Raw genomic sequence first — 71,189 nt, 5'->3', positions numbered from 1 at the left:
TCTAGGTGAGGAAAAACCAAAGAGAAAATGGTATACTATTGTATGCAAGTTTGGGGCGGAAAACAAATAAAGGGGGACCATTTATATTGGCCCATTTTTGGTTCCTTTGAGGACTGGATCTGTCGAGCTTTAAATATATATGTGAATTCAAAGGAGCCTTTTAGTTTAGAGGAAAGCGAGTATGCCAGTTTGTGGATCGCGACGGACACTAGGACCCGAGTGTTTACCCTAAGAGAAAAGGATTTTAAGAAAAAGACCAGAGCTCCCGAAGAACTTCCCCCCCCTCCTCCTCCCTATTTTTCTCCTGCGTCGTCCCCTGACAGTACCCCTCCCCCTCCTTCTGCCCCTAAGTTGAATCACATTTCTCCTCCTCACTCTCTCGGGACTCCCATTCCACCCCTCCTGGTACCCCTATAGAAAATAAAAGAATGACTAGAAGCCAGGCCAAAAAAAGTTGAGCAATCAAAGGGAGGGTTATACCCCTTGAGAAAAATAGCGATGGGGGGTCCACAGCCAGGAATGGGGTTTGTATCAGTTCCCTTGAGTTCTGGAGACGTGAGAGAATTCAAGAAGGAAATGGGAAGTCTCCTGGAAGATCCCCTAGGAGTTTCCGAAAGATTAGACCAGTTTCTGGGTCCTAATATATACACTTGGGAGGAATTGCAAGCAATTTTGGGTATATTGTTCACGGTGGAAGAAAGGGAAATGATCCGAAGGGCAGGCATGAGAGTGTGGGACCAGCAGCATCAGCAGGGTCCTGGGGGAGAGGTTAAGTGGCCATTGCAACAACCAAATTGGGATAATCAAAATGCTGAACATCGAGCATATATGTCGGATTTGCGTACAAAGGAATTAGGGAATCTGTCCCTAGAGGGCGGAACATTAATAAAGCTTTTAATGAATATCAAAAAAAAGGATGAAACCCCTACTGAATGGTTAGAAAGGTTGCGAAAAAGTTTGCAGCTTTATTCCGGACTAGACCCTGCTACTCCTGCGGGGCAGGCCCTGTTAAAAACTCAATTTGTGGCAAAATCATGGGTGGACATTAGAAAGAAGTTGGAAAAATTGGAGGATTGGCAAGAAAAGGGATTAGATGAGTTGCTGAGAGAAGCTCAGAAGGTATATGTGAGAAGGGAGGAGGAAAGTCAAAAGAAACAGGCAAGGATTCTGATGGCAGCGGTCAGGGAGGGGCAGAATAAAACTCCGGCCCATGTCTGGGGAACGGGTGTTCCGAGACCCAGGGAAAAACCCCCGAGGGACCGAAAAGAGATGAAGGATACGAAGCAAGTCGAATGCTTTTATTGTCAAAAGAAAGGACACATGAAAAAATCTTGTAGGAAAAGGATGCAAGATGAGCAAATGTTTAAAGAAGACTGAAGGGGTCAGGGGCTCTATTTGCTGGGGACCCAAAAAGGAACAGAGCCCTTGATAAAGTTGAAATTGGGCCCCCAGCGCCAAGAAGTGGAGTTCCTTGTGGACTCCGGGGCTGAAAGATCTACAGTCCAAAAAGTGCCCCGGGGATGTTCTCCCTCCCCGGAGAAATTGCAAGTAATAGGAGCAAAAGGGGAGCCCTTTGAGGTCCCGTTGATAAAAGGGGGAGAAATAGAAACCCCCTCTCGATTCAGCATAGGATCCTTTTTACTGGTACCTGAGGCAGACTATAATTTATTAGGAAGAGATCTAATGATTGAGCTAGGGATTAACTTAGAAATAAAAGACAAAGAAATAGCAGTTAAGTTGTGCACTCTTACTGCGGAAGATGAAGCAAGAATTAACCCTGAAGTGTGGTACACCCCTGAGTCAGTGGGGAAATTAAATATCACTCCCTTTGAAATTACCATCACGAACCCTGAGGTCCCTATAAGGGTAAAACAATACCCAATATCCCAGGAAGGTAAAAGAGGGCTACAACCAGTGATCGACAGATTATTGAAACAAGGATTATTGGAACCTTGCATGTCACCTCATAACACCCCTGTACTGCCTGTTAAAAAGTCAGATGGTTCTTACAGTTTAGTACAAGATTAAAGAGAAGTAAATAAAAGAACGCTCACTAGATTTCCAGTGGTAGCCAATCCCTATACTCTGCTGAGTCAGCTTTCTCTGGAACTAAAGTGGTACAGTGTTATCGATTTGAAAGACGCTTTTTGGGCTTGTCCCTTAAAGGAGGAGTGCAAAGATTACTTTGCCTTTGAATGGGAAGATTCCGAGACTCATAGGAAACAGCAGTTAAGGTGGACCGTGCTCCCGCAAGGATTTACAGAGTCACCAAACTTGTTTGGGCAGGCCCTGGAACAAGTATTGAATACCTATGAACTGAACCCTGAAGTAACACTGGTACAGTATGTAGATGACATATTATTAGCAGGGGAGAATCAAAAGGCTGTAAGGGAAGAGAGCATAAAGTTACTGAATTTTTTTAGTCTAAAAGGATTAAAAGTATCAAAGTCCAAATTACAGTTTACTGAAGAGGAGGTAAAATACTTGGGACACTGGTTAAGCAAGGGGACCAAGAAATTAGATCCTGAGCGAGTAAAAGGCATTTTGTCACTACAAATGCCAAGGAGTAAAAGACAAGTGAGACAATTGTTGGGGTTGCTCGGTTACTGTAGACAGCGGATTGAGAATTATAGCAAAAAGGTAAAGTTCCTATATCAAAAACTGGTGGGAGAAGGATTAATAAAATGGAGCAAAACCGACGAGAAATGTTTTGAGGATTTGAAGGCAGATTTGGTAAATGCCCCGGTGTTAAGTTTACCTGATGTCAAGAAACCTTTTTATCTGTTTGTAAACACAGAAGAGGGAACGGCATATGGGGTTTTAACCCAAAAGTGGGCAGACAAAAAGAAACCCGTAGGGTATTTTTCTAAATTACTGGACCCTGTTAGCAGGGGTTGGCCCACTTGCTTGCAAGCTATAGTGGCTACCGCCCTTCTAGTTGAGGAAGTTAAGAAGGTTACTTTAGGGGGAGAATTAAAGGTGTACACTCCACATAATATAAGAGGGGTATTACAACAAAAAGCAGAAAAATGGATTACTGATGCTAGATTATTAAAGTATGAAGGTATATTGATACACTCACCTAAATTAGAAATTGAAACGACTAGTTTACAAAATCCAGCTCAATTTTTATATGGGGAACCAAGTGAAGAACTGACCCATGACTGTATTTGATTCATAGAATCCCAAACCAAAATAAGGGAGGACCTGGAGGAAGAAGTGTTATCAAGTGGGGAGAAATTATTTGTAGATGGATCATCAAGAGTGGTGGACGGAAAACGAAAATCAGGATATGCCATAATAGATGGAAACACCTTAGAAGTAAGGGAATCTGGCCCCTTAGATACTACCTGGTCAGCCCAAGCATGTGAATTGTTTGCAGTCCTGAGGGCGCTGCAGATACTAAAAGGAAAGGTGGGATCTATATTTACTGATTCTAAGTATGCGTATGGGGTCGTTCACACCTTTGGAAAAATTTGGGAAGAAAGAGGGTTAATAAACACCCAGGGGAAGAACCTAATACATGAAGCTTTAATAAAACAAACTTTAAAGGCCCTGAGAGGACCAAAACAGATAGCAGTAGTACATGTGAAGGGTCATCAAAAAGGGACCTCTGCCTTAATAAGGGGAAACAATTTGGCTGATGAAGAAGCAAAGAGGGCTGCATTACTAATGATAAAGGAAGGAAAGGAGCCTGAAAAAGTGATGGGGAGTAATAAGAGCTTTAAAGCCCAAGAAAAAAAAAAATTACAACAAATGGGAGTAATTGAAAAAGAAGGGAAGTGGGTGCTCCCTGATGGAAGGGAGGTAATCCCTAAAGGTATGGCCTGGAAAATAATGAAAGAATTACACGGGCAAACTCACTGCGGGGTACAAGCACTCGTAGATCATTTTGGAACGAAATACATGTGTACTGGGATTTATGAAATTGCCGAAAGAACTGTGGGAGGGTGCCTAACATGCCAAAAAGTAAATAAACAACAGCTCAGGGAAAAAGTATTAGGGGGAAGAGGTCTTGCAAAAAGACCGTTTGAGAAAATTCAAATTGACTTTACAGAGCTCCCGAAAGTAGGGAGATATAAATACCTTTTAGTTCTAGTTGATCATCTTACACACTTTGTGGAAGCCTTCCCCGTGGCCCGCGCTACAGCACGAACAGTTGTAAAGATAATATTTGAAAATATTGTACCAAGATATGGGAACACAGCTGTAATAGACTCCGATAGAGGCCCACATTTTACCTCAAAGATTATTGAAGAGGCCTTGGACTCTACGGGATCTAGGTGGGAATATCATACCCCGTGGCACCCACAAAGTTCAGGAAGAGTTGAAAGAATGAATGGGGAAATAAAAAAGCAACTAACTAAGTTAATGATAGAGACAAAAATGAATTGGGTAAGATGCCTTCCAATAGCTTTACTAAATTTAAGGACGCAACCTCAGACAGATACAGGGATCTCACCTTTTGAGATGCTGTTCGGGATGCCCTATGACCTGGAAACCCCTGCTGAACATCCAAAAGTGGAGGAACAATGGTTACAGAGATATATTGTTGAATTAATGAGGCGAAGGCAAGAGCTAGTGAAAAAAGGATTAGTGGTACAAAGGCCACCTTTGGACATCGCGATACATCGAGTTAAACCAGGAGATAAAGTACTGATAAAAACCTGGAAAGAATCCTCATTAACCCCTCATTGGGAGGGACCTTTTCTTGTGTTGCTTACAACAGACACTGCTGTCCGGACGGCCGAGAGAGGTTGGACTCACGCCACTACAATAAAAGGACCTGTTCAAGACTCTTACTGGGAGGCTACGAAGGATCCGGACAACTTAAAAATAACCTGCCAGAAGAGGACTGGTGAGTGAAACCGCTGCACCGTGAGCTTAATGAATAAGACTGTGTTCTGCCAAACTCCCGGTTGTATATGTTACCCTTTCGTTTGTTTTAAGTGTAAGGTATGTAAGGATAATTGGTGGGTCCATAATAAAGAAGGAGAATCTACCCCAGATATCTGTGGAAAATGCTATCTAGCTGAAAGGAGATTGACAGAACAAACCCTTAAATACGCAGTAAAAACTGGGCATATTATTTGGCAATCTGATGAGTGGTGGGAAGTATTCACAAAAGGTGTAAATCCAGAACTTAATTGTGTACATTCTAACGAATATAGGGAAGTAGACCCAGAGATAATCAGAGTGGTGTGTCGGAAGCAAGTGCCGTACCTGGCTTGCTCAGCTGCAGAGATAAAGAATAAAAATTGGGAGGCATATAGAATCCGGAGAGAGAGAAAAGGGAGGTCCCCTGAAGACTACGACTGCTTCCGAGAAGATGGAATACCTTGCTGCTCCAAGCAACGGAGTAGGCAAAGGAGGCAGAGGCGTAAGGAAGTTGTGGGGAATTAACACCCTCCACTCTCTGGTAAACAGGCCTCCTGGAATCAAGTCTGGAATGGCAAAAACCACTCGAACCCAAATTTCTCAAGTTCGGATGCTCGAAAATAGATTCCACCACTCCGAGATAATAACAATTACTATCGACCCACCAATTTTCCTGAAATGGGCATTAATACTGTGGGTATGCTGCCCCCTAATGGCCTTAGCGAATGAGCACCACCAACCTCTTAAATGGACCTTAGTTCGTGTGGAAGACTCAAAGGTTATTCGCACTAATATCACCCCAGGAGCTCCCACATCTGTGGTTACAAATTGTGACTTGTTAGAGCCTACCTTGGGAGATCTCTGTAAAGGACCTTATTCCAGGGTTTTGAACAATTTAAAGGCTACTTATTGGTGCCTGAGCTCCAATCCGGGAAGAGGATATTGTAATTTTCCAGGATATTTTTATTGTGCTTATTGGGGTTGTGAAACTATAGCTACCAGCTGGGAGGTGCCAATCGAGGATAAGAATTTAGCGGTAGAATGGAATCCACGAAATTGTCTCCAGCAGCGCTATGATGTGGCGCAGGATGCACCATGCACTGCTTTAAATATAACTATCAAGATAAGAAATCCCTCCGATCCAGGATGGACTGTAGGGAGGACTTGGGGTGTGAAGTTGTATGAATCCGGAACCGACAGCGGTGGATTAATATTCATAAAAAAGGAGGAAGTAAGAGGTCCTCCTCAGGGAATCGCTCCCAATCCAATTATTGGTGGGCCAGCGACAGCTACTAGTCTTGCCGAAACCACCGAAGATAGAACAGGAGAACCCCCCCCCTGTGGAAAGTAATGCAAGCTACCTATAACGCCTTGAACCAAACTAATCCAAACCTAACAACACACTGTTGGTTGTGTTATGATGTAAAACCCCCTTCCTATGAGGCCATAGGAGTGAATACTACGTACCGTTTAGACGACCGAACTGCACCACCCCAGTGCTCTTTGGAAGATAAGAAAAGAGGAATAACTATGCAACACGTTTCTGGATCTGGAGTTTGTATAGGTAAGGTGAGGGGACAAAAGCGGAAGCTCTGTAGCTTTATCTCGCCCACATTGAGAAAAACCAATGAGAAGTGGGTTATTCCCTTTGAAGGAGCTCAATGGATCTGTTCCAAAATGGGTCTTACCCCATGCGTATCCTTGACTGTCTTTAATGCCTCTAGTGAGTATTGTATTCAAATCATTATTGTCCCAAGAAACTTATATCATGAAGAAAAACTAATCTATGACTACTGGGATGCAGAAAGACCGCGCATTACAAAAAGGGAGCCCATCACTGCTATTACAATAGCCACATTATTAGGTGTTGGAGCAGTGGGGGCTGGGACAGGAATAGCATCCCTCATACAACAACAACAAGGTTTTAGCTCCCTAAGGGCCGCTGTAGACGAAGGCTTGGAACGAATAGAGAGGTCAATTAGTGCATTAGAAAAATCATTAACTTCACTGTCTGAAGTGGTGTTGCAAAATAGAAGGGGAATGGATATTCTTTTTTTACAGCAAGGGGGGCTCTGTGCTGCATTAGGGGAAGAGTGTTGTTTTTATGCTGATCACACTGGAGTCGTGCGGGATACCACGGCTAAACTAAGGGACGGCCTCGAGAAACGCAAAAAGGAAAGAGAGACTCAACAGGGATGGTATGAGTCGTGGTTTAATCATTCACCTTGGTTAACTACCTTATTGTCAACCATTGCTGGACTTTTAATATTGTTAATATTGGTTCTGACTTTTGGGCCCTGTATTATGAGTAAGATAATTGAACTAGTAAAAGGCAGATCAGAAGCCGCCCATTTGATATTGTTAAGAAAACAACATAAGCCTTTGGAGGGAGATGAAACAAGCCAAAAAGAAACTCTGATTCTCTCTCTAGCACGAGAGACTGTTGCACGGTTTGAAGAACAAATTAGTACAAATTAAAAGAGGGGGAAGTTGTAATAAATCAAAAAATATGAGATTTGTTCTCAAACCAGGCAGAAGGGAGAGAGGCCCCCCCCTCCTCCAGGCAAAACCCCCCCTCCCTCTTTCTCCCTTTGATACTTGTTCCATGGTTAATGTGTAACCCTTGTGTAATTACTTCTTTAATCAATGTCAAAAACGTAAAGCGGGGGCTACTAAAGGATGCCTGTTCCAAATACTCTAGCTGTTAGGTAATTCCCTGCTATGTACACTGGGTCATCAAGACCACATAAAGAAAGAGACTGATCCACAACGTGGGGGAAGACTACGGCCTTCATCCTCACGACCACCAGAGGCACCAAAGCAAGCCCCTAGCAGCAGCATGCGCAGCCGCAGAAGGATACCAGGATATGCTACGTGGAACCGGAACCGCTACACTATAAAAAGGGACTCTGGTAAAGGTGGGGCGCATGCCGCAGGTAGAGTAAAAAGCTCCCCGGCCGCCCAGCGCTGTTTGCTCTTTTATCGCTTGCTAATAAATTCACAACTGATTAATGAAAAATTGGCTCCTCAATTTGATTTGAGCACAAGCGCCTACAACACCCGAGCAGAGGCCAACGTTACAAACCAACAGTGCGTTAACATGACTCTCGTCGAACCAGCTTTGGCAGTCTTCATCAATTGTAAAGTGGAGAAAGTTTCTCCTGTTTTGATAAAAAAAAGTTGCCTTCACAGTAAACATTTCTAACCAGTTCTAAGTCGAGTTAGTCGACTGAAGGAGGGGCGGGGGGGAAGGAGAGGAAGCCAAAACGCTTAAAATTTCCAGCTTTAAAAAAAAAACAAACTAAAAAAACCCCAAAAAACAACACCTTTTTGAAGTTGGTTTCCAAGACAGATGCTCTACAGGGGGGAGGAAGGCTTTAAAAGAGGAAGAGGAGGAAGAAGGGTGTTGGTGAGGGGGGTTCGCTGGTGCCAGACTGCGGGTCGGGCAGCATCTGTCTGGAAACCCCCCCGGAGAGGTGCTGGCAGCAGCGAGGGGACGCCCAGCCCTGGCACGAGCAATGCCCCAGCTGCGCCGGTGCGGAGCCAAGGCACCCACGGGTCCCCAACACCACCGCGTGTCAGGGCTCGAGGAGGCCCGGGCAATCCCCTGCCTCTCGAAGCGTTTAAAACTTCTCTAGAAACGCCGACCCTGCCCCGCACGCCAGAGCTGCCAGGAGCTCACCAGCCCCGCGGCACAGGTCCCCTCCAGACCCCGAGTGCCACGCCAGGAGCGCCGGGTCCAAAACCGACCCCCCCGAGCCGCAACACAAAGCCAAGCCTGGGCCGAGCGACCAGCAAAGAGCTCGGATGCTCGCCGGCACGTCCACCGCCTCGCCGCAAAGGCCCAGCCGAGGATGCCCACGCGTGGGCAACGCGCCCATGGGGACGAGCTCCGGCCCAGCACGCGGCCCCCCGGCCACGCACCCGCTGCAGGCAGAGCATGTACCGCATTTCTCTGTGGAAGAGCTCGGCCTTACGCACGGGAAGAGAGGGAAATTCAGTCTGCCAACACCAGCACGGGGGCCAAAAAAACACGGGAGAGACTTCCCCCTGCCATCCCCTTCCCGAGATTTTTTTCTTTTTTAAAAAAGGCTGCGGCGTGCAGCATTAACAACAGCTTCCACAACACCAGCTCAAGGCATCGCGTACTGTACAGTGTTCAGTATTTCTTACTATAAGACAATAAGGAATTATCGACAACTGATAAGACAAAATAAGCTATAAAAAGTAACAATGTACAATCAAGATGGATTTCTTTTTTTTTCCTTTAAAGGAGGCTTCTCCGGGGTGTCGCGGTGCCTGTGCTGGGGGTCTCCCCTCGCTGCTGCCCTGCTCCTCCCCACCCTGTGTGGTGGGACCGGGGGCACCCAGGGGAGAGGGAAGAGGTGGTTTTGGGGGGAGCACCCTCCCAACCCACCGACGCCACTCGGCAGAAGGGCCGGGAAGGGCCAGAAAAGACGGTCCCTGCCCCAAGCTCCATCAACACCCGAGATCACCATGTCCCAAGCTCACTCACACACACCTCCCTGAAACAAAAAACAACAGATATTGCATAGTTTTGCTGTCAGCAGTCTTCAAACAAAAAGGAGAACTTTGTTTTGCTTTCAGAGACAGTGACTGTCCTCGGCTGAAGACCTGGGGGGAGTCTCTTCCCCGGCTCACAGCAAGCTCCCAAAGCCTTCCTCTGTGCACACGATGAGCCGAGGCTGCTTTTTCAGAGTATAAAGCTCAAAGCATTAAGCTGGAAGGGAGAGGAGATCGCTAACGAAGGGGCACCCTCCCTCCCGGTGAGGCGCGGGGACGGCGGCGGGCGCAGCTCGGTGGCACGACGCGCGGCAGGCAGCGGGACTTTGCCCCTCCGGCGTGGTGCCAGGGGGGGTTCGGATGAGCTGGAGGCCAGCCCGGCCCCCAGCACGGGCGCTGCTGGCTCACCCGGACAGATCTGGCCCCGCTCCGCAGAAACCAGCCAAGGGCCTCGTCCCAGTTCAGCACCCCCAGGCCCTCCCCCGCGAGCATTCCCTCCCTTCCCCAAAGCAAGCTCCGAGGAAAGCGTGACTCCATGCATGAACACACATGAACACAGATGCACACACATGAACACGCATGCCCAGCTCTCCCCAGCCACCCGTCCCACACTGCACTGCCCAGGCGCTGCCGCCGCGACCCCAAACCCTCCGGCCCCGCATCCCGAGCCCTTCCCAAGCTGCTCCCCAGTGTCGTGGCCCTCGGGTGCTGCCGCCAGCCCGGCCGCTTGCCCACCGGCACATCCTGGGGCACTCGGCACCCTCGGCACCCCCAGACCCTCCGGCCACGGCAGCCTCGGGGACAGCTCGAAGCCACGCCAGGTCACACTGCCCTGCAACAAGTCCCATTGCTCTTTAAAGGGGGGCCCTTCCCTTCCCACAGAGCAACCCGCTATTCCCGCAGGGGTAATATTTTCTGGCTGCTCCAGCCGCCCTGGAGACCTCATCCTGCCCTGCACCTCCACCAGCCACTGGTGAGCGCCCCCCTCCACAAACAGGGGTGCAACGCCCGACCCAGCGCAAGAGCACGGCCCCAGGCGCCTGAGCATCCCCCCGGCTCTGACCTTACCCCCAGGGAGCCGCTGGCCGGAGCGCGGGGGGAAAGGAAGACATTTCTCCATGCCCTGCAGAAAAGCACAGCTAGCAGTTTAAAAACAATTAAAAAAGAAAAAAAAAAAAAGAAAAAAAAGGGGTGAACAGCTTACTCTGAAAGCAGGCTGCCGAGGAGAGAGGGTGGCTCAGTGGGACGGGGAGCTGCTCCCTCGCTGGCACCGTCTCTCCCCGGCCCGAGCTGCTCCCTGCCCGCCGCAGCCCCTCGAAGCGCAGCCGGGGATGCCCCCGAGCACGGGACGGCGGGGTTCCCTGCGCCCGGGAGATGCCTCCCAGACCCCCGGGAGGGGGGGTTTGTGGGATCGACCCCAACATCGGAGAAAGACCCGCAGCTCCGAAGGGAGGGACGAGGTTAAAACGCAACTCCCGTTGTCGAAAACACGACCGAGGGCCTTTTGTTCACAGCATGAAATGAGCTGAACTCGGCAAAGCGGCCGCGGATACAAAGAGTCCTTTGGTGTCAGGGAGGGAGGAAAAAATCTCAGAGCAGAAACCAAGAGTCGGGGAAACAAAAGTCCGTGTGTCAGTCAGATGTCCTGGGTGAAGCAACCTTAATGATTTAATACCTTAAAAAACAGATCTTCAAGAAACCCTCCCAACCCCAGACCTACAAGATCAGCAAAACCCTGGAAACCAGCCACAGGGACGAGTCCTGATCTTGTCACTAGCCAGAAATGGTGGGGGTTGGGGGGGGCGGGAAGAAAGAAGGAGGATGGGGGGGACGTGGGGTACAGCAGGTCCGAGGGGTGCAGCTCACGCTTGGTCAGCCACCACGACCACGGGGGCTACCAGGTGCTGCCCAGCAGCCACCGCCTTGACCAGGTTGCTCTTCTGCCGCCGCTTAGCCAGCTTGGACTCAGGGAGGGGTAGAGCTGCATGGCCCATGAGGTAGCACTGATGGTGACGGGCCGTGCTTCCTCCTCCACCTCCTCTTCCTCGTCCTTGTCGCACCATGTCAGCTGGCGGCTGACGGCGATGGCCTCTGCGGCAAAGGAGGTGAGCTCTTTGGCACTGCTCTTCCTGCGGGGAGAAAGCGGCTCAGGGTGGGATGCGGGGGGCTGCAGGGAGGTTGGGGGGAAAATATCGGGGTGTCCCCTCACGCGCATGCCACGCCAGATGGGTCAGGCACCAAAAACACGGCTCCAGCCCGAATCACGTGCTGCAACAGCTGCCCAGATGGCGAGAGCTGCAGCCAAGCAGAGCTGAGAGCAGCTCACTGGGGAGAGGAGCCAGGATTTGGGGGGCTGGAATGTGTCCCCCACCCCCACCCCAGGGCCACCCACGCTCACCTCTACAAGATGATGGGGGTCGGCAGGCTGTTATCCGGGGCACACTGCAACGAAACCCAGCCAGGTCAGAGCCGAGCACCCCGCAATGGGGTGTCCCCCCACCCCGGCATTGGGGAGTGGAGGGGGGGGGAGGGGGGGGCAGCAGCACTCACCCCCTGCACCCAGGGGTGCTCCAGGACCTGGGCCGCACTGAGCCGCTTCTTGGCATCTCTCACCAGCAGCCTGGAAATGAGATCTTTGGCCCCAGAGGAGATGTGCGCCCAGTCCTTGTCAGGAAACTCGTACTTCCCTTCCTGGACGCTCTCGAAGAGCATACCCTGGTTGGGGGGGGCAAATAAAAAAGGGGCTGAGCTGGGAGGGGTGCTGCCAAACCAGCGGCGGGTTTCGACACTGCCGGGGTCTGCCACGCACCTCGCAGGTGTCGCACGCCTGGCCGTCGTCCCAGCCACAGTCGGAGCCGCAGTGGCCCACGAAGGGGGGGTACCCGCTCAGCATGAAGTACAGGACGACGCCCAGGCTCCACAGGTCGCAGCGCTTGTTGTAGGTGGGTGCCTCCTCGCTCTTGAAACCTTCCACCACCTCCGGGGCCATGTACTCGGCGGTGCCGCACTGCGGGGAGAGGCGGGGGTGAGCCCCAAAGGACAGGGGAGCAATGGGGCAGAGCTGAGAGACAGGGACGGGGGGGTGTTTGCCAGAAGTAAGGGGCTACCCCCTCCAAAATGAGGGTGCAGACACGGCCGCTTCCCGGGTTTGGTCCTGGCAGGGCAGATCATCCCAGCCAGGTTTCCCATCGCCACGCGGGGGATGTCACAGCCCTGCCACCCCGAAAAAAATAAAACCCTAAAGGGGTGCAACACCCCCCCAGACTGCCCCCCAGCACTGCCGCCACCGGGCCGGCTCAGCGGGGCAGCGTCCGTCCCATCACCCGGGACATGGCGGGCGGGCGGCGGGGACGGAGCCGGCTCTGCCTGTTCCCCCGCCTGACGCGGGCAGGGCCGCCGCAGCGGGCGCCGGATCCGGGTGCCGGAGGAGTTAACGCTGGCGCGAGGCGAGAGCCAGCGGTCCCGTTCCCCCATGGTTCCCCCACAGCTCCCGGGGCTCTGGGGCTTTCCAGCGCACGTGACCCAACCTGCAGCCCGCACCACCTCGTGACCAGGGGAGAGCAGAGCTGCAGCCAGCAGATAATCACCCCGTAACATAACGAGAGGCCTCCAAATGAGACGCCTCGCTGGCCTTGGCAGCTGATGCCACCGCAAGAAGAAGAAAAACACCCACGCAAGCCCAACCCACAGCACCCTGCATGGGCTTCCACCCGGCAGGGAAAACAGCCCCCCTCTGCCCCCGCTGCTGAGAACGGGAAACTCGGGACACCTCAGAAATTCAGGTCCTCCCCCTGGCAGAGGGGAAACGCGGAGGAACAAGGGGGGGGGTGTTTTGGCCCCCATCTCTGCTGTTGGGCACCCCGCGTGGGCCAGGGTCTGCCCCCCCCCAGCACGTGAGCACCCCGGAAACACCGTGAGCACCCCGAAAACAGCGGGGCACAGGGCAAATCCCTGCGCGGGGGGGGCCCTGCTGCTGGTGATAAGGGGAGCAGGGCTTTCTGCAGGGGTGGGCAGGCTTGGTATGTGCCCCCCCCCAAATGTGAGACAGCTCCTTGCAACGCAGGGGCACCCCAGAAGCTTTCAGGGTGCACACCCTGCAGGGGCTGCACCGCACGCAAGCAGCCCCAGCCCCCTCTCACCCACAACCGGAGTGAGGGGGATCACAGTGGCCCCCCCAGCCCCTCGCCTGACCCACTTCTCCCCGAAAGCGCAGCCTCCGTGCAGCCGCCTCCGCCGGGGCCGGCTGTTGCTAAGGCTCACGGCAGCCCGGGCTCTGCGCCAGCCCCCCCTGCGCTGCCTGGCCCCCCCGCGTTACGGAACTGCATCTCGCCTGCCGCTGCCGTCGAGGCGGGGTCCCGCAGCGACGGGAGCGACGAGTAGCGGGGGGCTGCACGCAGCCCCAAAGCCTCGAGGGGCCCCTCCATGGACATTCCCCCCTCCATGGACATTCCACACCCCCTCCCCCCCCCTCAGGACCCCCCCCATCGACATTATACCCCCCCTGCCCCATGGTCTGCACGCTTACCGGCGAGAGCAGCTCCGGGGTGGAAATGGGGGAGCAATTGCCCTTCAGTTTGATGCCACTTGCCAGGTCGAAGTCACAGATCTTCACCGGGGAGACCTGGGGAGGGGGGGGAGCAGCGGTCAGTGACCCCCCCCCCAGCAGCCCCCGGGTACCCTCAGCCCCGTGTTCGCGCCCCAGCTGCCGCAGCAGCATCCCCTGCAGGGAACCAGGGCCCCCCCAGCCCCAGCACCACCCGCTGCTCCCCGCTCACCTGGTCCAGGCGCTCGCACATAATATTTTCCAGTTTTAGATCCCTGTGAGCAATTCCTGGGAGGGGGGAGAAGAGGCGATGAGTGGAAAATCCTGCCCCCCCCCCCCAAGATTTCCACAGCAGAAGGTCTGGGGGTGGCGCAGGGACCCCTCCCTCCCCACCCCAAATCACCGCCCGCGTCATGGCGAAGGGCACAAATTGCTGCTGGCCCAGAGTCCCGGCCAAACCGAAGGAGCAGACTCCGCACCACGACAACACGACGCAGCCGGGCCTGACCCTGCGCGCCCGCGGCCGGCTCCCCGGGCAGGAGGGGGGGGCAGCACCCCCCGGCTGGGGGGGGCACGGCTGCACCCCGGGGTGGCTCGGCTCACCTTTGCTGTGCAAAAAGTGCAGGGCGCTGGCGATGTCCCGCATCACCATGCTGGCCTCCAGCTCGTTCAAGCGGCATCTCCGTTGGATGTGGGTCAGGATGGAGCCTGCGGCCGGGCGAGAGCGGAGTGGGGGCTCGTGGGTGTTGGGGGGGCTCCTGCCGCCCCCGCTCCCCCCGCCCTGGCACCACACTCACCTCCCCTCATCTTCTCAAGCACCAGGTAAAACCTCTCCTCCTCCTCGAAGAACTCGATCAGCTGCAGGATGTTCCTGCGGGGACAGCGGCGTCAGCCTGGCATCCCCCCAGAAAGATCGTGGGGTCCCCCCCTCCCCGCAGCCCCCCACCCCACACGGCTCCCCGGGGGAGGGCCAACGGAGGAGAAAATCGGGTTTCCAGCGACTGAAACCACGCGGCTGGGGCCCCCGGCCACATTCCAGTGGGGAGAGGGGCTTCCAGCGCCGGGCCCCGCTCCCTAATTGCTCGCAGACACTCCTGGCTCGCTCGCCCCGCTCCAGAAACAGCCCCGCTCAGCAGCTCTCTGCGGCGGGACGGCAAACGCCGCGGCGGCAGCTCGGCTCGCCCCTTGGCACCACTCCAACTCGGCCGCCGCGGCCCCGTCGTCATGGCAAGCGGCTCCACGTCGCCTCGGGATGCTCCCGGCGAGGCCACGCAGAGGGAGAGCCGCGCAGGAGGGCGGCCTGCCTGCCGCCCATGGGTGTCTTGAGCGCCAGCCCGGTCTCAGCCCGCGCCCTGTGCCACGGTGGGGGATGGGGACGGCGGCTGCCCTGTGGTACCTGTGTCCCTGGCACAGATTCAGCATCGCCACCTCCCGTAAGACCCCGCTGCAGATGTCGCCCTGGCGCTTCTCGATGATCTGCAAGGCAAAGCGGGCGAGACTCAGGGAGAGGCACCGCTGCTGGGGAGGGACCGGGGCCAGCAACCACCACGTCCCAACCCAGCCGGCGCTGGGGACCCCCGGGGCCGGGCAGAGGCAGGCGGGGGTTGCCCGAAGAGGTTAAGGCAGCAGAACAGGCTGTTCCCGGCAGCGGGGCCAAGCCGCTCCCTCCCGGGGCCCGCAGCCAAGGCGAGCTCTGCGGCCGAGCCCCGGCGCAGCCGCCCCGGCAGCGGAGCACGGCCCTTCGCCCCGCCGGGCGCTGGCACAGTGGGTGCCTGGTGGACGTGCCATGGGGTGAGCAGGGGGTCTCCACCCGCGGGGGAGAGCTGGGTGGTCCCACTGACCCCCAGCCCTTTGGGGCACACTGAACACCCAACCACCATGCAGCCCTCCCCCTGCCTCAGTTTCTTTCCTTGGCCACCCAAAAGCACCCCGGGGCAACAGGGGAAGCCAAGTGCCCCTTGCGTTTGGACACAGGGCCTGTCCCAGCCCCCCCACGCCGTGACTGGGGAGCCTGTGAGGTGCAGGGTCGCGGCACCACCATCCCCGACCCCAAAAGCAGCTGGCTCACCCCGACCCCCCTAGTGTTCACGGGGGCACGAAGACCTCCCTGGGGCGAGCGGGGGCTGGCCACCCTGCCGCACCACATGCCCCTGCTTGCCCCAAGTCCCTAGACGTGGCGCAAGCGTTAATTTAATCTCGCGTCTGCCCTAATTTACAGGGATAGGAGCGTGGCTAAGGGGGTTGACCAAGGTCCTGCAGCTGGGCGGTGGCAGAGGACAGCGTGCCACCTGCGTGGCCTGGCCCTGCCCCGCTCCTGCCCCTCTCCATCCCCTCTACCCCATGAAACTGTCGTCCTGTGCCAGCTCCACACAGCCAGGAGAGCCAGGAGCCCAGGATGCGGAGGGCAGAAGGGGAAACTGAGACAGGGGGTGGGCAGGAGCCGGCTCTGCAGCCCCAAGCCGCAGAGCTTTACCTTCACTGCGTACTCCTTGTTGGTGACGAGGTTAACGCAGGACTGGACTCTGCCTTGGGCCCCTTCTCCCAGCACCTCGCCGTGCAGCCGGTAAACATCTGGCAGGAGAGAGGGCGCCTGAGCTGCCGGCCCCACCGTGGCACGGGACACCACGGCTGTCCCCGAGCCTGGGGACACCAGGAGGGCCCCAGCCCTGCCGCAGCCCAGGGGGGGACCCCTGGGGTCCCTGGGCAGCCCCGCTCACCTTCGAAGCTGCCGGAGAAGCTGTCGGTGGCTCTGCAGTGCTGCTTCTTGTTCCTTTTCTTGGTGCTGGGGATGTCGATGGGCTGACTCAAAGGCACATCTGCGCCGGAGCAAAGCCACTGGCCTGAGTCACCCCCAGCCACCCTGCGCTCCGCCCAGCATCGCCACCCCCGGGGCAGGCCCCCAACACCTTCGGGGGAATGCAGAGGGCCGACATCCCGAGGTCCAGGGCACTCGAAGACGGGCTCCAGGTCAAACGCCAGCTCGAAGGGGTTTTGTTCCTGCAAGGGCCAAGAACACGAGTGAGACGGCAGCCGCTGGACCAGCTGCCGCCGCCCGCCCGGTCCAGGCATGCCGCTGGCCTTGGCACACGCTCTGCTCGTGCAGGGCACCGGCTCATGGCACTGCTGCCAGAGGGATGCAGCAGAGCCGGAGGAAGAGGAGGAGGAGGAGGAGGAGGAGGAAGGGTTTGACCACGTCTCCTGCCGGGGATGTTGCCGCGGGGTCATGCCTCTGTGCCAGCAGCCCCAGGCCGGCACGCGTGCGATGATGAGAGGGACTGGGTCTGCGCGTACCAACCCAGCCCCGAATATCCACCCTGACCTGAACTACAGCAAGGGGGGAAGGAAGAAGAGCCACAGGGCAGGACGGGCTCTGGAGCCACCGCACCGCGTCCTCCCACCTCCCCGCAAGGTCACGGGGGGCCGGAGCCCACTCAGCGCCGCTCCGGTGAGCGCCGTGCCCGTGGCTGCGTGATGCCCGTGACCTGGCAGGATTGGGCCCCGCTCCCAACCCTCCCTGCACCCCGCATGGGTGATGGGTGTGGGAACCACTGCCTCCCCCACCCCAAACCCAGCGCCTCCGCCCCCAGCACCCCAAAGGGGACATGGGGAACTTCAGCCACCCCCCCGAGCCACCCCACTGCGGGACGGGGCAGTGCCGGGGGCACCCGGCTGCGAGGCGAAAGGGCCCCGTCCTCCACGGGGTTACGAAATCTGTTTGGGTGGAGGCAGCAGCTCCCGGCGGCGTTCCCCAACCCGCCCCGGTGCCCCGGTGCCCGGGCCAGCTGCCAGCCCCAGTGCGGCGCGGGAGCAGCCAGCCCCGGCCACTGCCGCCAGAAACAGCCCGAAAGCGCCTGTTTGCTGCCGGGGCGGCTCTCGAGGGGCCGGGGAGTCCCCATCGCGGTGCGGGGATGCCACGAGCATCTCCCCCCAACCAAGCACCACTCCTGATGCCTGAAAACGCTCCTGCGCAGCGTTTGGCCAGATTCCCCCCTCACCCCCCTAAAAAAAGACAGTATCAGGGTTTGCGGAGTGCGATGTCAGCCTCCAGCCCCCCCAAGGCCCCCATGTCATGGCGGGGACGAGCGGCTCGGGCCCAAGTCCCTGCACCACGGGCAGGATGAGGCCTCCCGGGGGGGGGCACCAGGGGTGTACACCGGGGACAGGGGGCCCTGCCCGCTGCCGCAGCACTGGCGCACAAAAGGTTTGGGGGATGGGACACACAGGGCAGACGCTGCGCGGCGGCTCCGGCAGCGCATCCGAGGTGTCCCCCGTGTCCCCCCCATCCTGGTCCCCAACCACCCGGGGTGCAAAGGATGGAGGGGGGGCCCAAACCCCAGCCAGAAGTCCTCAAAGCAGCATTAGGTGTCAGCTAAAATAAGCCGGGCAGGTTTCGGGTGAGCTCCCAGCATCCCTCGCAGCCCCAGGAGCCAAACTAAACAAAGCTCCCACGAAGTTGCCTGGCTGACGAGAGCGTTTGGGGGACCCAGACCCCCCCCCTCGCACCCCCCTCGCCTGACAGCGGTATGGAGGGACGGGGGTCCTGGTGCCCTGGCTGCAGACCCCCTGCCAGGATCTGGCCCTCGCACAACAGGTCCCAGGCTGGGCCCAGCAGCCCCCCACCCCCTGCTCACAGACGTGCGGTGAATGGGTGCAGCTGGGGGGGGGGGAACATGCAGCTCACCCGCTGACCCACCCCACGGGGGACACCCATGGGAGCTGCAGCGGGGTGAGCAAAGCATTGCGGTGGGGGGGGGGTGTGGGGGGGGTGTCTTCTGACCCCCCTCGGGGAGCACCCCGACCCCCGGGACCGGCGGAACATGGGGGTCCTGCGGCCCGGGTTGGGTGGCAGCACCCTGGGCGCTCCCCTCTCTCCTCGGGGGGGAGGGGGAAGGGGGGAGGTCGCTGATGTGTGTCCGTGCCGCCCCCCCCACTCCGGGCAGGGGATCCAGCCGCCGCGGACCCGCACCCCAACCCCGCACCCTCCCGTCCCCCCCCGGAGCACCCCAAACCCCTACCCCCCCCAGAGCATCACAGGGGCGGGGAATACCCCCTTACCTTGAAGGAGCGGTGGAAACCGGGGATCTCAGATTCCTTCTGCACCATCTTGCTGCAGGCAGAGGGAAGGGAGAAACAAGGGAGGGGCGCGGGGTAGGAAAAAGCCCAACCATCCAACCAACAAAAACAGGAAAATAAACCGGGAGGGGGGGGAGGGATGCAGAGGGGCGGGCAGAGCCATCGGGAGGGGGCCGAGGGTAGGCCGAGACCTGTGGAGAGAGGAGACCGGGGGGGCGGGTGTCAGGGGGCTGTGGCCCGCACGGGGCCCGCACGGAGCCCCCCTGGTCCCAAAAGCCCCCCGGCGCTCACCGGCCCTGCAGAGCCGCCGCTGCCGGGGGTACCGCAGCCCGCTCCGCTCCGCATCGCTCCGCACCGCCGGGAGGGGACGTGCCCCCACCCCCCCCCCCCGCAGCTTTATGGCTACGGCTCCGCCCCCCCGCGGGGACACAGCCCCACCCCACCCCCCACGCTGCGCCCAGGGGCGGGGACCCCCACAGCCCCCCCCGGCTGCACAGGGCGGGGTGCGGGGAGCCCCACAGACACCCCCCGGGTTCCCCCCTTCCCACAGCCCACACATGTCATGAGCGGGGCGGTGCTCAGCCTCGAGGCCTGCGCGCGGCAGGGGGTCACAGCACAGCCCCCCCCACCCCGGCCCCACCCCGGCTGGGTGGCACCGTGGGAGCCTGTCACGGCGCGGGTGTCCCCCCCTCCCCTCCCCCCACCCCACGTATTGCTTGACGCTGACCCGGGCTCAGAACGCACGCGCTGAGCGGCGGCGCCTCGGCCAATGGCTGCGCATGACGTCAGCGCCCGCACCGCCTATTGGCTGCTTGCCCCCTCCCAAGCCACCATCGCCCCACCCCCCGTGCCCCGCCCCTCCCGGGCACCGCGTCACGCTCCGCCCCCCTCCCCGCAGTTCGGGTGTGCCCCCCCCCCCAAAGTGCCGGTGGGGCCACAGCGGGGGGGTCGGGACGCCACAAACCCCCCAAATCCCGCCCCCATCGCAGCCGGGGCAATCAGCGCCCCTCTCTACCTTAGCGCTGCTGACGAGGGCGCCCCAATTAGCTACACTCCTGCTAATGCACCCCAGGATGCCATTGGCCTTCTTGGTAGCCAGGGCACGCTGCTGGCTCATGGTCAGCCTGTCGTCCACCAGGACACCCAGGTCCCTCTCCGCAGAGCTGCTCTCCAGCAGGGCCGCCCCAGCCTGTACTGGTGCATGGGGTTGTTCCTCCCCAGCTGCAGGACCCTGCATTTGCCTTTGTTGAACCTCATCAGGTTCCTCTCTGCCCACCTCTCCAGCCTGTCCAGGTCTCGCTGAATGGCAGCACAGCCTGCTGGTGTATCCACCACTCCTCCCAGTTTGGTGTCATCAGCAAACTTGCTGAGGATACACTCTAACTCTTCATCCAGGTCACTGATGAAGAAGTTAAACAAGGCTGGGCCCAGTACTGACCCCTGGGGCACACCGCTAGTTACCGGCCTCCAACTAGACTCAGCGCCGCTGATGACAACCCCCTGAACTCTGCCATTCAGCCAGTTCTCAGTCCACCTCACCGACCACTCGTCCAGCCCACACTGCCTGAGCTTCCCTAGGAGGATGTGATGGGAGACCGTGTCGAAAGCCTTGCTGAAGTCGAGGCAGACATCACCCACGGCTCTCCCCTCATCTACCCAGCCAGTCATGCCATCGTAGAAAGCTCCCTGCACGCTCCTGGCCTGTCTGCACACTCACTGCACGCTTAATGCACACTTACCGCGTGCTCCTTGCATGGTCACTGCTCACGCTCCACGCTCACGACTTGCTCCCTGTGCAAGCCTGGCCTCTCTGCACACTCCCTGCACGCTCCCTGCACACTCAACTGAACCACGGAACCACGGAATGTTTGGGGGTTGCCACGGCGCTCTGTGAGTCACGGAATCACGGAATGTTCGGGGTTGGAAGGGACTTCTGTGGGTCACGGAATCACGGAATGTTCGGGGTTGGAAGGGACCTCTGTGGGTCATCTAGTTCAACCCCCTGCGCAAGCAGGGTCACCCAGAGCAGGCTGCTCAGCATCACGTCCAGGCGGGGCTGGAATATCTCCAGAGAAGGAGACTCCACAGACTACCTGGGCAGCCTGGGCCAGGGCTCCGTCACCCTCAGAGGGAAGAAGTTCTTCCTCGGGTTCAGCTGGAGCTTCCTCTGCTTCAGTTTGTGCCCATTGCCCCTTGTCCTGTCGCTGGGAACCACTGAAAAGAGTCGGGCCCCATCCTCCTGACACCCACCCTGCAGATGTTTAGAGGCATTTCTAAGATCCCCTCTCAGCCTTCTCTTCTTCAGGCTGAACAAGCCCAGCTCCCTCAGCCTTTCCTTGTAGGAGATGTGCTCCAGTCCCCTCACCATCTCGCAGCCCTCCTCTGGACTCTCTCCAGCAGCTCCTCATCTTTCTTGAACTGGGGAGCCCAGAACTGGATGGAGTACTCCAGATGAGGCCTCACTAGGGCAGAGCAGAGGGGAAGGAGAACCTCCCTTGACCTGCTGGCCACACTCCTCCTAATGCACCCCAGGATGCCATTGGCCTTCTTGGCAGCCAGGGCACGCTGCTGGCTCATGGTCAACCTGTCGTCCACTAGGACACCCAGGTCCCTCTCTGCAGACCTGCTCTCCAGCAGGTCAGCCCCAGCCTGTACTGGTGCATGGGGTTGTTCCTCCCCAGCTGCAGGACCCTGCATTTGCCTTTGTTGAACCTCATCAGGTTCCTCTCTGGCCACCTCTCCAGCCTGTCCAGGTCTCGCTGAATGGCAGCACAGCCTGCTGGTGTATCCACCACTCCTCCCAGTTTGGTGTCATCAGCAAACTTGCTGAGGGTACACTCTAACTCTTCATCCAGGTCACTGATGAAGAAGTTAAACAAGGCTGGGCCCAGTACTGACCCCTGGGGCACACCGCTAGTTACCAGCCTCCTACTAGACTCAGCGCCGCTGATGACAACCCCCTGAACTCTGCCATTCAGCCAGTTCTCAGTCCACCTCACCGACCACTCGTCCAGCCCACACTGCCTGAGCTTCCCTAGGAGGATGTGATGGGAGACTGTGTCGAAAGCCTTGCTGAAGTCGAGGCAGACATCACTCACGTCTCTCCCTTCATCTACCCAGCCAGTCACGTCATCATAGATAGCTATCAGGTTTGTCAGGCACGATTTCCCCTTGGTGAAGCTATGCTGACTACTCCTGATAACCTTCTTTTCCTCCACTTGTTTGATGATGACCTCTAGGATAAGCTGCTCCATCACCGTCCCGGGACGGAGGTGAGGCTGACTGGCCTGTAGTTCCCCAGGTCCTCCTTCTTGCCCTTGTTGAATATTGGAGTGGCATTGGCCTTTCTCCAGTCCTCGGGCACCTCTCCTGTCCTCCAGGACCTCTCAAAGATGATGGAGAGTGGCTCAGCAATGACATCCGCCAGCTCCCTCTGCACTCGTGGGTGCATTCCATCGGGGCCCATGGATTTGTGGACATCCAGATCGCTTAAGAGAGCCCTCACACAGTCCTCCTCGACCAAGGGAAAGTCATCCTCTCTGTGGGCCTCCTCTCTTACCTCCAGGGCCTGAGATTCCTGAGGGCAAGTCACAGCACTGAAGACTGAAGCAAAGAAGGTATTCAGTAGCTCTGCCTTCTCTGCATCCTCCATCACCAGGGCACCCACCTCGTTCAGCAGTGGCCCCACATTGTCCCTAGCCTTCCTTTTGCTGCTGATGTAGTTGAAGAAGCCCTTCTTGTTGTTTTTGACATCCCTCGCCAGATTCAATTCCAGGTGGGCCTTAGTCTTCCTCGTCGCATCCCTGCATTCTCTGACAACATTCCTGTACTCTTCCCAAGTGGCCTGCCCCTCTTTCCACATTTCATGGACCTTTCTCTTCCACCTGATCTCTGCTACAAGCTCCTTGTTCAACCATGCAGGTCCCCTGCCTCCTTTGCTACATTTCTTTCTCAGGGGGATGCACCGCTCCTGAGCGTGGAGGAAGTGACGTTTAAACAACTACCAACACTCTTGGACTCCCCTGCCTTCGAGAGCCCTGGCCCACGGGATTCCTCCCAGTAGCTCCTTGAAGAGGGCAATGTTAGCCCTCCTGAGGTCCAAGGTTTTGATCCTGCTTATCGCCCTGCTTCCTCCACGCAGGATCCTGAACTCGACCATTTCATGGTCACTGCAGCCGAGTCTACCTCCAGCCTTCACATCCTCCACCAGTCCCTCCTTGTCTGTTAATACAAGGTCCAGCAGAGTGCCTTTCCTTGTTGGTTCCTCCACCACTTGCATCAGAAAGTTATCATCGATGCTCTGCAGGAACCTCCTGGATTGCACCTGCCTAGCTGTGTGGTCTTCCCAGCTGATGTCAGGGTGGTTGAAGTCCCCCATGAGAACCAGGGCCTGTGACTGTGAGGCTGCTTGCAGCTGCCTGTAGAAGGCCTCATCAACCTCCTCCTCCTGGTCAGGTGGCCTGTAGTACACACCCACCGTAATGTCACCTGTATGAGCCTGTCCCTTAATTCTAACCCATAAGCTCTCAACTCGGTCCTCATTTGCCCCCAGGCCAAGCTCACTGCATTCCAGTTGCTCCCTCACATACAGAGCAACTCCCCCACCTCTCCTTGTTGGCCTGTCTTTCCTAAAGAGGCTGTAGCCATCCACGACAGCATGCCAGTCGTGTGAGTTGTCCCACCACGTTTCTGTGATGGCGACCAAGTCGTAGCCGTCCTGCTGTGCAATGGCTTCCAGCTCCTCCTGTTTATTGCCCATGCTGCGTGCGTTGGTACAGACACACTTGAGCTGGGCTGTCAATCTCACCCCTGACCCTGGCACGCCAAGCCTGGGCTCGTCCCTAGAGAGCTGGGCGATGTCCTCCTCCTCCTGCTCCTCATCCTCCTTCTCACATCCTGGGGGCTGCAAGGCCAGGGTGGGCAGCAGCAAACCCACCGTGCCCACGTTTCTCGCTGACATCCCCCAACAATGAAACACCCCCGGGGCAGCCGTGACCCTGTGGCATCGCCTGTCCCCTTGCTGCCACCGGGCCAGGGGTCCCCCCTGGAGCCCCCCGCACTGACACTGGCCGAGGGAAAATGGGGGAGTGGAAGGCGGCTGCTCTGGGGCTGGGGGCCAGCATGGCCCCCCCCGCCCACTCGCTGCCCCTCCGAGGGGGGCACGGCCTGCCCCGGCGCTGGGACCCCCGCTTCCGTGCAGGACGGCGGACGCGCTGGGCTCCCCCTCCCTGCCCCGCTTCTCCCGTTCGCAAGGGGAAAAACAGAAAATCAATCCTTGTTCCACGTGTGATTTCTCCGGCACCGGGAGGACCCGCTCGGCTCCCCGGGAAGCAGGAGGCCGGGAAAAATCCTGCAAAAAACCTGGAATTTCCTGCTCGGGAGAAACTCCGGGGTTTGGCTCTCCCAGCGCTGAGTCTGCTGCTGGGGTGGGATGGGGACACAGGGGACACGGGGGTCATGGGGGACACGGGGGATGCAGGGGACACGCACACTTCCGAGGCACGCGTGGCCGCATGGCCATGCCCCTTCACGCGCCGGCACGTCCCCCAGCCTCCGTCCTGACCCAAACGCCACTGGGGGAGTCCGGGCAGCCCCCAGCCCAGTTCCTGCTGTGGGCACAGAGCCCCAGGGTGCCGGTGCACCCCAAATCCCAGCACTCCTCCCCCCCGCCATGGGTTTCTCCCCAGGGACGTGGCCCCGGTCCCCAAACCCCGCTTGAGTTTCTCGTATTTTGGGGCTGCCTCCCCCTACGCCCAGGGCCCCCCGCAGCAGAGCTGCCCAAGGAAGGGCGGCCACGCACGGGGCAGGGAGCGCGATGCTGTGCCTCAGTTTCCCCATCCGGGTGCCTTGGGGTTAGGGAGCAGCCGTAACCCCGCAGCCAAAGCAGCCGGGTAGTGTGGCCCCGAGGGAGGGCACAAACATGGCACAGGATGGTTTCACCCCCAAAACACCTTTGAGGGGAGACGCCGGCGCAGTGGGGAGCACCCCTCAGCCCCGCGGGGACACGGCCGGCCCCGGCTCCACTGCTCTGCACCAGCCAAGACCCGGGGCGCAAGGAGCTGGTGATGGTGGGGCTGAGCGGGGCCTCAACGCAGGCGTCCGTGGGGAAGACGGGGCGAGTCGCTGACGGAAGATGCCACACGGGCCAGGAGCTCCGGGAGCTGCTCTTTCGGGGTGCTTGGGGTGAGGGGGCTTGCGCTGTGCCGCAGCAGCGGTCCCGCGTTGCTCGCCAGCAGAAGATGGGAGAAGCATTTCCAGGCGGCTTTTAAACACCCTGGGCTCTTTTTTGCCCCTCTCCATCCTCCAGATTCCCCGGGAAGGGGCAAAAGCCGCAGGAGCATCCCCGACGCGCTGCGGCCGGCTAGCTGCGGGCGCCCCGGGAGTGGGAGGACACGCTGGGAGGGGGGGTCCAGGCTGGCGCAGTGCCTGGTTTCCCAGAAGGATCAGAAAAAGTCCCAAACCCCCAGAAACCTCCCCCCTGCGCCCTCGCTGCCCGCACAGGGCATCGGAGCCACGGCGGGGGCTCATCCACCCCCGGGCTGGGAGACACTGGGGGCTGGCGGCCGCATCCTGGCACCTTCTCGGCTTCGCAGGGGGCAGAAATGAACCCAAGGGCCCCTTTTTTTATGCCGCCACTGGCCAAGCGCTTGGGTAAGGCGAGGCAGCAAGGGACTGTCCCCTCTGTTGAGGACAGCGTGGGGCACAGAGCAGCGGACGCCCTCTGGTATCACCTGCGAGCCTCAGGGAGTGGACGCACTCCCCACTCCGATGCCTTCCCAGATCTGCCGGGTCCAGCCTGGTTCCCAGCATGGCCCAGGGAGCCGCTGGCCGCTGGCCTGGCCACGCCGCACGAGGGAGAGGGGAGCGCGTGCCGTGCCAGTGACCGTCCCCTCGTCCCAGCATCCACTGTCACCCCCTCCATGAAGCCCCAGAGCCCAAAACCAGAGTGGGACAAACCCACGGCCCCGCTCCCTGCCCGGGGGGAGGCGGGCAGCAGCTCGGGGCTGGGGGGCTGCTCTGAAGGGGGAATCCGGAAAGCTGCCGGCTGCCCGCTCAGGGACGAGGGACGGAGGAGCAGGCGGCCACAGGGCTGCCAAGTTCGGGGGGAGCCAAGCGTGAGGGCAGGGCTGCGCGGGGACCTGTCCTGTGCCACCCCCTGCCCCAAAGGTGCGAGGGGGGACGAGGACGGGACAAGGTAGCACCTCCCGGGGAGGGGAAGCGCAGCCCGCAGCCCCTCCGGAGGGGGGGTCCGCGCCACGGCTCTGGGGTGCTGGAGCCCAACCGGCCCCGGCTCAGCTGCGCTCGCGCGTCCCCACTCCCAGTTCCCCGACAGTAAAACCGCGAGGCCAACCGATGGCCTGAGTTTGGGGAACTGGTTTCGAGGAGGCTCCAGAGACCTCTGCGACACCTCCAGCCCCAGCCCACCCCACTAGCTGCGGACCCCGACAGACCAACGTGTGCCCCAAGCCCAGGCAGCCACTCACCAGCGGTTCCAGCTCTTTGGTGTCTATGAGATTGAACTCTTTCACGAAGTAGTAAAAGTGCTTGTAGCAGGTGTTGACGTGGGCTTCCGACCCCATCTGGGTGATCCTGTCGAAATGGTGGAGGTAGACGTGGACAAAGTCCCAGAACAGCCTGGACAGGATCTTCTTCACCACCGGGAGGAGGTTCTTGGGGAAGGGAGTACCTGGGAGGGGAGGCACGACCACGAGAAACCTTCAGCCAAGTCAAAACCAGTTCCTCGGGGCTAAAATAAATTGATAAAACTGACAGATTGAGGCCAAAGGGCTTCTGTCCCTGGTAATTCCCAGTTCCCCTCTCCTTCTTCCCTTCCATTGGGATCACATTTTTCAAAGCACAGATTTCTTAAGCGACGGAGCGCTGCACGCCATCGATCGCTGCCAGCGACTGAAAGCAAGAGACCAGCCTCGGAGATTCCCAGCAGCTGCTGCAGTCTGACAGAGCTCTCTTCTACTCCTACTCGTTGTGTTTACACAAACACCAGACACGACCGAGTTCCACTCCAGCAGCAACTTCCCAAAAGCAAGACTCGGTGCTGTTCACTCCTCACAGTTATCTCGTATTTTGGTCTGTCTTTAGCTCTTTGGTTAAGAATTAAAGACTTTAAGGTCCCCTTTAAAGGTGGCAGCACTTCGGGATCTGCGTAGCCAGGGCCCTGCAGCGGAGTGGCCTGGCCAACTGCCCATCTCCGCAGAATATTACACTTTAAAGTCCACACAGGTTGCTTCTGGAGGAGCGGGGATTAGTTCGACCCTTTCAGCGCTCTGCAAGAACCGCAGCGCGTCAGTCAGCCTTAAGGGCGAGGAATCTGGTAAAAGCAGAGCTGGAAACAGCAACGCCAAAGCCAGGCAGCAGCCGTTCAGGCGACCGGAGGAACAGGCGGGGAGGACTGCAGCGCTGCGGCTGTCTGAAGGACCGGCTCTTTACGGCCCAGCTCCCTGCTCTGCCCGCTCACGCCAGGTTTCAGCAGCGTTCTGGCAGAGCTCCGCGGACGCTGGTGTGGCAGAGGCGGCAGACGTGTCCCTGTCAGAGGCCAACCTCGTCCCATCAGAGCTCCAACGGGATGAACACCGGGGCAGGAGGGAGGGAGCTCTGCTGCCTCTTGTCTTTGGCGTCCCAGAAGATGAAAGCTCTGGATGGGATCAATCATATTTACCTCACGCGTTAGACACTGAGTTCTCATGTCTTACTCAGCACAAAATAAACAAAAAAGCCAACAATCCTTGTCCCGAAGCCAGTACACGAAACTGCGTCTGGATATGCAGATTTAGGTGTCTTTGGCCAAATTCTCCTTTCCATCACCCTGGCAACAGATCAAACCCTGCCCCTCCCTCCCCGCACATGTCAGCATCCCACCCCGCTGCAACAAACAGCCAAGGGCACGCCAGGAAGCCCCGAGCTAGAAAGGGCAGAGTCAGCTAACGCCAGCCTCTAATAATAAAGAGGCTAATTACGGAAACGTGGCCACCATCACCAGGCCGACGCCGAGCACGTGCCTCGAACACAAGCTAGCAACCAGCTCCGAAAGAGCCGTCCGTCAGGAGACCACGTCCAGCATGAACGACGCAAGAGTCATGTCAGAGACCGACTTCTCCAAGAGCAGCCTCTTGTTTTCGCTGCCTAGGCTCAGCTCGGCTTTCCTCGAGGGATCCAGGACTCCACACGGGATCTGGCACAGCTCGGGGTATTTTAGCACTCCACAAGAGCTCTGAAGTTTCTCAAGTGCTCGGAAGAGCTTACTACGCTGCCAGCCTCTGCGCAGCACGAAGGAACTAGCTCTGCTACTCGGGTAGCAGCGGAAGAACCCGAGGAAGAACTTCTTCCCTCTGAGGGTGACGGAGCCCTGGCTCAGGCTGCCCAGGGAGGCTGTGGAGTCTCCTTCTCTGGAGACATTCAAGCTCCGCCTGGACGCGGTGCTGTGCAGCCTGCTCTGGGTGACCCTGCTTCGGCAGGCGGTTGGGCTGGGTGACCCACAGAGGGCCCTGCCAACCCCCACCATTCTCTGATTCTGTGGGTGACGTGCAACAGCATCTCCCGGACCAGGAACGGGACCCAAGAGCTCAAAGCAGAAGACTCTGCACCAGCCCCTTTCCCCGCCCCCCAGCCCAAACTCACCAGCATTCGTGGGAAAGATGTCCTCGTTGCCGATCTGTACCTCAATCCAGTCCATCTGGAGGTTCATGTACTGGGGAGCAGACAGGGCCGTGAGTTTTCGGTACTCGTGCTCGTCCTGCCATTGGTACTCGTACTTTGGGCCCCCCGACATGATGGGGCAGGACTACTCTGTGCAATAGTCACTGATGGTGCCGTAGATCAGGTTGATGCGGTTGAAGAAGTCCACCACATGCACGGCCACCCAGTCGTTCTGCTCCTCTCCCGGCGGCAGCTGGACGGCCACTTTCAAATCCAGGCCAGCGTTGAGCGAGGCCTTGAGCCTTCTTGTGCAGCTCGAACCGCTGAGTCCACGGCTCAAACTTGCGCTTAGGCCGGAAGGTTTTGTCTTTATTGAACACTTGCTTTAAAGGGTGGCACATTTTGCTTCTCTTCTTGCTTTTCCAGGTCCATAGCGATGACAGCCGGAGACGTGGCGCTGCTGGGCACTTCCTGGGGCTCTGATCTTCACAGAAACCTCCCTCTGCTCATCTGGTCCCAATCTGTAAGGCAGCACAGAAGGGCAGCCATTAGAAGCAGCTTTCTCAACAGAAAACCTTGCCTAAATCCCATAGGAAGAGATCTGGGATACCATCTGGGCCCTTGCCAACAAATATAGGCAATGATTACAAACACTTAGCCTTCAATAAGATCTCAGTAGGGAGGAGGATGAAGGAAGTGAAGGGACAAACGAAACAAAACAGTGGCAGCAAACTAAAATGAGATGTAGAAAGACAATGTACAAAGTCACGGTGTTCTGAAAAAACAACAAAAAGTGACGAGAACAGAATGGAAGACGAAGACATGAACGTCAACAAGTGAAATACCAACAGAGATTAGGGAACAAAAGAAAAACTATAGGGAAATACAAGGACCGCGAAGTAAAAGAGAGATTTCAAAAGAAAATCTGGAATATAACGACCGAAGGAATGACACAAAACTCTTGAAGACAGTGATTTCAAAACTTTAACACTTCAAATGAACCTTGAAATAGGGAGGAAGATTCAGGGAACCAAGGCAAAAACTAAAAACCGAGGGCAGAACACTAAGGCAGACATGGCAAGGCTATGCAAAAAGATAAAGATCTACAGAAAAACTAGCAATACCTACAAACACACGCAATGATTTCAAAAACTTAGTCTTGAATAAGATCTCAATAGGGAGGAGGATGAAGGAAGTCAAGGGAAATACTAAACAAAAGAGTGGCAGCAGACTGAAACAGCTGTGGAAGGTTGACGTAAAAAGCCAGGATAAAGACGCAAACCAAGACAGAATAAGTACAACAGAAAGGAAGACCAAGAAATGAATGTCAAAAAGTGAAAAACCCACAGAGATTAAAGAAACAAAGGAAAAAAAATAGAGCAATACAAGTAAGCACTAAGGAATAACACAAAACTCTTGATAAAAACCAGATCTGAAATCCTCAGACTACACAAACATTAAAATAAGGAAGGAGATTAAGGAAGTAAAGGGCAAAACTTATAACCCATGGCAGCAAAGTAAATCCGCTGCAGAAACACAATGTAGAAAGCAAGGGCACTCTGGAAACCCTTCGACTTAGAAAGAAACTTAACTAGGGAGGAAGATTAAGGAAGTCAAGGCAAAACCTAAAAACCTGAGGGCAGCACACTAACACAGACATAGCAAGGCTATGCAAAAAGCTAGAGATCTAAAGTAAAACAAGCAATATCTACAAATGTAGGCCATGATTTCAAAAACTTAGCCTTCAATAACATCTCAGTAGGGAGGAGGATGAAGGAAGTGAAGGGACAAACGAAACAAAAGAGTGGCAGCAAACTAAAATGAGATGTAGAATGACAATGTACAAAGCCAGGGTGTTCTAGATAAACAACAAAAAGTGACTAGAATAGAATGGAAGACGAAGACATGAACGTCAACAAGTGAAATACCAACAGAGATTAAGGAACAAAAGAAAAACTATAGGGAAATACAAGGACCGCGAACTAAAAGAGAGACTTCAAAAGAAAATCTGTATTACTAACGACCTAAGGAATGACACAAAACTCTTGAAGACAACAACATATGAAATCCTCAGACTTCCTATGAACACAGAAATTGGGAGGAAGATTAAGGAAGTAAAGGGCAAAACTAATAACCCATGGCAGCAAACTAAAACAGCCATAGAAAGACAATGTAGAAAGCAAGGCCACTCTGGAAACCCTTCGACTTAGACACAAAAACTAACTAGGGAGGAAGATAAAGGACGTCAAGGCAAAACCTAAAAACAAAGGGCAGCACACTAAGGCAGACATAGCAAGGCTATACAAAAAGATAAAGATCTACAGCACAACTAGCAATACCTACAAATACACGCAATGATTTCAAAAACTTAGCCTTAAATAAGATCTCAATAGGGACGAGGATGAAGGAAGTCAAGGGAAATACTAAACAAAAGAGTGGCAGCAGACTGAAACAGCTGTGGAAACACAATGTAAAAAGCCAGCATAAAGACACGAAAAAAGACAGAATGACTACAACAGAAAGGAAGACCAAGAAATGAATGTCAAAAAGTGAAAAACCGACAGAGATTAGGGAACAAAAGTAAAAATATAGGGAAATACAAGGACCGCGAAGTAAAAGAGAGATTTCGAAAGAAAATCTATAATCCTAATGACCTAAGGAATGACACAAAACTCTTGAAGACAGCGATTTCAATACGTTACACTTCAAATGAACCTTGACATGGGGAGGAAGACTCAGCAAACTAAGGCAAAAACTAAAAACCACTAAGGCAGACATAGCAAGGCTATGGAAATAGCTAGAGATCTAAAGCAAAACAAGCAATACCTACAAATACAGGCCATGATTTCAAAAACTTAGCCTTGAATAAGATCTCAATAGGGAGGAGGATGAAGGAAGTCAAGGGAAATACTAAACAAAAGAGTGGCAGCAGACTGAAACACTGTGGAAAGGCAATGTAAAAAGCCAGCATAAAGACACAAACAAAGACAGAATGACTGCAGCAGAAAGGAAGACCAAGAAAACAATGTCAAAAAGTGAAAAACCCACAGAGATTAAAGAAACAAAGGAAAAAATATAGAACAATACAAGTAAGTACTAAGGAATAACACAAAACTCTTGATAAAAACCAGATCTGAAATCCTCAGACTTCACACAAACATTAAAATAAGGAAGGAGATTAAGGAAGTAAAGGGCAAAACTTATAACCCATGGCAGCAAAGTAAATCCGCTGCAGAAACACAATGTAGAAAGCAAGGGCACTCTGGAAACCCTTCGACTTAGAAAGAAACTTAACTAGGGAGGAAGATTAAGGAAGTCAAGGCAAAACCTAAAAACCTGAGGGCAGCACACGAACACAGACATAGCAAGGCTATGCAAAAAGCTAGAGATCTAAAGTAAAACAAGCAATACCTACAAATACAGGCCATGATTTTAAAAACTTAGCCTTCAATAAGATCTCAATAGAAAGGAGCATGAAGGAAGTCAAGGGAAATACTAAACAAAAGAGTGGCAGCAGACTGAAATAGCTGTGGAAGACAATGTAAAGAGCCAGCATAAAGACGCAAACGAAGACAGAATGACTACAACAGAAAGGAAGACCAAGAAAAGTATGTCAAAAAGTGAAAAACCAACAGAGATTAGGGAACAAAAGAAAAAATATTGGGAAATACAAGGATCGCGAAGTAAAAGAGAGATTTCAAAAGAAAATCTGTAATACTAACAACCTAAGGAATGACACAAAACTCTTGAAGACAGCGATTTCAAAACTTTAACACTTCAAATCAACTTTGAAATAGGGAGGAACATTCAGGGAACCAAGGCAAAAAGTAAAAACCGAGGGCAGAACACTAAGGCAGACATGGCAAGGCTATGCAAAAAGATAAAGATCTACAGCAAAACAAGCAATACCTACAAATACAGGCCATGATTTCAAAAACTTAGTCTTGAATAAGATCTCAATAGGGAGGAGGATGAAGTAAGTCAAGTGAAATACTAAACAAAAGAGTGGCAGCAGACTGAAACAGCTGTGGAAAGACAATGTAAAAAGCCAGCATAAAGACACAAACAAAGACAGAAGGTCTACAGCAGAAAGGAAGACCAAGGAAAGAATGTCAAAAAGTTAAAAAACCGACAGAGATTAAAGAAACAAAGGAAAAAATATAGAACAATACAAGTAAGTACTAAGGAATGACGCAAAACTCTTGAAGAAAAGCAGATTTGAAATCCTCAGACTTCACACAAACATTAAAATAAGGAAGGAGATTAAGGAAGTAAAGGGCAAAACTTATAACCCATGGCAGCAAAGTAAATCCGCTGCAGAAACACAATGTAGAAAGCAAGGGCACTCTGGAAAGCCTCGACTTAGAAAGAAACTTAACTAGGGAGGAAGATTAAGGAAGTCAAGGCAAAACCTAAAAACCTGAGGGCAGCACACAAACACAGACATAGCAAGGCTAAGCAAAAAGCTAGAGATCTAAAAAAAAACTACCAATACCTACAAATACAGGCCATGATTTCAAAAACTTAGCCTTCAACAAGATCTCAATAGGGAGGAGGATGAAGGAAGTCAAGGGAAATACTAAACAAAAGAGTGGCAGCAGACTGAAACAGCTGTGGAAAGACAATGTAAAAAGCCAGCATAAAGATGCAAACCAAGACAGAATGACTACAGCAGAAAGGAAGCCCAAGAAATGAATGTCAAAAAGTGAAAAACTGACAGAGTTTAAAGGAAAAAAGAAAAAAATAATAGAACAATAAAGGTAGGTACTAAGGAATGACACAAAACTCTTGAAGACAACAATATGTGAAATCCTCAGACTTCATACAAACACTGAAATAGGGAGGAAGATTAAGGAAGAAAGGGCAAATCTAATAACCCATGGCAGCAAACTAAATCCGCTGCAGAAACACAATGTAGAAAGCAAGGGCACTCTGGAAACCCTTCGACTTTGAAAGAAAACTTAATTAGGGACGAAGATTAAGGAAGTCAAGGCAAAACCTAAAAACCTGAGGGCAGCACACAAACACAGACATAGCAAGGCTATGCAAAAAGCTAGAGATCTACAGCAAAACAAGCAATACCTACAAATACAGGAAATGATTTCAAAAACTTAGCCTTCAATAAGATCTCAATAGGGACGAGGATGAAGGATGTCAAGGGAAATACTAAACAAAAGTGTGGCAGCAGACTGAAACAGCTGTGGAAAGACAATGCAAAAAGCCAGCATAAAGACGCAAAGCAAGACAGAATGACTACAGCAGAAAGGAAGACCAAGAAATGAATGTCAAAAAGTGAAAACCGACAGAGATTAGGGAACAAAAGTAAAAATATTGAGAAATACAAGGACCGCAAATTAAAAGAGAATTTGAAAGAAAATCTGTAATACTAACGACATAAGGAATGACACAAAACTCTTGAAGACAGCGATTTCAAAACCTTAACACTTCAAATGAACTTTGACATAGGGAGGAAGATTCAGGAAACCAAGGCAAACAGTAAAAACTGAGGGCAGCACACCAACGCAGACATAGCAAGGCTATGCAAAAAGCTAGAGATCTGAAGCAAAACAAGCAATACCTACAAATATAGGCAATGATTTCAAAAACTTAGCCTTCAGTAAGATCTCAATAGAGAGGAGGATGAAGGAAGTGAAGGGACAAACGAAACAAAAGAGTGGCAGCAAACTAAAATGAGATGTGGAAAGACAATGTACAAAGCCAGGGTGTTCTGGAAAAACAACAAAAAGGTGACTAGAACAGAATGGAAGACGAAGACATGAACGTCAACAAGTGAAATACCAACAGAGATTAGGGAACAAAAGAAAAACTATAGGGAAATACAAGGACCGCGAACTAAAAGAGAGATTTCGAAAGAAAATCTGTAATACTAACGACCTAAGGAATGACACAAAACTCTTGAAGACAGCGATTTCAATACGTTACACTTCAAATGAACTTTGAAATAGGGAGGAAGATTCAGGAAACAAAGGCAAAAGCTAAAAACCGAGGGCAGCACACTAAGGCACACATGGCAAGGCTATGCAAAAAGCTAGAGATCTACAGCAAAACTAGCAATACCTACAAATACAGGCCATGATTTCAAAAACTTAGCCTTGAATAAGATCTCAATAGGGAGGAGGATGAAGCAAATCAAGGGAAATACTAAACAAAAGAGTGGCAGCAGACTGAAACAGCTGTGGAAAGGCAATGTAAAAAGCCAGCATAAAGACACAAACAAAGACAGAATGACTACAGCAGAAACGAAGACCAAGAAAAGAATGTCAAAAAGTGAAAAACCGACAGAGATTAAAGAAACAAAGGAAAAAAAATAGAACAATACAAGTAAGTACTAACGAATGACACAAAACTCGTGAAGAAAACCAGATTTGAAATCCTCAGACTTCACACAAACATTAAAATAAGGAAGGAAGATTAAGGAAGTAAAGGGCAAAACTTATAACCCATGGCAGCAAAGTAAATCCGCTGCAGAAACGCAATGTAGAAAGCAAGGGCACTCTGGAAACCCTTCGACTTAGAAAGAAACTTAACTAGGGAGGAAGATTAAGGAAGTCAAGGCAAAACCTAAAAACCGAGGGCAGAACACTAAGGCAGACATAGCAAGGCTATATGCAAAAAGCTAAAGATCTACACCAAAACTAGCAATACCTACAAATACACGCAATGATTTCAAAAACTTAGCCTTGAATAAGATCTCAATAGGGAGGAGGATGAAGGAAGTCAAGGGAAATACTAAACAAAAGAGTGGCAGCAGACTGAAACAGCTGTGGAAAGACAATGTAAAAAGCCAGCATAAAGATGCAAACCAAGACAGAATGACTACAGCAGAAAGGAAGCCCAAGAAATGAATGTCAAAAAGTGAAAAACTGACAGAGTTTAAAGGAAAAAAGAAAAAAATAATAGAACAATAAAGGTAGGTACTAAGGAATGACACAAAACTCTTGAAGACAGCAATATGTGAAATCCTCAGACTTCATACAAACACTGAAATAGGGAGGAAGATTAAGGAAGGAAGGGCAAATCTAATAACCCATGGCAGCAAACTCAATCCGCTGCAGAAACACAATGCAGAAAGCAAGGGCACTCTGGAAACCCTTCGACTTTGAAAGAAAACTGAATTAGGGAGGAAGATTAAGGAAGTCAAGGCAAAACCTAAAAACCTGAGGGCAGCACACTAACACAGACATAGCAAGGCTATGCAAAAAGCTAGAGATTTACAGCAAAACAAGCAATACCTACAAATACAGGAAATTATTTCAAAAACTTAGCTTTCAACAAGATCTAAGTAGGGAGGAGGATGAAGGAAGTGAAGGGACAAACGAAACAAAACAGTGGCAGCAAACTAAAATGAGATATAGAAAGACAATGTAAAAGCCAAGGTTCTTAAGGTACCAGTATTTAATGTCAATGTCTCTGTATTTCAAGGTCAGGACTGCAACAATTCTGCTGTCTGTGGACACCAGTGAGAGATGACCTGCTTTTCATTCGTTCAGGCACTGCACCTACACTTAGTCACAGATCTGATTTTTTTTTTATGTTTTCCCCTCCAAGATGTAATAGACAACAGGGCACTCTTTAAGTGAAACTAAATAGCAGTTCTACTGATTTAAATACAAAAAGTTTTCGCCTGTGGTACATTCATCCAGAAGAACTTTAACACCTCTTGATAGAAGGAATAATAAGAAACATGACACTTTACCAAAGTAGCTGCAGTGGTATTTTCTAGTTTTAGTTTTAACAAAGCACCTGTGTGGAAGTTGCAAGCTCTCCTTATAGATTAGCAAACTTAGCAAGGACAAGACACTGACAAGAGCAGGAGCTGCGACCAAGAACCAGCGAAAAGCAGCTTTGCAGTTTTGCAACGAGATAGAACGAACCGAGCATGCGCAGCGCCCCGGATGTAACTCATGGGCAAATGAGGAAGACTACCGAAAGAGATGAAGTAACAACCTAAGACCACCAGAGACCACCCAGGAGCTCTAATACACCTGCTAAAGGAGAATTGGAATAGATTCATACGCTCTCGGAAATATAACGATTAATATTCATATTGTAGTTCTATTTAACCTGAAATTAAAGGGTGTTTGGCGCACACATTTGGAGGAGAGATCCCCCGTGTGCCCGGCGCCGTAATAAAGGACACCTGGTTAACAGCATACATTGTACTGTTAGGTTATTACCGGATCTGTGAATCACTCTAACCAGCGTTTTCCCTTTTGACTAGAAAATGAAAATCTTCAACAGCAGATAGCCCTGAAATAAGCTTCAGTCAAATCTGGACCCAATACAGGGTGTGCATTATGATATGCCACAGATCGGGACTTGACTCTTCAAAACAATCATGCACTAAGGAAAATTTTAGGTTGTTATGCAGAGTTTTAACTCGAGTCTTGGCAACCGCATTTGGGACATGAAAGGTATCAGCACTACAGTACTACGTGCAGTAGAGAAGACTGCTCTTGCAGTTCAATTCCAACGCCGCTTCCTCAAAAAAATTGAAGCTGCTGTGTTTGAGCAACATGGGTGGAAATCTCACCTGCCACGCTGAAGTGACGCTGGGGCATTTCTTCACCTTGTAGTCTCTTTCCTCAGGCTTAGTGAATCTCTCCCAGAGTCTGAGGCAAAGCCCATGGATTTCTCCTGTTTGCAACAGGGGATGTCTGAGCCGTCACATGGTGGTTTGTTGTGGGGTACCACTTGTACCCTGGATTTGCCTTCATAAATGCATCCCTGTACTAGAAAAGGAAAGGAAAACTTCCAGTCAGGTCACTCATGAGAATGCAGTATCCACAGGGCAGAGTGCACTGCTTGTAATGGGATTTAAGACAGTAAAGAATCCTTAAATAGCTTGATTTTTAACAGTTTAATCACATGTTTACAGTCTGACTGCCAACACAACCAAACAAAAGAAATACCATGATAGGAAGAGTTGTATTTCAAAAAGCGAGGTTTCTCTTTACCCACCTGAGGGTCTATCACCCAGAGCAGGCTGAAGTTCTGATCCTGCAAACTGCTCCCCACTGCTTCTCTGCTCACCTTGGCGAACAAGGACAGCTGTTCCCATTCTTTTGCAGGTACAATATTTCCAGTTTTACACTGCAGTTTCAATGAAATGAAGACATACATTTAGCAATACATGCAGAATGATGCTCCCAGAACAGGCAAAGAAATAAAACCTATGACCAGGATCACCTCATTTTCAGCAACTTCAGATACATCATCCCCGTGTTCCCACCAAAATGTACCACGCTGCATCAAATCAACCAGGAAAAAAAATCTTCAGGAACGCTGACCCACACACACGCTGTATCTTCAGAACCGGGCGTCTGTATGAAACTTGCACACTCAGGGGTGCGACCCCTCCCCCCTCACCCCTTTTCTCTCTCCCTCAGCCCGGGCTGGGAGCTCACCTCACCAGGGAAGGACACCAGGGAAGGACACCAGCCTCACCGAGGGACAGGGAGGGGAAAAGGGAGCAGAGAGAAAGGCAACACACAGGGAGGGGAGAAGGGAGCAGAGGGAAAGGCAACACACAGAGGAGCAGCTCTGCCTTCCCTTGCTCAGCCCACAGCCCGCTGGTGCCTGTGCCCGGGGGCTCCGTCTCCGTCCCCTGCCCCTCCCCAGCTCAGGGCTCCCCCCCGGGGCTGCCCCGGCCGGGCCCGGCTCCAGCGGGGAGCTCCCCCCCACCCCTCTCACGTGGCCAGCAGGCAGCACAGCCCCCAGTGCCCGCCCCACGGCCCCGCTCCCCTCACGGGCAGCCCCAGCCCTCACCTCAGCCGGGGCCTGCAGTGGATCCTGTCCCTGCCACACCAACATGGCCACCCAGCAGCCCCTGCCCCGGGCCTGCAGCTCCCAGCATGCCCCGGGAACCAACATGGCCACCCAGCAGCCCCTGCCCCGGGCCTACAGCTCCCAGCATGCCCCGGGAACCAACATGGCCACCCAGCAGCCCCTGCCCCGGGCCTACAGCTCCCAGCATGCCCCGGGAACCAACATGGCCAGCAGCAGCCCCTGCCCCAGGGCAGGCCCCAGGACTACAGCTCCCAGCATGCCCCGGGGCGCCCCCCCACACCCTGCCTTCCACCCTCTGGAAGCCTTTTCTTTCTTTCCTAACAGCTGAGCATTTAACTGACTAAATCTCAGAGGTACTCTTGTTTCTTCTCAACAAAGCAGCCATCTCCATCTGCTCACATCTGCCAAGCACACATCCAGGCAGGCCAGGAGAGCACGGGGTCCCATCTGCTCCCTGTCCCTCACACAGCAAGGAGGGTGACAGCCACCAGCCCCTGTGAGCTGGCAGCTCGCCAACAGCCACCGCGCGAAGGGACACAGCCCCTGCTCAGACACCACGGGCCTCTGGAATGGCTTTCCAGAAAGGTACCCAGGAGAGGGACAAAGAAGGACCGAGCTTCTGCAAGATCAGAGCAGAATGAGAAAGCCCAGAGTGTAACTTGGCAACACTCCAAAAGTGAGAAAAGACACCAAACTCTTCTGAGGATGTCACATCATCTTGGCAGACCAGTGCCCTTGCCCACTTGCCGACAGGACCCACCAAAGTCGTACTCCTGAGATTTTCACCATCTGTGGTGGAAAGCCACTGGGTTTAACTGACGCCTCCAGCCCTTGGGACAGACAGACAGACAGATGAGAGGCTGCAAGGAAGAAAGAACCCCATGCTACGTCTACATCACCAAACGTCTCCAGGCACGTCAGACCTCAGCACGCTTCCCAGTTCCTCACAGCTCTACTTGGCTACTGCAGAAATAACTACTCCATAGCACTGCCCATGGCCGACAGCAGCCTGCTGCAAATTCCTTCCCGTAATTCCGCCCACTGAATGCAGTCGTGTGTGCACACAGACAGGACCCAGGAAGGAGTGGCACAGCCGGGAACGGGATTTTTGCCAAACTTGACAAAGACACCCTGTGAAAATGACAGCCCTTCTGTCTGAAAGAGCAACAGCAGCTTTAGTAGCGGGGTGGGGAGGAGGGGAAGCTGAAAGAGGTTCTGTAGCATTTTTCAGTACTTTCCCTTGGAACAGCTTGAATGAAATCAAGGTGCAATCATGCCTTGTGACTTTGGCCAATGAAATCCACTAAAACTTTGAGGAAATAGTTTATACTTTTGAAAAAAAGCAACAACCAAACCAAACACCACAGTTGCATTTCTAGCAATTACTGGAACTCTCCTGACATAAATGTTGCACATTGCAAAGCTAAAGCACAGCCACACAGAGCTGTTTGGTGGTTGGAATAACCACCAAATAACACACGAAGAGGAGAACATTTTGCAACTTCATGGAGTCAAGAACTAAAGCAGCCACAACAGATGAAGGACATCATGTAACATCCATCATGTAACACATGCAAAAACTTTAGTTACTGCGACGCTGGTTCAAAACTGGGTGCAGGCATGACACATCCCTCCATTGCTGCTGAAACCAGAGCTCCATCACTGCTCCAGGGTTTCCACCGTGTTCCTACACACATGCTCCTGCACCTACCCAGCTGATAAACGATCCAGGACCATAAACCCAACCAGAACGAACAAAGAAAAGTGTGAATTTTAGTGGAAGATTTCTGATTTCTCTTTCAGCTGAACATCAGATGCTTCCGAAAAGGAAACGCTGGGGCAGACAGCCCTGTCACAAGAAACTCACCTCCACAAGCAGGAACAGTGACGGCTGCTGGCAAGCTTCCGTCGGATGAGTCGCATCAGACTGGCGATTACTGGAGGAAACCTGGAACAGGGAGAGGGGAGAAAAACACCTCTGTGTTACTCCGACATCATCCTCTGAAGGAATTGTGTCACACGGGACGCACTCGTTAACTGTCACAGCACATGTCACTAGCAGTCACATGCCAGCTCCTCGTTTTATTTCATGTTCCTGATTTCTGCGCTGTGTTCCTGTGCACTGCGTGGTGAGGAAGAACTTCTTCCCTCTGAGGGTGACGGAGCCCTGGCCCAGGCTGCCCAGGGAGGTTGTGGAGTCTCCTTCTCTGGAGATATTCCAGCCCCGCCTGGACGCGGTGCTGTGCAGCCTGCTATGGGTGACCCTGCTTGGGCAGGGGGTTGGGCTGGGTGACCCACAGAGGTCCCTTCCAACCCCTACCATTCTGTGATTCTGTGATTCTGTGAGAGCCCCTGGAGAGCTGCGCAACACAGCCACTGGCTCCCAGCTGCCTCTGGCAAGCTTGGAGGAGGGCTGGGGCAACAGCTGCTTTGTCATCGTGGTGTTCCTGTTCCCTCAGGGTGGCCAGCAGATTGCCTGCAGCAAATCTTGTCCTCCTGAAGCGGCTGCTGTCCCTCCTCCAGCACATCGGCCAGCACGCAGCCAGCAGCAGGATGAGCTTCATCAGCCTGGCCATCCGCGTTGGGCCAAACCTGCTGAGCCCACCCAACGAGGAGCTGCTGCCGCTGGAGGCCATGCTGGAGGTGACGGAGAAGGTACGCTCTCTTGAAGCGGGACGGCTGCAGCCGGATGGTGATCAGAGCTGGACTGTGGAGAGGTCCCTGGCTGCCCCCTCTCTCCAGCAGACGCTGGTGGGGTGGCTGCCTGGAAGAGCAGCCCCACAGCGACAGCCTGCTGCGTGGAAGCAAGTGTCAGGAGTGGGAGAGGCTGCCTGCCTGCCCCTGCGCTGAGAGCAAGGCTTTGCTGTGTGCAGGTGAAGACACTGGTGGAGTTTATGACCTAGAACTGCGGAGAAATCTTTGGGGAGGAGGTGGCTGACCTGTCTGGTCCCCCAGCTGAGCAGTCGCCCGCGCCCATGGGCACATCCACAGCGGTGGTGGGATCGGAAACGGCAGAGGTACGGCAGCTCCACCACCACTGGGACAATGTGTCTGGTGTGGGAGGGCGGTTCCTGATGAGTCCAAGTGGCTGCTGTGAGTTCCATCCCTGCTGGGTTTCTGTGGGTTTGGTGTTTTTTTTTCTTTGGGGTGATACATTGTAGGTGAAACTGGAAAGGTTGTTCCTCAAATGTGTTAGGCGTGTGCTTAATCAAAAGAAATACCTCCAAATTTTCTACAGCAAGACCTATTTCCCAAGCAAAGCCTATTTGCCAAACGGTCACTGACGACTCCCGGGCGCCTCTTGCCACCTGCTGACGCCGCCATTTCTGGTGTAGGCACCTGTCACTTCGCCTCCTGCCAGCCCAGGGACACCGCTCGACTCCCCGGTATGCGCGGAAGGACCAAAGAGCCTTTGGACGAAAGCAGGTAAAAGGAGTCAGCTCTGGTGAAATGCAGAACTGATTCCAGTGGGTCCTGGTTTCCCCTATCTAATCCCACTGTGGGATGGAAAGGTTTGCAGGCTCCCCCCAGGAACATGAACACTGAAGAAAAAGAAAGAGAAAAGAGGTGTGGGCAGAGGAGAGGGAATGCCAGCAAGAGAAGAAAATAAGCAAGAGAGAAAAAGACGGGGAGTGGAAAAAAGCAGGAGGGTCCAGCGAGTGCAGAAGCCCAGGTGTGTGCCGGGCTCATTTGCCCGTCTTTCCCAGCTCTGAGCGCTGCTCTGAGGCAGTGCAGCTCGGGCTGGTGCTGCGCAGGGTTTGGGAAGGACCCTATGGCAGCTCCCGGGGGCTCCCGACGGAGCCCCGCTGCCTGGAACAGGGGCACGGGGCCTCTCTGCGCACGCACAGCTCTGCGAGGGCATCGCCCGTGGGGACAAGGCGCCAGAGCCACCGCGCAGCCACTGCTGGCAGCAGCTCTGCTGGGCTGTCGACAGCTCCCTGTGCACTGTGTTCCCAGAGACAGGGGAACCGAGCCGCGGCTGCTGCTGCCTCTGCGCGTTGATCCGTGCTTTCTGACCGTGTCGCTGCAGGTGCTGATTTCCTGCTCCTGGAGGAGCCCCTGTGACTGCCAGGCTCCCACGCTCGGTGTCCACAGTAAAAGGACGTTTTCTCTCTCCTGACTCTGCCTGCGGGTGTGATGTTCTGGACGAGCTGGGGGTGTGCATATGCAATACAAATGTCACCAAAGGGCTGAAAAATACAGCTGTACTGAATCTGTGCAGATGGCCTGCTCCGGTATCTGTTGGAGCTGTGAATGACTCTTTGCTATTTTTTTTTCCAGGGACTTTTATTATTTTAATTAATGATTTCAGGGAACTGATCAAGTTTAGCCCTGTTGTTTTTGAACAGCAAAGTCAAGGCTGATTACCAGTGACCTGACATGGCTTGTAATATGCAACACATCTAATTAAAAACATATCAAATCAAGTTTCTTTCTGTTGTATGTTGTTTATTATTTGAAATCATGTCTTAATATTTTTATTAAAGGCAAAAGAAATAAGTTACTTGCTATCACCATCTGAAGTCATTCCATTACTAAGAGTAAAGCCATTCTAAAGTCAGTCAAACTGGAAATAACAGTACTGCTTTCAGTGCCACAGTAAGCCTTCAGATCGCAGGATGGACCTTCTGTGCCTCTGTTAAAACGCTCCCTCTCTCCTCCCCTTTGAGCTGCAGTCCATTTGGCGGGAGACTGGCCTCTAAACCCTGGAGACCTTGACTGTGAAAGCTGTCCTCTGCATGGGCGTGAGCGTGACCTTGAATGTTGAGACCTGTGTGACCTTGACCGAGAGCGATGCTTTAGACTCTTCCCTTTGCCTCTTCTTGGATACGGTGGCGATGGTGAGCGGGAACGAGAGTGGGAACGCCTTAATGATCGAGAGGAGGAGCACGAGCGGGCAGATCTCGACTTGGAGTAGGTATGTGATCTTCTGCAGCAAGGTGAAGTATTATACGGAGACTTGGACCTTAAAAAAAAAGAAAAAAAAAATAGAAGTTCATTCAAAACAGTCACTCTCGACAGTTTTTTTCCTCCCAAATTCGGTTAGGGTTTATTTTTCCTGTCTATATGCTCACGTCAAAGATTCACGCAGCTGCCGACATAATGCTACTGCAAATTGCAGAACCTGATGACGTGGGAAAGGTTCTGCTCACCAGACAGAACAGCTGCTGCTTGTTAGTGTGAAAACATGCAGGAAGGGTCAGTCTTTTCCACTCCCCTCTGGCGCATGAACTACCACAGCCACTGATTGATTCAAGGTGGTGTATACTGGCCTTACTGGTACGTTAGCACGCACATTTTTAACGACTCCATCACTACTTGCAGTGCAAATCATTTTTGTTGCAGTGAGATGCAGAAAGAGCAACTCTGAATGGCTACAGTGCAGTATCAAACATCAGGAAAACAGCATTTAGCCTGAAGTCAGTAAAGCTCCATTTTAAAATGCCAGCTCAGTCTGCTGAACTTCACTACTTCTTTGGCAGTCTGTGCGGGATGTAAAATATTTGCACTGCGCTCCTACAGACAGGACTACTTAACCAACACTTCCAGCCAGCTGTCCTAGCAAAATGCTGCACACACCGCTAGCTCTACCCAGGGACAGTGACCGCATTTCAACAAGAGTCGTATCAAAAAGCTTCTCAACTCGGCCTCTCGTAGCAGGACTCAGTGCCACTGCTCTCGGAAAGAGACTGACAGCATCGCCAGCAGAGAGCTAGCCAGACTCCTGCCCCAGCGATTTTTGGGGGTAGAAAACGTCAGCTACCCTGAGTTTTTTCTTCACAAGTTTTTCTGTTCTGATTTTTTAAAGAATCATTTCCCATTATTCTGCGTATGCTCATTAGCATCACGCCTCCTGTCAAAGTCCTTCACCAATTCAAGAGATCCTCAAAAAGATTTCCTTGAAATAATCTTACTGCAAGCACAGATCCCCTTTGTTAAAGCCAATTCCAGTTAAGCCATTTAAAAATTAATTACCATCTGTATTCTCCACAACTATCTGTGCACACTTCTGTCACTATAAATCTGCTGTTGCATCAGTTACGTGTTACAGCCTCATTTCACAGGTTACAAGTAGTAATACACTGAATTTCTGTCCATACTCACAGTTCCCGGCCTGGTCTGGCGCCTGCTGGGTGAATTGTACCGGCTCTCGTGGGATGACCTTTGGGAGCGGGGAGAGGAAACAGAACAAAATCCCATTCACTTTACCTGAAGATCATTGATAAAAGAAATTCTAAAGTAATACTGACTTACCAGTGGTGGGGATTAATTGCCTTTGGGGGCCCAGGAGACTCGGTAATGCTGCTTGTCTTAGGACAGCAACCTGATAGCCCTTGTGAAAAAATGCAAAGGGGTGGAAAATAAGCTCCACTACAATAGAGGAATCCTTGCATCTCTTGAAATCAACTTACCTCCTCTTCCAACAAACGGCTCACTGACAGAGAAGAAGATTCAGAACGTTTGGTGGCAGTCACCAGAGCAGGAGAAGATACAGCGGTATTGGCAGCACTACAAAAAAAACAAACAAACAACCAAATTTTTATGATTCACACAGGGTTTTGAAGAGCTACTTGAAATATAAAGTCCAAGGTGTGAAAAGCCTGACTACTGTAAACTGAAAAAAAAAAAAATCTACACCAGATATTTTCTTAAGCCAGTTGCGCATGAAAGCATTAGAATATGTAAAGCCCCCACGCTGCATCTCCGTTTTGGAAGATGCGATAACAGCAGCTTTCCGAGGAAAGGTTTGTGTGCTAGTTCAGGGGCTGCCTCAGAGCTTCTTTTGAATTGCGATCCTTTGCGTTCAATGGCACAGAGGAGCCTGACAGGCTTTGGACAGAGCGGCTATTTGCATTCCAGGCATCAGGTGGAAAAAGTTCCTCCTTCAGGGTAAACCTGCACTGAAGGACTGAGAAGGGCACCACACAAGCAACACTGCTAAGAAAATTCTTGCATGAGGCACACGTCCAGCATCTCAAAGTGTCCTCTCTCCGAGCAGAAGCGGCAGCCAGAACTCCCACAATTATTTGGACTGGCACTAGTGACACACAAACTGCCAGCGGGGGAGCTCAAGAAGAAGACTCTAACTGCAGCGTTTTGGTGTCTTTTCTGTTTAGGTTGATCTACAGATTTACTTACTGAAAGGGTCCAGGAGGTGCGACAGGCAGGAGTGGTGGTGGCTGCTGCTGTTGCTGCTGAATCTTCTGAGGGAACCTTGTGGTGTAGCCAGCTCCGGTTTTGAAGTTGTTGACAGCCTGGAGGCAGAAGAACATTTACAAAAAGGTAACAGAAAATTTGAGTCCATAGACGCACAAAAGCCTCCAGAGAGTAAAATTCCTTGTGTATTCCTGTAAATGCTATCAATCCTAAAATACATCAACAGACAGATAGAGGAACGCATCCCACTAAACAGTGATGTTAATCGCTGGTAACCGCGAGTGTCTGCATTTCAGTACTTCAGTGTTAATACCGAGTTGAAAGGGAGGCAATCCTGTTAACCAAAAGCCTGACCTCAATTTGCCAGAGCATCTCTGAAGAGTTGTAAGCTGCTGTAACAACAAACGATGCATTTGAAAAGAACATTTAGCTTTATTCAATTTAGCCTTGCTGAAGGAGCTGTCAATTAATGTTTTCTTCCCTTTCAGCTTTTTGCAGACAGGCTTTGCTTACAAACAGTTTATTTAAAAGTCATCATGTTACCTGGCGTAGGAACTCGTTGGCAGCTAAATCATCAGGAGAAACGCCTGCCTGGTGACACGCTGGGCAGGTATGTTCCTCAGATGCCAGCAATGCTGTTCTAATACCTGTGAAAAATTAGAATCATCCAAACAGTTTTTAGCAAAGCTAAGGAAATGCTGGGGGTTCTAATCAGCTGTAAAAACACCATACAGTTAATGAGTTACTATGGTCTTCAGTTCAGAGCATGAAGCTATAAAGGTTCCAGAGTGCAGAAGATTTCTAGTACGCAGCAAAGAACTGTACAGTTTTGGTATTTCACTGTTGTCACATCTGAAGATGCAGAGCAGGCTGTGCCTTGATGTTTTGACTGGTCTGTTTTCCCTTGTCTCGTACAGTGAGAAGTTACCCTCCTCAAGGTTAATGAAGAAAACACATCTCAAAAGACCATGAGGAGCTTTGCATTCTGAAGGGTTTAGCTAGCTTTCCCGTGGAGCAGAATGGTCATTAAATGCCCAGTGATCCGTTTGCTGCAGGCTGCAGAAAGTCACCGGAGCTGGCTATGTAACGTTCTACGAGAGAAAGGGCTGCGGACAGATTAAATGCATTGTATATCTAACGCTGTCAGCACCTGCACAGGTGTGCACTCTTCTCATAGCCGTCCCTCCGCGCGTGAAGAGGATTCAACTGGACAGGTGAAAAGGGGAAGAAGCTTTCTGTCTTTTTTCCCCCTTTGTACAAGAAGAGTCCTTCCCGACTCAGGGTATCCCTAAGTATCAAACAGAACGGGTAACCAAGTAGTTTTGTTATCTCCTCTTTCCGCTTCAGAAGATCAGACGCGATGTACTGAGCTAACAAACAAGGCAGTAACACTCACACTCGTCACAGTAACTGCTGCCGCAGCAGGGAGTAACGGCTGCATCAGTCATTGCGTCTTTGCAGATGAGGCACAGCAGCTCATCCGGAAGGGCATCGGAGGAGGAGGAGGAGGAGGGCAGCTCCTCTGGCACAAAGGGAGGCTTCTCCTTCTTGCCTCTGGCGTAAGCTTCCCTGTGGGAAGGGGGGGGGGCGGGGGGCGGGGGGCAAGGAAACAGAAAAATGTTAAAGGCGGGTAAAGGAAAACTTCTCCAAGCTGTGGATTTTATCAAAGGAAGGTAATAGATGGAATTCTTCTCACTCCACATCAGCCTTCTGAAATGTAGGCATTCAGTTTCAACTACTTTTCTATAGCCACAAGACTAGAAGGGGGAGGGGGAACAATTTTCCTTCTGCAGAACTCTCCCATTTGTTGGATCCACTAAGAAATTAGCTCAGACAAGAAAAATGATTTTTTGACAGCTAGAGAGCAGGTGAAATGAATCCCACCTCTCTTTTGCCAGGGGGTAAGAGTAAATGCAGGCTCACAATAAAGTTAGTCTCCGAGTAATTACATTTTATAAACAAAGGAAGTCTGTGTTACAGCTTCTACCCGAGGAGATCCACGACAGAAAAGCAGAAGTGCTACCAAGTGCTTTTTAAAACAGCCACTCCTGTCAGCACACAGTAGTAGTATTTTCTTAGTTTAGAGCAAGAGGAGAACTTTTGTCTCTTTCACATGTGGGATTTGCTCAAAGTCAGAGGGGGCGGAAACCTCAGTGCAACAGCCACTTGTTAAATTTTGCAAGAAGCCTTTGAAACGTAAACCAGAAGCAAAATGAGCTTTCCAAGAGAACGACTCCCACTGTCAACACTACTGAAATGTTTTGCAGAAATACAGAAATGCCATAAGCTGACCCAAGTTCCAGGGGCAGGATCCCGCGATTTTAATACTAGAAAATATCACAGATTTTAAGGTGAAGATACGACGACAACGCTTCCTCCCTCGTAATCACAGATGCCGGCCAACATGGTTGCATTACCACTCAGACATTTACGCGTGGTTTTTCTCCTTTTGGTCAGTCCACTTAAGGCCATACGTACGCATTAATAATTGGTATTGCGTATTTTCCCGTCTTTGTCAGCATCGCGCCCTTTGTGTTGGGATCTTTCAGCTCAATCAGGAAACTCCTTGGAATTCCTGTGCTCCTTCTCATTCTGGGAGCAGGCACAAATTTTTTGTCCTGTTCAGAAAAGAAATGCAGACATATCTCATCTTAAGGCCCACACTTCAAATGACCTTTCAATGTTGATTTGAAGCAGCAAAAGCCTGTAATCCTCTCCTTTCACCTAGCATAGGGGTTGCTCAGCTAAAATACTTCTTTTCCTAAATGAATATAGCCAGGATGTTCCGAAGGCTTGAGCAGTGGTTTGCACTCAGTCGACATTCTTTGGCTTAACTTCAGGTTCCTTAAGCGTGAAATATCCCTGAGCTCACCATCCACGCAGGGGAGAGACACAAACCCGCTCCTCCTCCAAAGCGCAGCTCAGAGCCAGAGCTCAATTCCGTGCCCTGAATCAGTCACCGGAGAAACTTCTGTTCTCCGTCCCTATACGAGGGCTGGATTCACACCTCACGCGTGTACAGTCAGTGACTAACGTTCAGTGGCATGAAAACTCAAGCAGAGACTTGTGTAATTAAAACACGCAAATATTCAGTGGATGGGGTCAACAGAATCATCTTGGTTTTATACGGAACACTGGAAACCATGAACTGTCATTAAAAAGAGCTCAAACCAGAAAAATTTACAGTAATAGTGAAATAGATAAAAATAGGCATGAAAATTAACCAAGAAAGATCTGTGCTCATCTTTAATGTCTATGATCCAGAAGAAAGAAAATTTTGCTTTTATCATTCCAGGTTTCCCTTGAATTTTGAGGAGCTTTGCAACACTGCCCTAGAACCTCTGTACTTCACCCCAAGAGAAACAATTCTTAACAGGAGTCTTCGTGCATTTGCCCTGTGACTGCCAAGGTGAAAATATGAAAACCTGAGCAACACCAGAGGTCCCCTGTGGGATTTCTGGAAGAACAGGGACATATTGTGAGCAGCCCAGACACTCTGAATATGGACTTGATCGCTCTGCAGCAGCACAGGCCTCAAGGCCATCGAGAGGCCGGCTGTGGATAAACAGATGCCCCAAGGCCAGCTGCGGGTAAACAGACGTTCTATGAATAGTAACAAATCATAGTCAAGTTCTGCCTATATAATCCGGGTGTTCTATTAATAGACACTCTATGAATAGTGACCAGTCATAACTGAGTGCTGTACCGAGTGCTGTCCATATAATAAAGATTCTCTGCTAATAAATGTGACTGTTATGGATCATATTGATCGAGTCCTCGTTCCCACTGCAACAGTCCCCCACCACCTTACCCCACTTGTCGGGCAGTTCCTTCTATAGTGGCCTGGTTTTCCGTAGTAACGGCAAGGGAACGATGATGGAGGTGGACCCATGGGTCTTTTCATGTAACTGGAGATTTTTGGGGAAAAAAAGAAAAAGGTATGCTATGTCTCTCTTGCTAAAACAAACATCTCTACAACCTTTCCATAATCTCCAAAGAAAAGATTTGGCATTCTCAACACTTACTTGATGGGATCATACTCCTGGCAAGACTGCACCATCATGGCCTTTATTTTATCCTCTTCGGAAGCATTGGCTGCAGCCAGGTTGGCAGTCTGTTGAGCAGACAGTTATTGGCACACACACTGGAAACACATTTCAGCCCACACAGCAAAGACAACATCACTCATCCCGTCCTGCAAAGAACAGCACAGTGCTAGCTGGGGGACATGAAGACAGCTTCTTCTACAAAAGAGAGTTGTCCTGGAGATGTTCTGGGGAGTCCTCACGCCACAGCATGGTCTTTATGTACCTGTCAATCTACTTGACAGGAGCATTCTTGGGCACTCCAGTCCTTAGGCTCTGTTCGGGCCTTACAGAAGGGCTTGTGTAACCAATCCAATTCTATTCCGAGTGGACTGAACCTGTGCGTAGAAAAACCTGTAGTATTCAGTGTTTTTAAACCGGTTTTTAAGCCCCAGACTATTTGAAGGAGAAGACATCCACTGCACATTTCACTGAGAAAGACGTATGCAAGTATCCTTATTTCGATTTTATGGCATTGAAAGGACACCCAGCTGAAGAGTCGGGGCAGTTGTTTCTGCTTGATGAAATTCAGCTTCAGACACAGAAGCATTAAAAGCAATCAAGTTTTTTAAAGTCACTCAGCAAGACAAAAGATTCTTTTCAGTAGAAATTTGACCAAGCTCCCCCCCTGCTAACTTCTTGAACTACTGTAAGAAAAACCTGCACTTTCTTCCAGTTGATTGTGCCCTTTTAATATACAAGTTGTAATAGAGCCTTATGCAGAACTAGATCTTCAAATCAGTGAAGCCAGCTGATTTGTTTTAAAGTCCTCTTTGTTCAAATTTTTTATTACACATTATTCCAGATACAAGCAGGCTCTAAGGGAGCGACTGTAAATGGTCTGGACCTTCAAGTACCTATCACTGAGATCAATCACTCGTGGGTTTGGTTTTATATGCGTTCATTCAGAAAAGTGCCCACTCGTTTCAGCGTTGTATTAAATGGTTGTTTCATACACACAGTTTTTTCTCAACAGTAACATAATCCAGACCAACATCTTTGAAATCATTTCCATGAACACTTATAGAAAACTTTATGGATACCTGACTAATTTGTTGGAACCCAAAGAGTTTCCAGAAGATATCCAAAACCCACAAAATATTTCTAGGAATAGACCACAATTCAAGTATGCCCTTTAATACACAGTAATAATAAACCAGAAAACTTTTGACTGTAACACACTGCCTCCATGCTAAGCCGGTCTGCACTGAAGAGGTCGAGTACGTAACAGTTTTGAGCTGCTTTATCTTATGTTCTTGCACTTTTTGGAAATATTTGCATTTTCCAGAAAGCTGAAATGTGTACACCACTTGGGCAGTGTTTCACATTTTAGAGCCAAACTTCACAGGAGTTTACAGAACCACAGACAGGTTTCGCGACAGCGCTGTTGTCCATGTTACAGAAACGCCTCTGTTTTGGTTCTTGCAAACCCCACTGAAATGTCCACAACTTACAGGAATTGAATTCTTCGCTGAGAATTGTGGTAGTTTCCAATGCAAAATTAATGAAAAATGTTAGAAACGGTAAACGACATCTGAGGTTCTTCTTCTTTGTGCTTGAAGATGAGTAATACTGCCACATCACGTTGAGTCTGACAAGGTGCTCACCTTCTACCTTCCCAAAGTGGGAGCTTCTCTTTAAAGGACAGTGTCAAAAGATACTCATATTTTAAGATTCAAATAAATATTTTAAACTATTCTAAATGAAAGTAATGTTGTGTTCAGATTGAAACAGTGATCCAGCTATAGATCACAGTATAAGATTTAAAAATATGAAGGAAACTCTTTTGATTTTTAAGGATTTGACAAGAATATATATGTACCTTAATAAGCTGGGCCAGAGGAAGAGATGCAGAAGAGTCATCAACCTGTTCACAAAAAATGAAACACATTTTGAAGTTCTACAACCAAAACACAACAATAGTTAACCTCTGCTGTAGTCTGAAAGTCTGCACTATATCCTCTGAGCGTCACTGAAAGAGGCATTTCCAACTTGGTGTGATTTGTACTTGTTCCAAACAAAGTCCAAACCTTTGACAGCCTGAGAGTGCCGATGTGATGAAGGAGAAGAAACTAAAACAACCAAAGCCACTTGAGATCTACTCATTCCTCCAGAATATGTTGGAGAGAGACCCTTGCCAAATGCTCAACACTGCTTAAAAGTCAAAGGAGTAAGGCAGCTGTCAATATTCAGCTAAAAGGGATTTTAAAAAAATTAAGTTTATTTGAGAAGGAAGCGTCACTTCAGGAAACTTTTTTTCAGTGTAGTTTTTAAATGAATCGGTTAATGTCTCATCATTCATAAATGCACAAGGTTAGGCTTCTAAGCACACAGTAGCTGCCTGTCAAAACAAAGTCCAGGCATATCAGCCCTGAGACATGAACGCTGCCCCTCCTGCCAGTAAGTGTAAAAATGCCAAACTCACCGTACCCCACAAAACCCCAATAAAAGCACCAATCCGAAACATTAGCCATAAAAGTAACCCACCACTTTGTCTAGAAAAAACCAAACTGCTCGAAGTGTTGAAATAAATGTGTTTCCCATGACAGAGTAGCCTATAAAAACTGAGAAAACTGATTTCCTGTATTTTATTAGACCACGGGCCATACTGCCCAAATTGGTTTGGAAAGTGTGAGAATTTAATCTTATTCTCCTTGCTGTCAGACCAAAACCAGTTTTTAATGATGATGAAAGCATGGATTCAGAGCACAATCCTGGAATTTTTCTCTCCATTGCAACCACACTCCTCTCTCCCAGATACCTACTGGAGCAGCTGCAGGAATGAAGTCCTCAGGCCACTTGAGGGCTGCGGTGTTTATTGAGAACTAACATCAAAGTGCAGTTTTTCCAAGTGTAACACTTATCTGGTTGTTTTTCCAGGATATTGAATTCCATTATGCCACCAGCAGCAGTACAGCTTACACTGGTAAAACGATGCCAGAAAGACACTCAAATCACATGCAGAACGGCAAAAAGAGACCGTCTCTCCATCTCAAGTCTGACCAGAGGATTCGACTTCCCTTCTCTTCAGAACATTTTGTACCTAGTTCTGTTAAAAAGGAAGCCTGATCGTGTATTTTGAAGCTTCACGCTCCACATGACACTGCTTTTTACATGTGGAAAGACAGGCCTATGTTCTCTCACAGAAGCACAACCATTATAATTCTGTGGTTTTTCAGAAGCAAACAAGAAATTAGGAAAGCTCTCTGTTGGAGTCTAGCATTGAACAGTCTCCTCTTGACCAGTAATTGAAACACAGCTGTTCATAAACTATTACCTAGTTTGCGTTTTTTGCCAGGAAGCAGTTGTTATGTGGCCTGCAGGATATGGTCTAATTTCTTAAAGGAGGTAATAGCACTCCTTTCTACTAAACAGTTCTCAAAATCAGAAAATAGGTAACTTGGGTACTATTTACTGTGTTTGTCCAACAGCCATCTTCCAATGATCCCACAATCTTGTGCCTTTTTTCCCTTGAAATTTCTACTATAGTATTTCCTGCCAGTTCCTCCAATCAGTCAAGTAGAAAAAACATCTCTGCGAAAGCTGTATACAACCTTAAGAAAATACTGCAGAAGAATTTGAAAAAAAACCCAAACACCCAAAATCAACAGTCAATATATTAACTCCCATTTCCAACAGAAGGCTAAAAAGGAACTGACATAAAGCGAGTGGGAAGGGGCACAGAAAATAGGAGGAAAAGGCTAACCTCACTGCTGGAGGGCTACATTTAGATTACAGTGCTTTCCTAAAACCTGATAGCCTGACTGCACTCAAACTTCAGCCAGGAAGGATCACCGTTGTGCTTGACAAGCGCTCAGACAATGGCCAGGACTCTCTGCATTTCTGCAGCCTCTGAGGACAAATACCACCTCGAGATCCTCGCAGTCTGAAATAGGAACACTAAATCAAAAAGTATCCACTTCCTCGCTCTGGCTGTAGTAACAGTGGGACAGCAGCGCACATTTGGAAGTGTAGAATGATAGCTAACAGAAGAGCAAGACAAGGAAGAAATGTTCAAAGTATAAGTTCTTGTGCATGCTCTTCTAAAAAACATTGTAACTCCTTTTAATTTTGCTGCTTTACTGTTCTACAGTAATTGACAAGCTGTCCAGTGACTTCTTCCTACCACACTAAGATGCAGGTTCTCCTTGGAAATGTGTAGAGAAATATGTGTATTAAAAACAAACAAACAAACAAAAACCCCAAACCCCACACTTTAGACTAAGACCTGAGCTAACTTTAAGAATAAAGCTAGTTGTGTCTCCAGCACTAGCAGCACCTGAGGCTGCAGCGCTTTTACAGTGCAAGAGGGAGAGGGGACTTGTAAAGAGAGACGCACGGCTTGCACCTTGGCTTGACAACCCAAATCAGGGACAGTCAGAGCGAACAAGAAGGGCATGGTTTTGCTTTGTCCTTCACTACCTTTCATTAGTTCTATCTCACACTAAGTCTTCTCTCCCGCTCCAGGATTGTTTGGTTGTTTTTTTGTTGTTTTTTTCTGAGACGTCTCTGTTAGCTTACGGGAAAATGCTCCTTCGAAAGGTAATACGGACATGCCAGGGAACACGCGAGGCTAAAAGAATGTGAACTTTATTTATGAGCTTGGGACTTGTCTTTATAGGCATGGCAGTAAACAAAGAGAAAAATACTGTTTTCAAGAAATAAAACCCCATCTGAATTATATCAGATACCATAAACGTGGTTTATGTAAATGCATGAAATTAACTACGAGGGCCAGTTCAACTTACTCAAAGTCACAATAGAGAGGCACTGATGTCCAAAAAGGAATTTGAACCCACCAGTGGTAGAATTGCAGAAGTCAGGTTTAGACTTGGTGTTTTTAGACCTACATACAAAAAGTTTTCCATATGAAGTTGATTGCATACCATTGCAAGGAAATCAGAGGCTGTATGCTTCAGAAAACATAGACCCAGAGTTCATGAGTTTCTGATTTAAATTATCCTAACAGCTAATCAAGTGATCAGATCCAGTGATCCAGGGTTAGTGTAATGCCTCACATGATTCTAGTGAAGAAAAAGCAGTCATACTTCAAATAAAGATGAAAAATACAAATCACCACATAGTAAGTTTTTTACTATAAGGGCTATTTTGACATGCATAGTTACACATAGTCGTCGAGCCAAATGGCAAATCAAGGTCTAGACCGTTACCAGTTCGATATTTCCTTGTGTTACTTGTTTCTATTTCAGCAGCAGAACGACAGTGCTTTGAAACCTGAAGAGCAATGCTGCCCCTTTTCCAAATATATCTTCAAAGCGGTGGCATACTAAAGAAAGGCTGAACCTTTGGGAAATTAAAGCAGCGTCCAACCCTGAAGTCACCCACACCCAAAAACGGACAGCAGGCAGAAGTTAGGAAAAAGGACAGGGCTCTTACCCACAAAAGCACCAGGCTCTAACCTGCTGCCAGAATTTGTACATTCTGCTTTATATGCTTTCATTTGCAGGCAAACTGTGAAACTAAACTGCTTCATCAGATAAAGTGGAAAGATTAGATGCAGAACGTGACAATCCCATTTACATTCACGCCAATCTATGAAAGACATTGATGTACTCAGCGGGGCCCAAACAATATCATTTCAATTACACAGGCTTAAGAACAAATACCCACTTTTTAAGGACGTGAAAAGAAATCATTTAGCTGCAAGAACTGGCCTCAAAACGTATCAGGTAAGTTGGGGTTTGTATTTGTTTGAACCCCCAAGGTAGAAGTAAGAAACAGGACACCAGGTTTAACAATAATGGATTCTCCATGGTTTTTGATAACATTGTCAAAAAACATTAGGCAAAAAAAAGTATTTAAAAACAAAAGCTAAGTGATACAACGTGAAAATGGAAAAAAATACACTCCAAACAATTCTTCTTGCAAGAAACAAAAAGCACACAACAAGCTATGCAAGCGTTCATTTTACCAGCTACAGACAGACAGGTGTAGAACATGGCACCACGCTCAGCTGTGCAAACCTCGAACCTATGTGATCTAAAAACGATCCTGCATTATCTGTGCAACACAAAATCATACAGGAAGTATTCCAGCATATTCAATATGAAATACAGTGCATCAGTAGGCACAAATACCAATATTCACATTAGAACTGTGCCAGTGATGGCATTCCTCAGCTTTTACTATGCTGAATCGAATACAGTGCATTTACAGCATATACCATATTTTAAGGCAATGTGTGGAAAATTAGCACAAGGCTACACCGTTTAGAATTAAGTGCAGTTTTACAGAAAAAAAGTGTGAGATTGGTTTTTTACGTACTGCTTTTGATGTTCCACTCCCTGGCTCAGTTCAACTTCTGGAAGAAGAAATAAAGGTGATCAGAAGTTAAAATAAAGCACTTGTACCCAGCTTAAAGCAGTGAAAGCAGATTACAGAACCTGAAAACCAAAACAATGTGTTCTGATAGTCTAGTGAATGTCGAAATGTATTTGTATCCAGAAACTGGTCTCTCTTGGGACATGTAGTGCAACTAAAACAAAACCCCTAAGTCACATGTCTACTTCATCACAAATTACTCTAAGAGTTCTAAACTTCTTGTTTGCATGGGTCACCAGCTGGCAAGCCTTGGTCTTTCCTCTATAGGCTCGTGTGCAAAAATACCCAGATTTGGGGTGTAAGAACACTTGCCATATCCCACCCCCCTCCCCCAAATGCAAGAACTAGTCAAACACTGAGAATCAGACTCTTTGGAGGATGGAGCAGATGGTAAGTTTACACTACAATGCAAATGCCTCTCTCTCTCTACTACAAAAGCAGTAAAAGCAAACACAGAGAATAAGGAATCTCTCCAAACAGAGGATACGGGATCTACAGCTTGGGTCTCAGAACAATCAAGCCCAAGAACAAACCCAACAGCATCATCTTAAAAGTTACCATTGTTGGAGTTTGAACCCCATGTCCAGCAGGCCTAAAAATGTCTGTCTGCTTTGGTGGACACACGTTAAAATCCACCTCATTCCACCAAAACCTAACAGCAGCTTTAGCAGGAGAGGTACAACCTGAACGCCTCTGTAAACTGACGTCCATAAACCAAGTTAACACCCTGAAACCCCTAACCGAGCAGGCAATGCTTTACAGATACCTACGCAGCATGTGTTTTGCTGGTAGCTCTGAGTCCTCTGGCAGGGATTCTTCTGACAATAACTGATGAGTTCTTCAGAATCAGGGCATTATCGTCAGTGTATTCTGAAAAAAACATGATTCAGAAAAAAAACCTTTGTGAATTCATAGGAATGTATATTCGTATGTAATTACATAGCACTTCAGAGAATACCTTTACAGCTATGAAAGCAACATTTTATATGTAACATCACGCTTTTGTTGTCTCAAACACACTAATAGTACATTTCAAGTAATCTTTGGGTTTGATCATCAAACACAAGCAGCAAAATCTTTTTCTTTTTTTTAAAAGTAGTTTCAATGCCAACAGCAAAAGGGTCTCAGAGGTCACAAAAAGAGAGTCTGCTAATGCATGAAGTTCTTTCCTGATTGAGATTCAGTTGCTTTTGCTTCTGGTAGGCTACAAAACCAGTAGATCTTTGGAGAAAAATAAGGTCTCCCCTGCAGAAACCAGATTGTAACATCTGACTGGCTTGCCCTGCAACAAAACAGGCGCTTGGCTAAAGCATGAAGCTCTGTGCCATTGCCTTCCAAGGTGTTAACTAAAAGTGATTTCCTTCTGCTGCCAGTGCTCAGGACTGACAGAACAGAGAGGAGAGCCTGCCAACTCTGCTTCTGCGAGCTTAATCCGTCAACAGCCACACTTATCAGCTGGGCAGTGCTTCACATTTCAACGGAAACTGTTGGGGTTTAACGCAGCAGCCAGCAACGAGGACCCGACAGCCGCTCACTCACCCCTCCCCTTCCCCCCCAGTGTGATGGGGAGCAGAAATGGACAGAAGGGGAAACTCAGGGGCTGAGATAAAGACAGTTTAATAAGACAACAAAGGAAATACTACAGCTACTACTGCTACTGAATATGAAAAACAAACTCTATACAATACAATGTTCCCACCACCTAATGACCGATTCCCAGCCAGTTCCCCAGCAGCGATCACAGAACCTGGAACTTGCAGATTTCATGAATTTTGCAAAATTCCCGCTGAAGACCAAACTCCTGCAAAAGTTCGAACTCCCAGACAGGAGAGGATGCCAACTCATAGAAAAGCGAATTAAAGAAAAAGGATGCCTACCTCCCTGCTAGCCACCCTTACAAATTGAGCGTGCCATCCCTGGCATGGAATATTTCCGCTGCCCAGCTTGGGCTGGCTGTGCTCCCTCCCAGCTCCTGCGCACCTGCTTGTCAGCTGAGCATGGGAGACTGGAAAAGTCCCTGACTTCATAGCAATGACTGAAAACATCCGCATTGTCAGCACTGTTCTCCTACTAAATCCAAAGCACAGCAGCTACTGGGAGGAAGATTAACTCTATCCAAGCTAAAACCAGGACAGTAATGAAACTGCAGTGCTAGGATTTGAATCACAGAAATGTTGGGGCTTTTTTCAGCTTGCTTTCACAAGGAAGGCAGAATTGGCTCAAAGTAAAGCTGTCTCTCCCCTCTTAAGCTAATCGTCTAGTTTGAATTAACCAAAGGGATGTGAATTCTTTCGATTCACTTTTTGCAGAGCAGAGACACTCAAACTAAATCACTTGCAAAGACAGGCTTTAACAGCCTTTCGAAAACAGAGTGTGCCTGAAGCTCTCCATGTTTTGCCTTGGCTTTCACCACGCTAGTCTTCTGCAGAGGAGGGAAGCCTTGTGACCTTTTATATAAAGCCCAAACAAAAAAAACCACTACCTGTGACACTTCGACTGAATAAGCTTAAAATGCAAAGGCCTCTCCACGAGAACAGTGTTTATCTTGTTCTTACACAAGCTGGATAAGATTAAATCTTCTAAAGCACTGTCAGCAGCCATTCCCTGTAATCTGCCGACGGTCTTCAATATCAAAAGCCCTTACCTTGACAGACGAATCGGAACGATACTCTGAAAACCAAAGATGATGTATGTCTAGTCAAGCTCTGTCAGGGTGGTTTTACTCAGTGATCACACACAGAACAGGAATATTTCACAATTTACACTCCATTTTTCAGCATATTATTCCTACAGGCAGGAACCTCTCTCAGACCAAAACATACCTATCAGAAGACAGTATTTCAACAACGAAATGAAAATTTTACTTCTATTTCCAAATGATGGAATCCTTCTTCAGAAAACTGGGAAATCTTTGAGACAAAACTAATTTCTGATCTTCCCCCCTACGGAGCTGAACAGCAAGCTTCCTCGGGACTTTGGAGCAGTTTCAAATCATAGGAGAAAGGACTACTAATGACAAAAACAGAAGCTTTTACAGAAGTGCTAGCCTGAAGCCAACAGCTGGAGCTCTTCTCAAAAGGAAAATCTCACCACCACACAGCCACTGTCAAGAAAGGCCTGCCCTGGGGCTGTGTGATGGAGCAGGAGCTCAAACAGCTGTCGGGCCCAGACAAACCACTGCCAGGAGATCGTGCCAGCTGCAGTTCTCAAAGCCCAAAGCAGCTGCTTCTACCTGCTGAACGGAGTCACACAGAGCACTCCTTTTGGTCCACACCACAAACCACTGGATTGAGATTCCAGAGACGGAGGATAAGCAACAGCGGCTCCACAAAAAGACAGGACTTTGCTGTGCCTGTGCCGGACTGAGGATGGTGGTTGTTCTGCGGATGACTACAAAGGGTAGCACCTCTCTGAGAAAGAGACTAAATATATGAGGATAGCTGGATATGACTAAATATTTTAAAGCACTGTCAGCAGCCATTCCTTGTAATCTGCCTACTGGCATCTCCCAGCAGGAACCTGTTCCCCGAGGGCAGCAGCATCCCCTGGCAGAGACTTGGCAACTCCCAGGACCTACAAAGTAGCGTCCCTCGGCCTAACCACACACCTCAACCTCTGCAAAGTGAGCAGTGACCTCCTGCGCAACAAGGCGACTTTTCACACGTGTCCAAGCAGAGCTCCAACAGAAATACTCAGCAAGCTGGAGGTAACAACATGGGTGATTCCTACTCCCTTTGAGCACAAAACTTGTTTTACTGCCAGTGACAGACAGTGAGTGGCTACTGGGCTTTTCTCAATCTGACCTGAGATTAAAACTAAGGATTCAATTAATTCAGCAAACTTGCAAAAGCAAAGGAAGATTTGGATGTTATAGTAAAGTCAGGAGCAGAAGAGACAGAACAGTCAGGAAAGAAGTATTTCAAGGAACGAGTGGAGGCAGACAAGTTAACAGCTACTTTGACTGCTGCCTCATGATGACTTAGAAAGCTTAAATTAATAACTGCATTAGTATCCACAACCTTCTTCCTGCAAAAAAGTACAAACAACTCAAGCCACGCTCTGAAATTTATGCTGCTTCACATTTAATGCACCACTTAAAAATTCCATTTTTCAATTCACCTATAATTCTAAAAATCTGCTAGTTTTAATAATTTGGGTCATATATACAGTATAAACAGGTTACTGAAAAAAGTTCCTACTTTCTTTTATGGCCTGCTTTAATCCACCATTTTGATGCTGACAGCATTGCAAAGGCATCTCTCTGAGCACTGTCTAGAGAAGTATTTTCACTCCGATAAAGGACAGAAGCTCAGCAGAAGTCATCAGAAGGCAAGCCTACATGCGAAACGACAAAGAAAAGCCTTTATTAGGCTTGGATGTCTTGCTCACCAGCTATTACGTGACTGGGGAAGCGATCTGCAGAGTAAGAGATCAAAATGACTGCTGACATGCCAGACTGCCTCGACCAGAAAACAGGGTACTTCCCAAGAACACATTTTCTCCCTGCTGCTTAAAAATATGCTTTCTCCTCATCTCATTTTTCAACTCTGTTCTAATCAGCACCACTTGCACACTTTGTGACAAACCAGTCCTCTGTGTCGCTGGCACTGCCTCGAAACATCCTGATTAATAGACTGGACTGCTATTTCTGCATTTTCAGCTTCCACCAAAAGAGGATCCCAACCACAGTTGGTATCTCATCCTTGCTTGAATTAGCTAGTGCAGTAGGCCAGATGCTTCATGGAACTTTCATTTGCATTATGATTATACAGTACTGTGCTCCAAAAGAGCACCTGCATCGCTTTGAAAGGATGAGTCAATAAAATCTAACATACTTTCAGTCATTAATCTGATTATACAGACTGCCCGATGCCTTAACGCCTTATTGGCTCCGCTTGCCACTTCAGCATGTGACTGGGAAAGCGAAAGCCGAGCTGGACACCCCGTGGTAATGAACTAAAAGACACCTGCCCTAAGCCCCTGGCCAAGGGACACTGACCTCGCTGACCGCACAGCCCCGAGAGGTCCCAGCCCTGCTGGGGACAGAGCCCGAGCAGCTCCTTCCCAGACAGACCTTGCATGGGCTCCACTGAAACATCATGGTTTTGGAATGGGCACACGGCTTACCCTCAGTTCACCCAGGGAAACGGGGAACTCCAAACCCTTTAGGAAGGCTCCACACAGCAATGCTGCCTGGCAGCCCAGGAATTAATTGCACGCTGAGGCGTAACCAAAGAAATCCCCCACACTAGCACATCAACAAAACGGCACGGGGAAGGGCAAGCCTTAAAAGCTGCTGAAGTGTCTGCTCTGAAATGCTCAGTTTGCGCAGTCTTGAAGACAGCAGCTGTGAGGCCAAATGGTTTCACTCAGAGTTAGCACGAGGTTTTCTGAAGACATCACATCGTGGCACTACTACAGCTCTCAAGTGCGTGCTGCAACACTGAACTCCAGCAACGGCTGACTTCAAGAGACAGTCTGCCAAGAGCACTGTTCTTCCCTAAAACTATTCATCTAAGGCCAGTTCAGACGCCCATTTTGGTGTTACAGTTTGTTGATTTTGCCTGATAAGCAGAACAGCACATTCTCCAAGTGTTCTGAGTCAGAATGTTACAGAAACCTGAGTCACGGAGTTTGCAGTTCTTCCACAATAATGTGAAAACATCTGTTATAAAAGACAGGTCATGAAATTCACATCAAATTTAATAGAGGCAAGTTAAAATGCATCATTCCTGAGAACAGGCTTTTGGAAGGGAATTCTGCCTTTACAGAACACGCGTCTATAGGAAGCAGGGAAGAGGGCACGCCACCCCCCCACACCCCCCCTTTTTAAAACAGGTCCTGACTATCCCCACAGATATCCTCCCGAACCTTTTTAGCATTTTACCTAGAAGAATTCCAGGACACCAAAGCTTCTGTGAGCGCTAAATGTCGCCCATCAACCACATATTCCTCCATGCCTAGCTCTGCTCTAAAGCACGGATCCGAAGGCCGTCGTCAGAACAGCAACCCCAAACAAACAGCTCTGTGAGGCCTCAACACAAGTCACAGCTACCGGTCGTGGCTGAATGGCATTACCGCTGCCCACCCCACGTATCCCCGGTGCCGCTGGCCCTCCTGATCCCCCGCACGCTGGCGGGACGAGCCCCAGGCTGACTCATGCTACGCTGAGTTGAGCCGCAAAGAGCAGAGCGGGGCTCCCGCAGGCTGCAGCCCCATGCGGTGGTCTGCAACTCCACCAGCCGGGCGGTCCCCGAGGCCCCGTGCCCGCCGCCCCACTCACCTTCTTTGCTCTGGGCGTCGGTGATCTGCAGGTCGCAGTTGGATGCCTTCAGCTGCTCGCGGCCCATGATCTGGCGCTTGAGGTCATGCAGGGACATGTGGAGGCCGTGGAAGCTGATGGTATCAAAGTTCAGTTTGGCAGAGAACTTGTAGTGCACGCCAGGCATGGCTGGGACCAGGCGGTGCCTGCTCCGCGATGGCGTCTGCTGGTGGGCGGGAGGACGATGGGGAGAGGCCTCCGCGGCCCCGGCTCAGCCTTGGCTCCCTCTCGTGCACCCAGTGCTGCCAGGCACGACCGCTGGCGACGACACCAACAGAACCCCTGCCTCATGGTTCCAGTGAGGGGTTTCCCGGCCGACAGCCGCAAGCACGTCACTGTGCACACAATGGCACACGGCAACCACCCCCCCGCACCTCATGTGACCCAGCACATTGTGACAAAAGGCCCCGTGACACGGGCGGGGAGTCCCGCCCTCTTCCTCCTAACACCTCTGAGAGCCATATTACCTAAATATAATAAAAAAGGCTTGTTGTAGTCTGGCAGGGCTAACGAGGGAGCTTCCACGACTGCTGGGTTTACATCTTTCAATGCCTTTTGGGCTGCCAGAGTCCGGAAACCCTCCGCATTTCCTCTTTAACCAAGGGATAGAGGTTTTTGCTCTTTGTGTCTGTTTGTTTCTCCTGTTAATGGGGATTTGGAAGCCTAGGTTTTCACATGGTAGCCTTGCTTATAAGCCTGTGGCGGAATACGGATTATATGTATTCATTCCAGAAGTCGGCCATAGCCACAGTCCAAACTCCAGCAGCAGAGGCAAACAAGCCTGGCTGTTGGATATGCACCAAAGCCCACCCTCTACCAGAAACCACCTCTCCTTGCTATCTGTCCCCTTAAAGTCTCAGTGGGACCAGGACAGGTACTGCATTATGAATCTTCACTAAAGAAAGCAAGCATACCGCCCTTACGCCAGGAGGGGTTTGTCTGTAGTCTGAAAGGAGACACCTGCATTTGCCTGGAAAGCCAACCTATGGACCAGCTTACCCGCTCTGCAGGGCTGCGAATTGCAAATGCCAACAGACCCTTAAAATTAATAGAATGGATGGAAAGGTACAGTTCTGGTCTTAGGAGCACACAGATGAACAGGGGAATCTTATGCCTGGCATGTTCCACAGATCTGTTCCTACGCCTAACGGCAACGGTACTCCTCCACAGATTTTTCCAAAACCTTGCTATGCCCCAGATCCACTGAACGTGGAAGGGAGATGCTCCAGAAGTCCTTACACAAAACCTATTGTGATAAGCCATCTCGCCGTCGATTTCTTCCTGGATGGAGTTTATCAGGCCCTGCCGACCCTGAGACAACGTGGTTATTCACAGACAGATTAACTTGGTACTCTGCAAGAGTCCATACCCAAACTCGAGACACCAAGGCCTTAGTCAGTGTGCAGGTACAGTACTAACTCAGACACGAACCCCAGCGTGTCACTTCATCCCAAGTGCCACATTCACCGCACCTTCTTCCATCGCCTCGCGCCGATGAATTGTTTTCCAGGCTCTTCCACCCGTCGCAGCTCAGGTAGCTGCACTCTGGCTCAGGGCTGACTGGGGAACTTCTCAGTGCTTGAACTTTGCTTCGGACTTGGTACGAGCACGAGACTTCACCCCTTTGGCTTGGCCCCCAGCAGAAGGCAGGCAGGCTGCAGGTCTGCAAGAGGTTGGATAGAACTGAGCTTGTACACCTACCAGAGATTAAAAACCAATCAAAGGAAAAGCCCAGAGACACTGCGTTAGAGAGTGGCAGAAAGAAACATCGTGGCTGGTCACTGTTTACGACACAGGGTTTGGAAGTCAGGAGACTGGAGCTCCCAGCAGACTCCATTGTTTGAATGGAAACACCCCTGAGCTTTTGATCCGGACAGAAATATCACAGACTGCCCCCATCTCAACTTTGCAGTTGCCTGAAGCTTTTGGTTGTCTACGCCCAGTTCTCTTCCACGCTAACAGAGTATGTTTAACCTGCAAAACAGCACTACAAACGGGCAGCCAAACGCCTCTTCTCTCCAAGATGTGAAAAGTGCAGGTAAAGACAGCACAGGTACCATGACCAGTCTTCTGGTCTGAGTCAGGTTTTAAAAAGCAAAGTCTTCTGCACCTCTGTTTTCCAGCTGCTGCCAACAGCTGCAGAAAGGGTCTGGTGCTGATCAGCTGGAGGATCGATGCTCACTGCCAAACTCCAGAAGAGGACATTACACCTCAGGCTGCAGACTCTGAGCCCAGCCTGAAGGACTGAGTGACCTGTCTCTGGCCATCGGGCTGACTGCAGCATTGCACATGCCCTGGCTTCTCAAGCTCTTCCCCAGCAGTCCCCTCCTGGCCACTCTGCTACAGGCTGCCATAGGGTCTCAGGGACCCATATTCAGGATCCACTCTGGCATCTCCCATCAAGAACGTTACTGAGATGCTCTCCCAGCACACTGTGCTCCTCTCACCTCTTCTGGTCTCTCTGCATTGTCCGTTTCTGATCTCCTGCCACAGGTTCTGACCTTCCCTCAGATTCACACTGCTCATAACAGTCCCCCGCTTCAAGGAAGTCAACAAAATGACCACATTCTCCAGGTTCTTGTCTCTCATGGGAACTTCAGTCTGACAGCCAATACAGAAAATGGCAGTGTGATCACAAAAGCATCAAGGCTTGCCCCAGAGGTAGGCAGGGTGAGATTTTCTGGTGTTCTGCAGGGAAGCACAGCACAAAGAAACCTGGTGAGGTTTAAGCATTTACAACTTTACTGGGCTTTAACAGGCTTCTGCTGCCTTCTGCAGACCTCTTGGCTGTTAACACGCCAAACTTCCCAGCCCCCTAGGATGTGAGATGGCTTGTTTTGGCTTGGACTAGGCTATCAGTTAACACCTGCACTGCTGAACCCTCGCTGACCTGAGTGTGCTCCTCACAGCTCTGTCCCCTGCACCCTGTGGGAAGGGAGGCTCAGAGTAAACAGTGCTGCACAGATACGGACTGATGGCAGCACAATGGGAATACATATGTGAGATTGGTGGGGAAAAGGTCGAGTATCGACACTGGGAAACATGATGCCAGTTCAGTGTCTGCAGCAGGATCCAGGCAGCTGCAGAACTTAGCAGTGACTCTCTTTGGAGACCATAAGGCAACGGGGACCCTCACTCCCACAACTGGCCCTCAATGACATCCCACTTCTCATATCCCTGCTCTCCCTTTCCCCTCCAGCTTTCCAGACTGTGGGAGTTGTCCTCTAAGGGTAAGACACGAGAAAGTGCTCCTTGCTGAACCGCCACCATTTCCCCCACTGGAACCACCCCAGGTCTGCACACAAGGACATCGGGCAGTGGCAGCAGTTCACTCCCGTTCTGCTCCCTCCATACCCCTTTGACCACTTGAATGAAGTCTGCTCCCGGGATCTTCCTCCTGCCCACAACAGCCTCCCTAAAGAACTCGACTATCGGCCACTTCTGTTTGCACAGGAGGTTATGCATCACGATGAGATCCTGGGGTGCACAAAGAAGGGGGAGCCGTCCTTCCCCTAGGGCCATAGGTCCTCTCTGGTGGTGAACACTGGAAAAGATCAGAAAGCACCCTGAGAGCACCCATACCCACAGTCACTGTGCCAGCAGGTGTGACACCATCTGGGGTAAAGCAGCGCAACTCTACTGACCTGCTCTTCTCTCTCCTGTCTTCCCTTTCTTCTGAGGGTTTCCGTCAGCAGGGTTTGCTCCTGAGTTCCTGCAGATGTAACCAGAAACCCTTCTGTTACGGCCTAGGAAATAACTCACCCAGCAGCTATTTTTCAGAAAGGGCTGCGGTTACTTGTCTGACACCAGCAATGCCCAGACAGAGCTTCTGATGCACCTCCTGAGCACAGGGATGCAGACACTTAGAGTAACTCACATCATTTAAGAACACACAACAGGGACTTGAATGTGAAAATGAGCACAAAGAAAGGCGTCTTCTCACAATCACTACCTCTTTGTTTTTCATGTCCATATTTTCCTCACCATGAGGAGGAAACACAGACTCTGCAGGCCCTGCAGTCAAATACCGTTCTGGGGGACAGGCGAGAGAAGAAAGCAGAGAGACCTGAACAGGGAATTTTCAAATGGATGATGAATCAAGTAGAAGCAATGGCAAAGTGTAGTACCAATTTACAGAAATTTAAACTTGACGGAACTGAGTAGTAGAAGTGAGTATTACAGAGAAGTAGAGGGCAGCACTGCAATCAGAAGGGTAAGCAACGCAGACAGCTCTAACCGCAGTTTTTCACCTGATTGCCTTAAACAAAACAGGCTTGAGATCCCCATTGCTCACTTCACCCTGGAACAGTCTCATTCCTCCTCTGACAGCCACTGTGCACCTGGCTGAGGACTGACACAATCCACACAAGGAGTAACCAAAGCTAAACACCGTACTTTCCTGGGTGAAATCTCACTGTTATTGCAGGAACCAGGAAGTAAAAAATCCCTGACAGGCTGACTGGAGCATCCCGGCTGTTATAAATCCACCCACCCTCGGTACCCCCATTTCCCAAGAGCCAGCAGCACAGCTTGGGTGGGGGGAAAGGCACAAATCAGACCTCGGGGCCGAGACTCAGGCACAAACATCTGCCAAGGGAGCCGCATCCAGCCAGGAGCGCTCCCCACTGGCTTCTCTGACAGCTCAGCCCTGGGGTGTGCTCCCACCAGGAGGGAGAAACCACTCCCATGTCTGGAAATCCCCGTTTATGACAGGCTGTCAGCAGAGAGGGGTGCTCCACGAGCACGAGCCCCACACGACAGCCTGGGGACAGCAGAGGCCCCGGTCTGTCACCACCAGCTGAGCCCTGGGGCGCAGGGCTGGGAACGGGGCCATGGCCGGGCCTGGGGGGAGAAGGGCTCCAGCTCCCTCCCCCGGCCCCTCCGCACGGGGAGATCCCTGCTGTTGCTGTTGCTGCTGCTGCTGCTGCTGCTGCTGCTGCTGCTGCTCCCCCAGCCTGGCCCTGCCCCAGCCCTGCTCTCCCTCGCCCCAGCTGCCCCCCCCCCCCCCCCATCTCTCACCTCTTTCTCCTCAGGCCCCTCGGCCTCTGCCCCCCCCCGGCCCTGCCCCAGCCCGGCTGGGACTGACAGACCGCCTCCGGCTCCACTGATTGGCTCAGCTGTGGCTGGTGGGCGGGCACAGACAGCCCGGGCCTCTCCTCACAGCTCCGCTGATTGGCTCAGCCATGGCCAGTGGGCGGGCAAAGGCAGCCCCAGGCCTGTCCTCACAGCTCCGCTGATTGGCTCAGCCATGGCTAGTGGGCGGGCACAGGCAGTCCAGGCCTGTCCTCACAGCTCCGCTGATTGGCTCAGCCATGGCCAGTGGGCGGACACAGGCAGTCCGGGCCTGTCCTCACAGCTCCGCTGATCGGCTCAGCTGTGGCCAGTGGGCAGGCACAGGCGGCCCGGGCCTCTCCTCCCAGCCCTGTCAGGGATTTCTGGTTTCCTGTCCACACCTTCCCTTTTCCCCAGAGTTTTCTTCCCCCCCCCCCCCCCCCCCCCCCGCCCCCCTCTCTCGCAGGCCATGGTGAGCTGACTCTGCACACACCGTCCCGTGGGTGGCACGGGCTGTGAGCACAGGCTGGTTGGTGCCTCAGAGCTGCGGGCTGAGCTGTGCTGCCGCTGGAGGCCGGGTGGGTGTGGGCCGCGGGCAGAGGTGCTTTTTGCTGGTCGTTATTGCTGTGGGGGCCTGTGGCAGCGGTGGGAAGGTCGTCAGCCTGCAGCTCTGCAGCAGCTGAAGCTGCCCTGAAGGAGTTGTAATGGCAGGTGCTGCTCTGGGTGTTTTGTTTTCAGTAATGGTGTCACTGAGTTGGAATTGTGTCTGTGTGATCAGGTGCTGGGGATCTTCTGGTGCTGCTCTGCTGTTTCTGGAGCACGACCTGAGAGCCTTTGTCACCCAGAGCTTTCCTGTCTGTGCCCAGAGGAGCGATGGCCATGGCGCTGAATGACTCCCGTGAGTAATGGCTTCCCCAGTAGGCTTGGGGTTAGCGAATGCCCATGGACAAACAAATGCAGAATGTGTTTCCTCCAAGGATTTTGATGTGCTGCCACTCTAGAGTGAATCTGAAGATGTTTTGACCTCCTTCTCCTCCTCTTTCTCTTCTCTGTTCTTCCTTCTGCTTTTCCTCCTCCTGCTCCTCCTCCTCTGGTTCTTCATCATCCTCTTCCTCTTTCTCCTGTTCTTCCACATCCTGCTACTTCTCCTGTTCTTCTTTGCCTTGTTTTTCCTCCTCTTTCTCTCATTCCTCCTTTTTCTCCTGTTCCTCTTCCCTCCTCCTCTGCCTTCCTCTTCCTCCGTCTCATTCCCACGCATCCTGTCGCTGGATCCCCAGGAGAAGAGCTCAGCACCTCCCTCTGCACATCCTCTCCTCGGGAAGCTGTGGAGAGTGGTGAGGTGGCCCCTCAGGCTCTTTTTCTCCAAACCAGACTATTGCAGTGCACTCAGCTGCCCAGCATCCATCTGCCGAGCATCTGCCCATGCCGGGCCCTTTCTCCACAGAGGAGAAGCAATGCTGGTGGCACCAAGGCTGGCTGGAGGGCAGCAGCACGGGCACCTCTCCCTGGCTTTTCCCCACCGGGCAGCCTGCTGCGTGTGCTGGTGCCTGGTGTTGTCCCTCCCCAGGGGCAGGACTCTGCGCTTCCTGGGCTGCACTTGTTGGGGCTCTGTTGGGGCAGGGTGTGACCCTGGGCTGGTGCAGAGAGCAGCACCACGTCATGACTCCGTGCAGGAGCTGGGGTTTGGGTGCCACCGTCGCGAGGCTGCACCCAGCAGTGCAGGCTGGTTGGGGAGCAGTGCCCCGAGATGTGGGGGCAGAGGGTGTGGGGAAGAGGGGGATGGGCTGGGTGGTGAGCGATGAGGCACGGGCTGGCCCTGGAGACCCCTGGGCTGGAGACACTGGCCCAGGGACCAGCCGAGAGCTGCAGGCCTGGAGCTGGGCAGCATTTGCCTTGGGGGAGAACAACAAAACACTGCCTGGCACACAGAGAAGGACCCCTCAGTATTCACATCGCACCCCTCCCTGTAAAAGAAAGCTAAAAAGGGTGAAGACAGCAATGCCATCTGCACTGTTGGTAACACTGAGGCTTTTTCTGTCGTTTTAATGAAATTTTTTTATTCGGATAATTGCATCTGGGGGGCTGGGAGCCCTTGAGGGCCAGCGCGTGCCGCAGCTGATGGCCCAGTCCCGGTTTGGTCGTCTGGTGAGGGCCCCTCCAGTGTCCCTGGTGTGGTGCTGGCCTCTTGTTGGCTGGAGAGTCCTCAGAGCTGCTGGTGCTCATCTTTCAGGGTGGCCGTGGCCCCCCAGGAGAGTTCCCTGTCCCGGTTGGAAGTGGAGAGCCTGGGCACAGCCTCCCTGGACTCCTCCTGGGGCTCTTCTTGCTCCGTGGGGATGGCAGCAGGAGCAGCGGGGTGGCTGGCGGGTGCCCACCAACAGCGGTGGATGAGGTGCCGAGGAGCTCGTCTGTGCCGGATATCGCAGGGCTGCCGGGGGAGGCAGAGACCCTCCTCAGGAGGCAGCGGGGCCGGGGGCATCTTGGTCAACGTGGCCATGATGGTGTCTTCCACCATGGCTGCCTCCAACCCCCTGTTGTCAAAGATCTGCTCCAGCTCCTTATGGACCCAGGGCTGCAGGGTCTGCAGGAGCATTGGGTGGTTCTGGAAAAGGTTCATCCCGTTCAGGGTACAATACAATACAGACAATAATAAACTGTATAGCGCAGTCCCATACCTACCATACCCACAATACCCACAATAGCTGCAAAACAATAAATACTATACAATACATACTGTACAGTGCAATGCATACTCTACATAGAGTAAACTACATGCAACATATTATAAAACAAAATACCTTAGAAAACTAAATACTCTAGAATGAATAAACTGTTATAAATACTATACCATACATTAGGACAGGACACATACAATACACACAAGGCAATGCAAGCAAAAATACAATACATGCAATACAATACCTACAATATGGTATACAGTACATACAAGACAATACAAAACAATACAAAACACAGTACCGTTTTTTCAATACAATACCAAAGCAATGCAAAATACAATGCACAGAATACTATAGAATGCACAGTGGAATACATCAAATTTAAAAAATACTGTATGATAATACAATACGTAAAATAACAAAATACCACACAGGACATGAAAATGCACAGATACAGTACAATAAATACCATCCCTTACAACACAACAAATACCATACATTCCATGTCATTCACTAAACAACACAAAATATACAGTGCAGTGCAAACAACACAAAATGCATTACATACAATACAGAACACTATACGTACCATACATGCCATACAAGACACACCATACCATATGTAGCACACGGTACATAGCACAACATTCCGTACCATACAATACATATCATGAAATACATACCATACAGGACAATGCAGTGCAGTACATACAATTCACTGCATAGAGTAAGCTACGTACATACCATACCCTACAATACCACACGGTTCATAAAATACAACGCATACAGTACAGTAGATACAATCCAAGAGCACAAACAGTGCAATACAATACAATACATACAATAAATACGATAACGTCATATGATACATACGATACACAGTGCAATACACTCTGTAGAATACATACCATACGGTACAAAATACAACACAAAGACATTCAATATGCCACAGAACACAATACAAAACAATAACTGCCACACCATACAATACAGTGTGTACAACACAACACACACAATGCATGAAATACAATTAATACCGTACCATACAGTGCAAAATATCATACAATACATAC

At 51.1% G+C, this 71,189-nt stretch overlaps 1 protein-coding gene and 1 pseudogene across 1 annotated transcript; both read right to left on the bottom strand.

Moving 5' to 3' along the window:
• Positions 1-26,310: 26,310 nt before the first annotated feature.
• LOC142360038 (MOB kinase activator 3A-like) lies at positions 26,311-29,073 on the bottom strand (annotated as a pseudogene).
• A 1,818-nt stretch (positions 29,074-30,891) lies between these two features.
• LOC142360037 (E3 ubiquitin-protein ligase RBBP6-like) lies at positions 30,892-63,871 on the bottom strand. The gene is made up of 12 exons (XM_075412334.1): positions 63,857-63,871; positions 63,636-63,700; positions 62,857-62,981; positions 56,011-56,030; positions 51,548-51,592; positions 49,666-49,754; positions 49,452-49,548; positions 48,119-48,258; positions 47,037-47,209; positions 46,184-46,287; positions 44,588-44,645; positions 30,892-30,929 (listed from the first exon to the last, which is right to left on the bottom strand). Exons 1-12 carry the CDS (start codon positions 63,869-63,871, stop codon positions 30,892-30,894), a joined length of 969 nt encoding a protein of 322 aa, XP_075268449.1.
• Between the last annotated feature and the right edge of the window lie 7,318 nt (positions 63,872-71,189).

The sequence above is a fragment of the Opisthocomus hoazin genome, unplaced genomic scaffold, assembly GCF_030867145.1.
Source record: "Opisthocomus hoazin isolate bOpiHoa1 unplaced genomic scaffold, bOpiHoa1.hap1 HAP1_SCAFFOLD_56, whole genome shotgun sequence".
Classification (NCBI taxonomy): Eukaryota; Metazoa; Chordata; class Aves; order Opisthocomiformes; family Opisthocomidae; genus Opisthocomus; species Opisthocomus hoazin.
Note: the sequence above shows the minus strand (reverse complement) of the source record. Positions and strands in the feature narration are given on the sequence as shown.

Excerpts from the sequence above, each read along its gene's own strand:
- LOC142360037 (XM_075412334.1), bottom strand. Across the intron at positions 56,031-62,856 it reads GCCTTTTTTATTATATTTAG|GGAGTGGAACATCAAAAGCA; the intron begins GTAATATGGCTC and ends GAACTGAGCCAG. Across the intron at positions 47,210-48,118 it reads GCAATACCAATTATTAATGC|GGAAGCTTACGCCAGAGGCA; the intron begins GTACGTATGGCC and ends CCCTTCCCACAG.